This window comes from Gopherus flavomarginatus, chromosome 11 (genome assembly GCF_025201925.1).
Source record: "Gopherus flavomarginatus isolate rGopFla2 chromosome 11, rGopFla2.mat.asm, whole genome shotgun sequence".
NCBI classification, from domain to species: domain Eukaryota; kingdom Metazoa; phylum Chordata; order Testudines; family Testudinidae; genus Gopherus; species Gopherus flavomarginatus.
The window spans coordinates 1280061-1352149 of record NC_066627.1 but is presented as its reverse complement, the minus strand read 5'-3'; the positions used below and the strand labels follow the sequence as shown (position 1 = coordinate 1352149).

General features: G+C 43.7%; 2 gene segments (V, D, J or C); both read right to left on the bottom strand.

The window, feature by feature from the left end:
* Positions 1-17406: 17406 nt before the first annotated feature.
* LOC127031405 (T cell receptor delta constant-like) lies at positions 17407-23893 on the bottom strand. The segment is given in 5 exon segments: positions 17407-17667; positions 19085-19201; positions 19650-19718; positions 20991-21269; positions 23481-23893. Coding segments are annotated over 4 exon segments (594 nt in total).
* A 7234-nt stretch (positions 23894-31127) lies between these two features.
* On the bottom strand, positions 31128-71824 carry LOC127031411 (T cell receptor delta constant-like). The segment is given in 6 exon segments: positions 31128-32140; positions 33234-33349; positions 34327-34380; positions 35086-35361; positions 36155-36207; positions 71006-71824. Coding segments are annotated over 4 exon segments (441 nt in total).
* Positions 71825-72089: the final 265 nt, after the last annotated feature.

Genomic DNA, 72089 nt, shown 5'->3' with positions numbered 1-72089 from the left:
GTACAGCGCCTAGCACACAGTGGGGTTCTGGGCCAGGCCTGGGCCTCCTAGGAGCTACAGTAATACACCAATAAATACTAACAATTGTGTAGCTCAGAGGGAAGCTTTTCAGTGACACAAGTATTAATAAGGATCTGACTTCCTTGAATTGCAATGAGTGATAGGTACAGAACAGCTCTCTGCTCCTTCAAAATCCCCCCCAAAGACGCCATCCAGAGCTATGTTAATAAGGATATTGGAAGGGATATGACCTCTTCTGCTTCAGACCAGGAGCCAGATCTAACTCATGGAGCCTAGGAAGAAACATCCCCTAGGGAAAGATTATCCCATCACTGTCCATTGCAGGGTTTTTAGGAGCTTCCTCTGAAGCAGCTGGTACTGGTCATTTTCCAAGGCTGGATCCTGGATGAGATGGACCCCATAACTGATCCAGTCTGGCGTTTCCTAGTTTCCCATGCATATTTGGGTAGGTGATGTGATTCGCTCTCAGCCTTACCTGGATATACTCTCAGGTGTGTCCCCCCTCCAAACGTGAGCCTGTTATTGCCAGCACCAGTGTTACACCACAACACAGGGCTTTACAATAACCAGAGATGGTTATTTGCTCCCCCACATGCTGTTTAAGGGCCAGATGCTCAGCCGGAATAAATCAGTGAGGCTCCTTTGACTTCAGTGGACTCATGTTAATTTACACCAGCTGAGGAACTGGTCGCTACTATTAAGGACTGGTCGCAGCACAGTCCTTAATAGACAGTGGCCTTAATATGATGGCTGCAATTTCTGAAAGCATCTAAGGGAGTTAGGTCTCCAGCTTGCCAATAAAGCTATGGACGATTCACATGAGCTGGCGATGTGGCCCACTGTTACATCAACAGAGAAGTCTGTTCACTAAGACTTACTGGGATAGACGGAGAGCTCAGTCCCCTTTCTAAATGTGACCTTCTCCTAAGCAATACCTTCATTGCACCATCATAAGCGGCTTTACAAAAACTTCCTGGTAACTTTCACTCAATATACTCGGTGAGGCTCAGCAAAGACTTTCTGTCCTTCTCTTTCCAATGAGTTCAACCACAGAGACTGTAATTCACAACTTCATTCCTAGAGCATATGCTTGGGGCGCCCTGCTTTTGTAACACGTCTTTCAGGAAGGAGTTCAGCTACTGTGGTGATAAGTGTTAGAATAAAACCCTACTTTAGACACAAAAGAGAATATGAAGAAACTGAACACTTTACCTACTTCCATTCATCAGCTGTTGCCTGTGATGAAAGTGTTGGGGAATCTTATTTAGGGACCACAAACTCAATTCTCAGGTGATGTAAATTTTCCCGGCTCCACTGATTTCAATGGAGATGTACTTCAGTTAAGGATCTGGTCTCCTACTGATACACTGTCCTTATTCCCTTAGTCAGTCCAGAGCTGGTTGCATTCCAATGAAGTATCACCAACAATAAGCATAAATGCTAGGTTAGATCATTTTCAGACTTTAAACTAATCATTGTCAAGTGTCCTGATCTTTCCACTTACTTGGATTTACTGTTAAACGCGTTCCCTGTCCGAAGATAATGTCATAGCGGCCACCAGTAGTATCACAGTCATGAAAAGCTTTACAAGAACTCCAGCCTCTATTGTTTTACAAACACTTCAGCATCTATGTTTTTTGTGATCTTTGAATCTTCTTCCTAGTACAAGAACTTATTCCAATCTTTAGATAGATAGATAGATTTGACTTGATCTACAGGGATTTACCCTCAAATGTGATCCTCTCCCTAATGTGAATTTAGATCCTCTACTTCTGAGATCATTGTATGTAAAAGATTTACAAAATCTTCTAGAGCAGCTCTCAGTCACTGAGGACATGTAATTTACACATATCCTTCCATTGTTTTTCTCATACCATTCCCTATTGTCAAGTATCAGAGGGATAGCCATGTTAGTCTGGATCTGTAAAATCAGCAAAGAGTCCCATGGCACCTTATAGACTAACAGACGTTTTGGAGCATGAGCTTTCCTGGGTGAAAACCTACTTTGTCGGATGCATGTCATTCCCTATTGTGTTAATTGTGAAAACAGTGGGCCCAATCCAGCCTTCAGCTGTATCCATATGCCATCCTATTGAAGTCAGGGCTTCGATGCCAATGGGGTTTTAGCAAAGCACATAAGAACATGATTAACTTCTAGCAACTTCAGTTGCCCCAGTGACTTCAGTGGTATAATTCATATGACTCAGAGCAGGTGCTGACCGCTTTACTGCCTTGGGGTGATAATAGCAGGATGAAGTTAAGTAAGCACTGAAGTTAATAGGGTCAAACAGGTGCAACTGAAGGTAGAGTTCCTAAGGGGATATTTTCTTATTGATTTATCTCTTCCCTCAAGACCTCAACACCAACTGTTTAGTTATCAAAACTTGCTCGTTCCTTGAGTCAACCCGCAATAGTATCCAGTGGCTGTTTGCCACCAACCCACAATAATTTCAATATGAAACAATTTCCTCTTTCTTACCAGGCTGCACTTTCAATCTAGTCCCAGTTCCAAATACCATCTTCCTGTCAGCATCATTGGCACAGCAGCCAACAGCTTTACAAAAACCCACTCATGGAATCTCAGGATTTCAGCTTTCTCTCAATACCATGTATGAACTCCAACCTTTGCCATTTACTTTAAGAGTTGCAGTGATCGTCTTTCCACTCAGGACATTTCATACCACTTAGTGGACTTGGATGTCCACTTCCTAATCATTCTGCAAAGAGCTGGGACCCAAGATCTCATAATCAACCTCAAAAGTTCTCTAGCGGAAAGCGAGCCACTTGCTTCCCACTACTTTCAGTTGCGTTCCATTGCCAAATATGAGTTTTTCATTGTTGTTTCCCACCGAATCTCAACCCTTTACAAAAATCCACCTTCCCTTCATATCTGACACTGTATAAGTGCATTCATTATAGATTGTGAATCTCTCTCTCTTTCTCACTCTCAGATCTCAAACTTATTACATCCCCATAGCAGGGCCGCCTGGGGGAGTAGGACACAAGTGGAGCAATTTGCCCCAGGCCCTGCAGGGGCCCCCATGAGAATATAGTATTCTATAGTATTGCAACTTTTTTTATGGAAGGGGCCCCTAAAATTGCTTTGCCCCAGGCCCCCTGAATCCTCTGGGTGGCCCTGCTCCATAGTATCTAGATAGATAGATAGTTGCTGAAATTTTCATAGCTACCTAAGATATTTGGATAACCAATTAAAACTAATGGGAACTAGGTCTCTAAATCCCTACAGTAGGTGGGGTATTCAAAATCACCTAAGCTATCTGCTGTGCTTATTCTCAAGTCCTTGAATCACGCTCTTTGCTGAAGCAGGAGTGACTTTAAGCACACAAGCTAGAGTGAAATACGGTCAGCAGATAAAAAAGCCATTAGAAAGTGTCTCTGAGTTTTCCACTTACCAGGAATTACTTTTAAGCGTGTCCCTTGCCCGAAGATGAGCTTATTGTTGACACCTGAATTATCACTGTCATCAGATGCTTTACAAAAACTCAAGCACGTGGTCTTTGAAAGTCACAACCTGTACAAGCAGGCTGGGACTTGCGAAGGAACCTAACTGAATTGGGCACCTCTGTCCTACTGACTTTCCATGAGATTTGGGGCCCGGCCTCCCACAGTCTCTTTTAAAAATCCACACACTGGGGTTCACCTCTCCCCAATGAAAATGAGACAAAATAAACTGAACGTCTCCTGGAGTAAGCTGTGATTATAAGAAGGCAGAATCTAGCCCTATGGTAAAATCTTCACCAGCACTTACATGACTTTCATCGCATTCATTCATGGTGATGTGGATTGCATAAAAAAACATGCAGAGAGAAGAATGTTAAGAAAACTATTGTGTTTAAGTCTCTTTAGCCAGATGTAAATGTCTGTCCTTTAAAATATCTGTTTCTGCCTCGTCTTTCTTTTTTCTCCTGGCATACTTCACTCACAATATATTCCCTCACATATTTCACTCACAATATCTGGAAAGTCAGAGCTTTAAAGCTGAGATTTTCAAAGAAGACTGAAATATTTAGCATCTTTTGGAAGCCCAATTCCCATAAGAGTCTTTGAAAATTCCAGTATAAAAGCACAAATTGAATATTTAGGGATGTCTTTAGCAAAATGCCAGCATTTTTGGAGCTGAGTGACTAAAGTTACACTCTTCAGTCCAGATTCAGATACGTACACAAAGGTTTGTCCTGATTTTCAGAAGTGCTGAGCACCTGCTAAGATTTTTGAAGTCAGTGGGAGTTACAGGTGCTTGGCACCTTTGAAAATTAATCAGAATTGTATTTAGGTGGCCAAATATGGGATTTAGGAGCCTCCCTTTAGACTGCCAGGTTTGACATTTTTGGTGTAAATTATTGTAAGTTGCTGTTAAAATTCAGACTTACTTGGATCAACTGTCAGTTTTGTCCCACTTCCAAAGATTAGTGCATACGCACCTGCACCAGCATTACACCATAACACAGGACTTTACAAAAAGTGACTAATGGTAACTTTCCCCAAAGAGACCCTTTCCTTCTCTACCTATAGCAGCCAAGATTCTTCTTCCATGTCTAACAGTGCCAAGTAGCAAAGGCCTTAATATAAAGTGGCTTAATTGTTATGAAGACATTTATTGTCAGCTGAAAGTATAAGAATTAAACACGGGAACTGAAAGTATAAGAAATAAAAATGGAACTATTAATAATTCCTATTTAAGACACAAGACTTATTTAATACTAATTTATTTCATTGTTATTTAATAGATAGTACTTAGGCGATGTCAGAGACAGGGTATTGGATTGGGGGACCAGTGGCTGGAAGCTAAAGCCAGACAAACTCAAATTAGAAACATGATATACATTTTTAGCAGTGAGGGTGAACTATTGGAGCAAACTACTAATGGAAGAGACGGGATCTCGTTCCCCTGATGTCTTCAAGATGGGTGCATTCCTGGAAGATACGATTTAGTCACACACAAGTTATTGGGCTCAACATAGGGGCAATTGAGTGAAATCTCAGGCCTGTGTCACACAGGAGGTCAGATCAGATGATCTAATGGCCCCATCTGGACCCATAATCTATGACAAGGTTTCTCAAACAGAGGTCACCATTTGTGTAGGGAAAGCCCCTGATGGGCCAGCCCGGTGTGTTTACCTGCCCCGTCCACAGGTCGGGCTGATCGCGACTCCCACTGGCCGCAGATCGATGCTCCAGGCCAATGGGAGCTGCTGGAAGCGGTGCGGGCTGAGTGACTTACTGGCCGCCACTTCCAACAGCTCCCATTGGCCAGGAGCAGCGAACTGCGGCCAGTGGGAGCCGCGATCGGCCAGACCTGCGGATGGGGCAGGTAAACACACCGGGCTGGCCCACCAGGGGCTTTCCCTGCACAAGCGGTGACCCCTGTTTGAGAAACTCTGATCTATGAGATAAGAATTCCTGTAAATATTTGTATACTTTCTAGCATTCACTTTAAGCTTTGTCCCTCTTCCAAATGTGAGCTTAAACCTGTCACCTCTAGTCTTACACCAAAACAAGGGCTTTACAAATAGTGTTGTAAGTAACTTTCATCCAAGATGCAGTTTCTTTCTCTATCTATCCAATTAAAGGTTCTCACTCCATTTCTAACTAAGGACTTGACTGTCCAACCCTTGGTCATGTTGGGTGAGTACTTACCCAACACTATCTTACTGAGCCAAGTCGGATTAACCGTAAAATGCACTCTCAACAGCAAAATAAGCTACTGAGTTAGCATCAAAGACAATGTATTGTGATGGCCTTAAGAACTGTTACCGTACTCATGGTCAACTGAATGTATGGGAGACCACTGTCAAAACCTAAATGATCAGCTGTGATTCTCCCTTCATTGACACCCCATCCCCAATCCATCTTTCTTACCAAGTTGCACTTGCAATCTAGTTCCAGCTCCGAAAGTCAGCTTATTGCTGGCATCATTAGCACACCAGCCAACTGCTTTACAAAAACTCAGAGCAACCAACAAGTGAATTCAGCTTTCTCTTATTATGTGGAATGAGGTGGTGGAATCCCCATCACTGGTGGTTTAAAAAAAAAGGGTTAAACACACATCTATCAGGGATCATCTATGTATTCTTAATCCTGGCACAGAGCTAGGGATGGACTGGATGACCTCTTGACGTCCCTTTCAGCCCTGCATTTCTATGAATCTCTTACTCATTGTCTACAGCATTAATTACTTGAAGCTCAGCCTTTGTCCTCCATTTAGATGATTCACACCAACAATTAGTGGGCTCTAATATTTAAGCTCGGGATTTTCAAAGCAGTGTAACAGAGTTAGGTGCTTAGTTTGCATTGGAACCAATGGGACTCAGGTCCCTTACACTTCTTTGGAAAGCCCATCTGAAAATTGCTTTAGTTAAAACTGAGTGACTTACTTGGCACTACTTTTAATTGTGTTCCACTCCCAAATATGAGCTTCCCATTGGTGTTTCTCACAGCATCTAAGCCCTTAACAAAAATTCCCCTTCATTTCCCCTCTGAAATATAAGGTATATTTGTTACATAATGTGATCTATCGATCTATCTATCTATCTTTAACTCCCTAGAGGATTTAGGCACCCAGAGTAAAATTTTGAAAAGTACCTAAGCCCTCTTGGATTTCAATGGAGTTACTCCAGATTTACACTGCTCTGAGTGTACAGAGAATTGGCCCCAATGTCCCCTAATGGACTTACTCACGATTTACACTTGGGTGATTGAGATTACATTCTCATCTCCTACCTGTAGGCACCCACAAATGTCCCATTCTCTAGCCGGCGAGGACATAAACATTTTCTACAAAAACACCAACAATATTAGGGGCCAGATTTTCAACTGGTGTAATTTATCATAGTTTTATTCATTGCCAAATTGTGCTAGCTGCGGCTATAGCCCTAGGTTGAAAATGGTACATTTCAGGACAACAAATTATCTCCTTGTGTAATTCCTCTGAAGACAATATGGAGTCATCACATCCAAGGATTTCACCCTATATGTTTACAGAGAGTTTATATCATTGAAACTTACCTGGATATACAGACAACCTTGTCCCCTTTCCAAATGTGAGCTTCTCAACACTAGAACCAGTTTTACACTCTCACAGAGAGCTTTACAAAAACTGGTTGCTTACCAAAGAACCTACATGACTTTCAACAATACACACAGCCAGAGGGACAGATGCTCAGCTGCTGTAGATCAGATCTAATGGAGCTACACACGTTTACACCAGATGAAGGCAACAGTGTCTATCTGAGACTTCCAAAGCCACGTATGGGATTTGGATGCACAGTTAATTCCTAGTAAATTTTAATGGGAATTGGACATCCAAATAACCAGGGCATTTTTGAAAATACCTTTCTTCTCATTCCCATCTAATTAACTCACAGCAGTTCAGTAAAACAAGACAAAATCTGGCAAATTTTCAAAAACAGAAATTTCCATAGAAGCATTTTTATTTTCCTGAAATGTTCCATTTTTTATCAGGAAAAGTTTTAATGTCTCAGACTTTTTACATTGCCTCTTTTGATTGATCTGCTTCACCACTTGATGACATTTTTAAAAAAGTGAACCATTTCTAAAAATAAAATATATCTGGGGAAAAATGTAAATGTTTTGGGTAAGATTTAAAAGTTGCTTGGGGATTCATGAATCCAGATCCCTTCTGCAGCTCAATATTTGCTTTTAAAGTTTAGTTTTCTCAAATATCAAGAACATTTTTTATTAAAAATATTCTGCCTAAAATTCCAAAATTTTGTTTACACCCCTCTCAAGAAAGTCCCATTGTACCCAGCCACCAACCCAGTACGACTTGGTGCTCATAATATTTGGCCAATCTACCAACAGGAGTGATTCCAATGCCCACTTATGGTCCATGCAAAATCAAATTCCCTCTATCTGAATGTTTAGTGCTTACCAAGTTGTACTTTATCATTTTCCTGTCACCCTGATTCCCACATATGTCAGTCACTTTACAAAAACCCCACCTCAAACACAGAGTGTTCTCCACTTTGTCTCCAGGTCTGTTTTTCATTGTGTATCACCCTACACACCCTGATGATTCTCCCTGGCAATATGCTCTCTCGAATATAAACAATTACCGTGTTTGGCCAGTTGGAATGGAAACACTTACTTGGTACAACTTTTAATCTTGTCCCACTCCCAAACATGATCTTGAAAGTCTTGGCATCTCCACAGTCTCTCTGTCCTTTACAATAACCCTCCCCCTGCTCAGCTACAAAACTATCATTTTGTGTGAGCTGCCTTCATTGCATATTGTGAACATTCTGCCTAGCTAGCAATCTAGCTGTCTGTCTGTCTGTCCAAACCGTCTTTATCACCATATATATTAATTCATTAATTCTTCATGGATGCAAGTTTCAAAAGCAAGTCAGGGGCTTGAAATTGGATTTCCAGCACCCACTGGGTGAGTGGCTATTCTGGGGTCTCTCTCGCTCTTTCTAGATTTCCAGAGGTCTCCATTTCATTCTGATGCGGAATGGAAACAAACTGTAAAACTCAAATTGTTTCATGGACCAGAATTGTTATTTGCTGGCCAGTCCTAGTAAATTCTCACAGCTCTGCTTCATTGAGTGGAGAGATGCCAGTTTACACCAGCGAAGGGTATCACACATGACTTCAGTGGAGCTCTGCTGATTTACGCCAGCTAGGGATTTGATCCATATGTTGCCAGAATTGTTTCTAACAGCTCTTGGGGAAAGGAGTTCTGACATCTGGTTATAAAAACACCAGGATGGGATTTGCAAAGTGGCCTATGTGAGTTAGGCACCCAGATCATATCTACATTCAAAGGGATTTGTGTGTCTAACTCCCTTAGGATTCTTGGAAATCCCAGCCTGAAAGGGTGTGGTTTACATATTTTTTAATCCATCTAAGGGATTCACCTACATATCCTCCTTAGCCTTAGTGGAAGATAGGGGTGGTATTTTACAAGAGTTTATGGGATTTGTATGCCCAAATCCTACTTGAATTAATGAGACCTGGGCATACAGATATCACAGGTGGCTTTGTAAATCTCAGCCTTTGTTTCAGATTACACATGGCTTGATGAAGCATGGTCTAGTGGCTACAGAACTGAACAGGGAGTCTGGAAACCTTGGTTTTATTCCTGGCTCTGCTACTGTTTTATAATGTGACTTGGTCAAGTCACTTCACCATTCTGTAACTCTATTTCCCCTGCCTCCCTTGGACTGTTTAATCTTTCAGGGCAGGGAGTGTCCCTCACTGTGCTTTTGGTACAGGGGTCCCAAGCCCAGCTGAGGCTTCTTGATGATACTGAAATAATAGCATTAAAATTGCATTTTCTGCAGACAGTCATTACCATTTCATTCAGCTTAGCCACAAGTTTGCTAATTTAACCCTCTGGCAAAAATCACAGCCATGTTCCCAAGACAGGTGCAGGTACTGAGAGCCGCCCATTTAACTGGTCAGCTAAACCCTCTTCTCTGTTACTTTGCACCACCAGCGTAACACAGAGTAGCCAGAGTAGACAAATGGATCTGACCCTTGGGTAGTGATTTTCAAAGCCACATGGTTCTATGGAATGGAACTGGACATCTAACTCCTTTAGGCCTTGTCTACATGGGAAAACTGATCTGCACAGTTACTGTGGAATAAACTGTATCAGAGTAGCTCCCCATATGGACACGCTATTCAGAATAACTACTCTGTTCCCAAAGTGGAGTAATTATGATGGAATAAAATCACTTTTATTCTGTAATAGCATGTCCACATGGGGAAATTATTCTGGAGCATACAAAAATAGCTAAATCGTACTAGAAGAGCTATTCTAGAATAATTAGGCCAGTCAATTCCCCCACGTAGACAGTGTGACCAGATAGCAAGTGTGAAGAATCAGGACAGGCAGGTTTTAAATGAAGTTCATACTTACTTGGCTGAATCTTAAGTTTAGTTCCTGATCCAAAGACAAGTTCGTTATACCTATCAGCATTCCCACAGCATGACTCCACTTTACAGAAACCTCCCCTAAGCCACTTACTATCAAAACCTTCTTCTTCCTCATTTGTAAATTACTTACAGCCCAGTTTTGATTAAGAGATTTCCCAATTTCCAGACATGTTTCACAATACACAATGGTTTTTTAAATTGCTTTAGGACTTTGGAAATCTGGGAGTATGAAGCTTACTGGAGTTCTGTCCTTACAGACGTTCAAAATGTGTTCATTCATAAAAGGGCGAGATTTGTGATTTCCTATGTGATTTGGACACCCAATTCCCATTAAAGTCTAGGATTTTCCAATAGTTGTCAGGTGCCTAATTCCCTGAGGATCCTTTGAAAACCTCAGCCAAAATTAAAGGGTCAAAGAACTTAAACAACTTTGAAAACCTCCCTGCAAGGGCCTAATACAAAAGCCACGGAAGTGAATAGAAACTCTCCTATTGACATCAATGAGGAATCAGTATCTGGGACATTTTTAAGTGGAATGTGGGTGTGGGAAGTACAACCAATGCATATATTTCTGTTCTGTCTCTCTGCTCAGGTACTTATATAACTCCTCATCAGTGCTGTATCTGGATGACTTACAAACTTTAATGAATTTAATCTTCCAGTGTGACATAGGGAAGGATCATTACACCCATTTCACAGATGGGGAAACTGAGGCACAGACAGATTAAGTGACATGCCCAAGGTCACACAGGAAGTTTGTGGCAGAGCTGGGAATTAAACCCAGATCTCCTGAGTCCTAGTTCAACACACTAAAAGAACATTTTTATAATTATATACATGTTTATTGTATAAAAAGTTCCCGCGCTGATGTGGTTCTTACCTGGCATTTGAAGCAGTCTGATCCATCCTCAAATGTCAGTGGAGAGGAAGCAACACTTTGTTCCCACATTGATAAGTCCCTCAGCAAAAACTCTAGAGGTTTATAGGCACAAAGCAATCGACCATGTTCTATCTAGTCCAATGCCCCTTTCCAGCCATGCTCAGTACCAGATGCTTCAAAAGAAGTTGATAGACACCTGGACATTATGTACTTATCTGTCCAGAGGAGAAGTTTCTTCTTGACCACATCTTTTAAAGGTTGGTTTGTGCACTGAAGCTGGAGGGAAGCAGAATTTCTGTTTCATGAAAGATTTCAAGACTTCTGAAATTAGTTTTCATTCCAAATTGTAACCAAAAAAAATTGAAATTTTCCACAGATATGGAATTTTCAAAACAAGTCTATCTTTAGTCTACCAGCGCATTGAAATTCAAACAACTGAAATGTTTCATTCTGATTTTGGCCTCTTTTTTAACAAAAAAAAACTAATTTAAACATTTGGAAGCAAAAAATCATTTTGAAATGAAACATTGAAATTTTCCATTCCAATAATATCGGAAAAGGATGTTTTGACCTCATCAGAATGAAATGTTCCATATTTTTCTGAGATGATATTTGATCCACACCTTCCAGCAGGAAGTTTTAATTCTGATGAAACAGCATTTTCTGACAGAAAAAGCTTCCACTGGAATTGATTGACCAGCTCTAGTTTATACCCTTAAAACATGTCAGACCTCTAACATAATTCTGGGTGTTGCCATTATTCATATTGACGTCCAAATCTTTTTTGAACATTATTAATATCTTGACCAGAATGGTACCTTGTGGCAATGAATTCCACAGGATCATTACCTAACCCTACTAATATGATATTCCTGCTCTCAGACTGTACATGACTGAAATTATTTGAATGTCTGATTTCCACTAAGCTTAACTGAATTGAGTATCCAAATCCTTGAGGCGAACTTGAAAAAGGGTTCCCAAATTCCATCGTAGCTTTTATAAGTCACGTACTTTGTCATACAGTTAATGTAGTGCTTGTCCAAAGGAAAGTTTCTTCAGGTCTCCTTTTAGAACACAATTATCTCATTCCCTCTTCTTTTTAAATTGGAGCAACCTGTTCACTGCACCCAGCAAACTGCATTGTCATTGCTCAGCATGCAGAAGCACCAGCCAGCTGACAAGATGAAAAACTGAAAGAAAAATGAAGAAATGTGCCTTGTGGTATAAGCAGAGGATAATTGTTTTTCCTTTGACCTATTTACTGGAATTGTTCAATTTAAAATTTTGCTAGCAGAAAAATTAAGGATTTCACCAGCAGGGGGCAAAAGAGACCACAGAAAGAAATTCATTCAACTCCACGTGGGTGGTGATAAGAAATTTTACACATTATTTGAGATATTGATTCCTCTCTACATTGAAGTGCATAATTGAATGATTGGCCAGATCTCTGCTGGCAGGTAGAATCCAATGAGCTAACCCATCTATGGATTTTTCAAGTAGCAGGGAGGGATAGCTCAGCGGTTTGAGCATCAGCTAGCTAAACCCAGCCTTATGAGTTCAATCCTTGAGGGGGCCAGCTGGGGAAAAATCAGTCCTTGGTCCTGCTATTGAAGGCAGGGGGTTGGACTCAAGGTTCTTTCCAGTTCTAGGAGATAAATACATCTCCTATTATTATTTACAACAATAGGGTTGTGCTGTGTAATGTATTTTGCTAATTGGTTTAGTTTTATACAAAGCTATTGATTGATTTCTATTTCACGCTCTCTTCATCTTCTTGTTCTCAGTTCCACCCCTCTCCACAAACACACACAGTCACACAGTCAAAAACAAACCAAGTCATAGATTCAGATATGCACAGTCACCCCTACTGACTCAGATACCAACACATATTGTTGCACTGACAGATACCCAGGCTTACACACATTCACAGCCACAAAGTTTCTTATTTACACACACACACTTTTGCACAGTCTTAGTAACATACATAGACAAGCACACAACTGACAATCTACATACGCACCCACAACTTCACACAAACACAAACTCACAGCCACATACAGTGCTACACATAAAGAGTTGCACAAATTTACAATGGGGAGGCACACACATATACATACACACATACCCTAACATCCACATGTATGCACTCCCACCAACTTGCATGCATATGCTGTCATAACAACCCACAGCCACATATTCATGTATACAGTATATACATACAGTCATCACACATATAGATACAAGTCCTTCACAAAGATATACACGGTCACAATCTCATACAGGCATGAGTAGGTATAACTGTTTATTTACACACAAATGTAAACTCACATATCTACGGAAATACTCACAGAGAGAGACATCCATACGCAAATGGACATGGCAACTTTCGACGACCTTAGCCTAAGAGTGATCCCTCGCCTGTAAAGCTGTCACCATAAATTGGCTTCCACAAACTCATGGGGTAAATTTTTCAAAATCGCCTAAACTGCTTCTCATCCTAAATCCCATTTTCAAAAGTGACCGAAGTTCTAAAGAGCCCTAGATTCACTGAAAGCTAATGAGTATTAGGCTCCTAAATTTCCTAAGTGCTTTTGAAAACGTTACCCATAATCCTCTCCCTACACACCCTCTACATAACCTCACATAATCACTCACACACAAAACTATGCTCCTTCTTCCTGCCATAATCTCTGAGAAGCAGAGGTCACAGAAGGTTTCAAACTCTTATCTACCACCATGAGCAAGAGCAGAAAATTGACTCAGACACTTTTGCTAAATAATTTACTACTAATGCTATTTTGTAAGTTGTCTCAGTTGTAAACTTCTTTCTTTCTTTCTTTCGTCATGGGCCCTTATCAGTAAACTCGCTTGCACTCCTGTAAGTCCACATTAAAGTGAGTGGTGGCAGGACATTGACTCTGGGCTTACAGCAGTGTAACTTTCACCTTACTTCAGGAGGTTCACACTTCCAGCTGCATTAATCACTGTAGCCAAGAAACCACTTATCTCCATGCTCGCTAGTTATTTATTCTGATTTCCTGTAAAATTTGTTTCACAGGCAAAGGCTTTCAGTGCCACAAAACATCACAGACCCCCTCAGTCCTCAGGGTGAAGATGGGAAACAAATCAAAGCTAAGCTGCAATTCTGATACTCCGCAAATGAACCCAGGTTTTTACTGGTACCGCCTGGTTTCCAACAAAGCCCTTCAGCTCACCCTCTGCAGGGGTAATTCAAGCTCGTTTGATGCTCACTTTGTCAAGGACGCTTTTCTGGGAGGGGGATCATGCCTTCCACTTGCTGATCTCTCCCATCCTAGCTGACGACAGTGCTACCTAGTACTGCTACTGTGCGTCTGCAGGGCTCTGCAGTAACTGCACGCTTGTGTACACATGTAAATATGTGTCTGGAAAGGTAGGCCTTGTATCTGTGAACTGAGACTCTGGTCTCTTGGTTCAATTCTTGGCTCTGCCAAAGATTCCCTGTGTGATCATGGACAAGTCCCTTCCTCCAGGGTTTTCAGAATTTAGAACTTTGCTTAATTGCAGTCTAAATCCCTTGGGTGGTTTTCAAAATCTCAGCCTCCAAAGGCCACATGCACAACGAGGACAATTATATTTCCTGTTTTCCACCCTTTGTCTATTTACAGTGTAAGTCCTTTGGGGCCTGGGCATGCTCTTACGATGTGTCTGTACAGCACCCAGCACAATGTGGCCTAGATATGGGTGAGGACCACTAGATGCTATCGAAACACACACAGTAATAACATCGATATTAGAGATTTCTTGTCTGTGTCAGAAAACAAAGTGACAAAACAAAATATCCCAACTATAATGCTATTCCCAATGCAAATTATACTCTCCTCTTAATGATTAACTTTACCTCAATACCTGACCCTATTCCTCATCCCACTCGTGACTCCCCTTCAAAAATGTATGTGCTTTAGTTAGAAAACTTTTAACACACCTGACACTAGTGGGAGCTCTTCACCTATCATCTAGCTTTCAACCTAGCCATCAGAACAGAGACTTCTCATGTTCTCCAGAAACAGAGGGATGGATATTCATCTGTGTAACTCTACTGATTCTAGTGGAACTATGGCCAATTTATACCAGCTGCTGATCTGACCTTTTGACTTCGATGGGGCAAGTCTGATTTACACCAGTTGGGGGGCCTGGCCCATTGGTTCCAGTGGAGCTATGCTGTTTCACACCACTTGAGGATCTGGCTCCCAGTTGCACTATGCCCATTTCCATCAAGTGGGGATCTGTCCCAAGCTGTCTGAATGCTTTTTTTAAAAATGTGTTTGGTGGCTTGTAGCATATGACTTATTTACAGTGTGAAACCATAGCCACCTAGCTTATCACTGGTTCTCCACTTGTAAGGTAACTCCCTTCTCTTGATGTGTCAGTATATTTATGCCATCCGATGAAGTGGGTATTCACCCACGAAAGCTCATGCTCCAAAACGTCTGTTAGTCTATAAGGTGCCACAGGATTCTTTGCTGCTTTTACAGATCCAGACTAACACAGCGACCCCTTTGATATATTTATGCCAGAATCTGTAATTTTCACTCCATGCATCTGATGAAGGGGACTTTTTGCCCACAAAAGCTTATGCTCAAATAAATCTGTTAGTCTTTAAGGTGCCACAGGACTCCTCATTGTTTCTATTTGTTCTAGTGGAACCATGGCCACTTTATACCAGCTGCTGATCTGACCTTTTGACTTCAGTGGGGCAACCCAGGTTTACACCAGTTGGGGGCCTGGCATATTGACTCTGGTGGAGCTATGCTGGTTCACACCACTTGTGGATCTGGCGCCCTGACTTCAGATGCGCTATAGCCATTTCCACCAGGCCGGGATCTGTCCCAAGTTGTCTAAATGCTTTTTAAAATAATGTGTGTGTGTGTTCTTATTTGCAGTGTGCAAACACAGCCCTCCAGCTTCCTTCTGCTACTCACTAGAAGCTGGCAGGGCTTCGGGGTGAGAAGTTGGTGTGAAGCGTAGCATGTGGACAGATGTGTTTCTAAGATCCAGGTTACCACAGCAACCTTCTTCTTTGTCAGACTGCCAAAAACCCCTTGCCTCCTTGCAGCACCCGCCTGTTATCAGACGGCAGCAAAGAGAACAATATTTGTGTGTGTGTGAACTTTGAATGTCATTCGTTTCTCTGTGACTCTTATGAAAATGGCCAGGGGGGAGAAAAACAAAGCTGGTTTAAATTGTTAGAATTTTCAAAAAAAATATTGCTGCTAGTTTGGCGGGAAATCAATTCATAATTGCCATCTTTGCTTTAGATTGTATATACTTTGCAAACTTTGGACCTCTGAACATTCACAGCAAAGCATAATTTGTAGATAGAGAAAAAAGACCATAAGCAACAATTTTTAAACTGAGAAAAGGAAATACTTTTGCACACAATGAGAAATTAGCTTGTGGAACTCATTGCCACGAGAAGTCATTGAGGCCAAAAGCCAGGCAGCTTTCAGAAGAGGACTGGACATTTACACAGAAATTAGAATGTGCCTTTATAGCAGTAAAGATTTGAAAAACAACAGTGTTCGAAAAGAGGTAAATCCTCATAGTTCAGGATGTGAACTAAATTTTAATAAGTGAGGTTTAGGGTTAGGGTTGCTACATACATTTGTCATATGTAATCAAAATAAGAATACAAGTAAAATTTAAATAGATCAGTCATTTTAACTGGGTTTGAATTTATTAAGCCATAAAATAGATTACAATAGAATATTAATGTAATATCTGATAAAAAAATTCCATTAAAACATTTTCATGGAAAACTGGGTATTTAATTAAACAAAATCTTACATTGGAAGTGTCTGCTTTCCTTGAGAATTTTTGTGGTTTATTTTTTGTTGGAAAGCCAAAAACTGAAAATTTTCATCTGAAAAACAAAAGCATTTTGATTTTAGCAGTTTTTTGGCCAAAGAATATTTTAGTGTTTCAATTCGGTTGAATTTTGCCACTGAAAGTTTTAATGAAAATGTTTCATTTTTGTTAAAACTCTTCATGAAGAAAACAAAAACATGGATAAATCTAGGTCCTAAGAGGCACTCTTCACTTTATATAATTCTGAATAAAAATCCAATTATATTGAAATTAGCTTTTCCATATGTCTGTCATATGTACGTAAAATAAAATGAATCTCTTTAATTGGGTTTGACTTCATTAAAACATAAAATAGATTTGAATAAAAATCAGTGTAATACAGTTAGCACAAACAAACAGTAAATGTTGCCATTAATACAATTTAAAAAATATGACATTTAACTGCATCTGTTGAAACTAGCATTTCATATATCTAGAAAGAGCTGATTTATTCAAAATTAAAGTATACTGGAAAAAATAAAAGAAAAACTAAAAGTGCTGGAGGGAAGTAAAATAAAATGAAGAGCTAGTCAAAATTTTGGACAAAATAGTTTTAATCAAAAAGCGCTTTTATTCAAAAAATATTTTTCTCTCAAAAAAGTCATTGTTCAAATATTTTAAATTTTTGTGAAAATTTTCACAAAATGTATTGAAAATGTTATTGAAAAATATAAAATATTTATTTGTTCATTTTCTAAACACCAGGTTTTCAGTAGACTAAAATTTTTGATAATTATTTCAACAATATTTTCAATTAAAATTCAGTTTTTTGTTATATAAAAATTCAGTGGAGATTTTTGGAAAACACAAAAATTGGCTCAATTTTGAACCCTCCAAAAATTCCAGCTTTGAAATTTTCATTTGATTTTCATTTTTTGACCAGCTCTAATAAAGGGTAAAAGCCAATGAATTATTTGCTATCTTCTTCAAATCATTGCTTGTTCCCTTCATCCAACCTGTAAGAAAGAGAGCAGTTCATGATTGTTGTGATGTCTCATGGGTCAGATTCTTCCAAGTATATTCACATCAGTGCTGGACCAGAACCCACTCAAGTTAGTGGAAAGTGTCCCATTGAAGTCAATGGGTTTTGCATCACCTCCTTCAGGTGGAATTTTCAAAGAACATAGGGGAATTAGGTGTCCAAGTGTTGTATATTTCCAATGGGAGTTGGGCATCTAAGTCCTTAAACATCCAAAATAGATGAGACAGAGAAGATTATTCTCCCTGTTTTACGGGTGGAGAACCTAGGCCCAGAGGAACAAAAAATGGGAAGAGCCTTCCTGGGTGATCAAATCCAACCTCCTGCTATCCCAGGCAATGCCATCATATAATCCCATTAATAAACATGCCAAACTCCATCTTTAAACTACTTGTTTGCCCGAACTGCTCCTTTTGGAAGGCTGCTCCAGAACATCCCTCCTCTGATGGTTAGAAACCTTCTTGTACTTTCCAGTAGAAATATATTCATGGCCATTTGTTCTTGTGCCTGCCCTGCCCCTTAGCTTCGATCAGGGACGGCTCTAGCTTTTTTTGCCACCCCAAGCACGGCAGGCAGGCTGCCTTTGGTGGCTTGCCTGTGGGAGGTCCCCGGTCCCGCGGCTTTGGTGTACCCCCAGCCGAATTGCTGCCGAATCTGCGGGACCAGCGGACCTCCCACAGGCATGCCATCAAAGGCTGCCTGACTGCCACCCTTGCAGGTACTGGCTGCCACCCCCGCAGCTTGCTGCCCCAGGCACGCGCTTGCATTGCTGTTGCCTGGAGTCACCGCTGGCTTCAATAGCCCTTTGGTGTTTACCCTCCTGATCAATCCAATCCCTTGTCAGCCTTCATTCTGCTAGGCTAAACAAGACACACTCTTTTAACCTCCTCTCCTCCCATAAGATATGCCCTCCATTCCCCTGTTCAACCTAGGAGTTTCTCCACAATCTGTTGCCATTTGAATGCAGAGAGATTAATTCTGAGATTTTCCAGGGAATCTAAAACCCCTTTCAAAATTCCATCCTAAGGGACCGGTTTTTAAAGGTATTTTGCCACATGAGGATGAAAATAGGGATTTTCAAGTGCACCATGGGGGTTAGGTGCCTGCTTCTTTTGAAAAACCTGTTAAGTGCATATGTGCTTAAAAGCCTTTAAAATATGGCTTTGTCTGTCTTGCCTAAATGAATGTAGGGGATACCTGGACTTGAACCCAGCTCTAAAACCTAAAATCAGTGATTGAACCTCAAGGCCTAGTTTCTTCATTAGTAAAAGAGGATGGGAGGGCAGTCAATGGAGACTGAACAAGGTTTTTCCCCTATGCGTAGTGCATACCTCTTTGGAGGACATAAAAAGGGTCTATGCACTGCATAAACCCCACTGACCCTCAGTTCTTACCTCAGAAATAAAGGTATCTAGTGACCAGGAGCATATTCAAGGCAATGCTTTTTGTTAGCAACACCCTCAAGCCCAGCACAGTGATAGACAGCGCATTCATTTTCTCCATATCTTCACCTGCAAAAGTGCAAGAGAGATTGTGGCTTTGAAGTGGTAATTTGCTATCAGCACAAAAACAATGTGGTAAACAAACAGATACAGTTTTGCAGGTGTAGAAACAGTGCAGAATGTGCACTGGAAATCTGACTCTAGGATAACAGCTGTTCAGTGCAGCTGACAAAGGACAATTTTGCCCTAAATGTGATGATTTTACATTGTTCAGAGCACTAATAGTTTTCAGTGAGTCAAGCCACATTTTGGGCCAGATTCTTAACTGGAATAGAAGCCAATGGAAGTTACATGGATTTATATCAGTTGAAGATCTGATCTCTAAGCTTGATTCACCACTGAAATACAAGTTGACACTGGTGTAACTCTATTGAAATCAATGGGGTTACAATGATATAAAACTGGAATAACTCAGTAGTGAATCAAGCCCTAAAATTCCATGCATTTTCAAACCAACCTTGAAGGCTAGGAGTTGAAGTCCTGCAGACCTCCATCAGGCTTGTGGTAGGTCCAGGAGTTGTTAAAACTGAAGAGAAAGAAAATGAAACACAAGTGATTCACAAAAGCCTTTCATGATGAACAAATGAAATGTCTGAGATTTTTGCTTCAGTTAAGTTTCTGGACCGAGATCCAGTTTCTTAGCCCATATAAACAGCACTTTTGACTTTAGTGGATCCACTCCAGTTAACATCAGCTGGGACTGAGGACGAGGCCCTGAAAGATTATCTCCCAATTTGTATCTATTTCACTTATTTAAAAGAATATTAAGAGGTGATGTGCTCGCACTCTAAAAGTACCTACACAGGGAGAGGATTTCTGGCATAGGAAACAAAAACAGAAGAAGATCTAGGGTAAATTTTTCAACGTTTTTTAAAGGTATTTAGCTACCTTGCAGCTAGGCTCATAAAGGGATTCTCAGAAGTGGATATCAGTAGAAATTAAGAATCTAGGTCCATTTGAAAAGTCTGTTAGGTGCATCTATAAGTGGCTAAATAGCTTTTAAAAATTGTCCCTACTTCTCTTAGGATCCTAAGTTACATTTTCAAAAGGGATATAGGCATTTGGAAGCCAAAGTTTCATTGAATGTCAGTAGAGTTTAGGCTCAAAAAGGCCAGATTTGAAAGGTAAGCAACTGAAGATGGAGGTAGGGATCCAGTCGTATTTTTAAAAGGGAATAAACAGGTTAAGAGCCTAAGTCCCATTGGCTTTCAATGGGATTCAGGCATCTAACCTATTAGATGCTGTTGCAAAATCCCACTAGAGGCCAATATTTATCTTTAGACACATTAATACCTTTGTGAATCGGGCCCTTAGGTACTTTTGAAAAGCCCTTTCCAAGTCAGTAATGTCAAACTGGGAATATTACCAAACTTCTCTACAGTGCAGGTAATTAACCTGTGGGTGTTACCAAGGGAGGCGATAAACTTATCATCACATGGAGTCTCAGATTTTCAAAGATGATTAGAGGATGAGAGCAGCTAATTTGCAAATCCCTTATGCAGATTAAAAAATCTAAACTGTAAACTGGACACACAAAATTGAGAATGGATGTCTGGCCACAAGTGCTAACAAACAGAGTAGGGAAGACTCATTCTCTTCACTGCAAGAGCTGCTGCATGGAGTTATCTGGCCTGGGTTCTGCAGGAACTCAAATAAGATGATCATAATGCTCCCTTCTGGCCTTAAAAACATATCCTTAGCTTTCAATGAAACAGCAATGGTTTACAGGAGGTGAGGAGCCCGTCCAGTATTAAAGAATTTACTAGGGGTCATTCTTCTCTGACCCATAACACCATACCTGCTGCTCTCTCCGATGCTAGAATTGTATTAAATTTTTGGTTGTGGTGTTGTACTGAGCAATGCACATCTTGGTTCGATGTAATGTTGACAACCTTTACAGCATGGTATTTTCTGGATGAGAGGACAGGCTCAGTGGTTTCATACAGAATAGGGGCATCAGCATTCATGGACATCTTCAGTTCAGGAGGGTAGAAATCCTTTGCTAAGCAAGCAGTTGAACCACTGGAGTCTGCAGACTTCAAAATCACGAGAGAAGGCTGAGAAGGTGTTGGGTTATCTGAAAGGAGGAATTGATCATGTTGTCATGCATGGCAGTGCAAAAACTCAACTCTGAATGTCAAGTTTGTCATGAAAAGAAATCTCACAGGACATTTTAGTGATAGGTGCTGAGGTTAAGGTTAGGAGTTAAGGGCATAATGGCCAAGATCTTTTAAATTGATTTGTAATTTGGTGGGCTTCAGTTTTTGGCTCCCCAATTTAGGACACCTTAAGGAGGCCTCATTGAAAATATATGCGCCATCCACGCTCTGAAAATCAGTCCCACTTATGGGATCCCAAGTTGGGCACCCAAAATTACTAATCTCTTTCAAGAATGAAGGGCTAAAAGTCCAAATTTAATGTCTGCAGCATCTTCATATATACGTGCAGAGTTGGTAACTGAATTTCTACCTCGGCATTTTCAGGTTCAGTTCTCTGATTTCATGAAAAAATTCAACATTGAAGAAAGAAAATGTGTTTCCTTCTATCTGAATCTAAGAACTGGCTTCACCAGTAAAACTCTACCTTCTTTGCATCACTCCAGCAACCCAAAGCAGCCACAAGCCCACTTTAATCAGACAGTTAAGATGGCTTTATGTCGCTGCGGAGCATAAAACAGCTTGGGCTGTTGGTGGGGGGGGGTATATCAATTTGACAGGAAACCTCTTTTGAACAAAAACACATTTTTGTTCTATGATCATCTGCATGCCAGATATATTTTCTATGCTGCAGATCTCCGATGCATGAAGTGGTCCAAGTTCTGCTTTTGTTTATGCAGATGTCTGTCTATTGAATTTAACGTGGTAATGTGCATGCAACTGTGAGTGGAATTTGACCCTTTGATAGCAAAACACCCCGTGAAGTTGCTAGGCATTCCACCTTTATTACAGAGATCAGGCGATGTATCTTCTTATATGAAAGTGACCTCTAAGGACCTTACAGCTATTCATAAATTGGGCTCTGGCCCAACTCAAGTTAAAGTCAAAGAAACCCATTTTTTGAAAATAGGCCTGTGAATTAATGAACTTTTAGCACCATTTTACACACTGGAAACTGAGGCATGGAGAGATGAAGTCACTTCACCAAACCACTCAGGGAGTCGATCCAAGAGGAAGTTTTTGAGCCAAGATTGCCTTAGTCCCAGTCCAACCTCTCTTGTGTTTTCTTTTCCTATCTGTAAAATGGGGATAATGGTCATTCCTTTTCCCTGCAACTTTGTCTAGTCCATTTACATTAAGATTTTCAAAAAGCTTCCAAGTGATTTAGGAGCACAAGTCCCATTGGTTGGGCCAGGATCTTGATTGTTGATACTGGGTGGAAGAAGAAGAAGTAGACATGTATTGAATGGCTAAGCAAAAACTAAAGGAGGAAGTGACAACTCTTTGAAAACAGACAAAGGGGCTTCCCAACATGGGTGAATAAGAAAAATGTGCAAGATTTTACCAGGAATCTAGTGAGAGGAAACTTGGATAAATTAAGAAAGTATTTTTTTTGTCTGCGTAATAAACCAAAATGCTCACACAGAGAACAAAGAGACTATGGAATATGCTCCCTAGGAGAGTGGTAACTATATCAATTTATATTAGAAATCAGAAGTACCTGCTATAAGATGTCAAACCATCAGTCAAACTGGAAGAGAGTTTTGTGTTTTGTCATGGGATATAAATATGACACAGCAACCTGACAGCAATAATTCCAGAGAATGTGCAAGCAAAGAATGAGCCCAGCAAAGAATGAACTGACCCAAAACTAAACTTCTCTTCTTAACTCCAATCATGTCTTCACGTTCTAATTGTAATGGACCAAATCCTCAGGTACTGTAAAGCCACAGTGTTCCATTGACCTCTATGGAACTGTGCCAGTTTACATTAGCTGGGGATCTGGCCCACCCACACAAATGGTGTTACAGAGGATTCATGCCCTCTAGGGATCTGGCCCACTGACTCCAATGGATCTACAGCCAATTTACACCAGTGAGGTGTCTGGCTGCAGTGACTTAGTGAAAGAATGCTGGGTCAAAGCAGCTGAGGATCTGGATCCATTTTTACTAAAACATAGTTCCCTAGACACATAGTTATTTGTAATCATGTAAAGAAGCCTTCATAAAACAAGAATGTATAATATTTAGATTTTAAAAAATTAATACATTGTGATTTTTCAGATTATAAGAACATATAGACTATAAGAATTCTCTTTCCATAATGTTAAAATGGTTTACTCAAGAACTTACTTGGATCTACCGTAACTTTTGTCCCAGGAGAGTCAGAGTCCACAGTGATACACTTCTTTACAAAGTTGTCGTCTCTCTCTATGGCTGTGGCAGGGTATGAAGGGAGGTGACTTCTCAAAACTCTGTTCATTCCAATTTAATTCAGTTTGCTGCAGCAGGAAGGATCAATTTTACTGAGCAAAATAAAGTATGCTCCTAAAAAGCTATCCAAATATCTTTACATCTCCTTGTTGAGTGTAGTAAGCCATTGAATTGTCAGACTGAGCAAAGGAATGTGCAAGATAAACATTAATCTTTTTAAGTAGCTAGTCCAGTTCTTTCACATACACATTCACGACACTCCTAGGAAAAGTGACTGTTCTTCCCTTCTGTGCCTTGTATTAATGCCTTTACCCATTCCAAAATAAAATATCTGAGGGAAGATTTTCTTAAAAAGTTAGTTGTCATTTCTTCCATTTGAATTTTTCAAATTAACAATAAAAAGCCAGGCTTTCTGCCTCGTACCAAGACCACAGTATATTCATTTAGAAAATATCAGATCAAGGGTAAAAAATTCAAAACTATCTTAGACTAAGTATCATTTTTAAAAATGACATATGGCTACATCTGGAATTTCAAAGCGCTGCCGCGGCAGCGCTTTGAAGTGTGGGTGTAGTCAGAGCAGCAGCGCTGGGAGAGAGCTCTCCCAGCGCTGCATGTAAACCACATCCCTTATGGGTGTAGCGTGCAGCGCTGGGAGCCGCGCTCCCAGCGCTGCTGCCCTGATTACACTGACGCTTTACAGCGCTGTATCTTGCAGCGCCCAGGGGGGTGTTTTTTCACACCCCAGTTGCAGCGCTGTAAAGTGTGAGTGTAGCCAAGGCTTTACACCTAAGTGAATTAGGCAGTTAACTCTCATTCATTTAAATGGCTGTTAGCTGCTTAAATTGCTTAAGTGCTTTTGAAAACCCCACTAGATGCCTATCTGCATCTTTAGGAGCCTGAATACCTTTGAAAATCCCACCAGGAACTTATCTGCATCTTAAAGTGTCTAAATACCTTTTTGAAAATGGGCCTTAGATTTCTATGTCATTTGTGTCTCCCAGAACTTCCATTGCTATAAATCAGCACAGCTGTGGTGAGGTCAGTGGAGCTCTGCTGATTTATACCAGTTGAGGAGCTGGCCCATCCCTCAAAAATTATTTAGTTTAGAAGTATCAGATAGAATTACAACTGAGCAATTTGTCTTACCTTGGGAGGGTCTTCCAAAATGCTTCTAATACTGAGATTTTAAAAATGAAAATGTTTTTGAGACTCTCAAAGCCTTTTCCTGTGGATTTTAAGATTGGAGGTAGTTCCTCATCTGCTGTACATTGCCATAGCACAGTTTACACCAGATAAGGAATCTGTCCTTTTAGTTCCCAGTGTGAGAAAGAGGAAATCGAATCAGCTACTCATGGGTAGAGAATCCTGACAGTCTGTGGTTGGTGTAACATTCTCTAGACCAGTTCTATGATCCGTCATGTGAAGTTCTGGAAGCAATGTTCCCACGCTGTGCTGCCTCTTTTGATACATATATTCTGGAACCAGATTAAACAAACTGTAAATTCAAAGGCTTTTCTAAAACATTTTCATACTAATATACCCAGAGACTCTTTTCTCTGACTCTGAACAAATATTTGCTCTTAGCTGGGACACCCAAATACATTGATGAGAAGAGACATGCAAAGAACAAATGCCAACAAACTCTTATTGAAAGGAAAGAATTCAGGAGAACTAGAGAGGTGGAGATTCTGACTGAGCTAAGCGTAAGGCTTGATTTTCAAAGATACTTAGGCCTCCCTAAGTGCCTAAGTCACTTTTGAAAATGGGACTTAGAGGCTCCTAGATCACTTAATACTTATGAGAAACATACCCTCATGCTCCTTATACCTCATTTTCCCAGGTATACAAGCTTTTGAGCTTCACCAGGTGACTGACAGGAGCACTGTGAGGATAAATATGTTAAAACAGAGACTATGGTAATGTGACCCATGTAAATACCTTGGATAAATTTTCCAGGGACCATACGTGAGTTCGGCACCCAGCTCCTATTGGATTTCAATGGGATTAAGGTGCCTAAATGACTTTTAAAATACCCATCTTGTTGTTTGTGGTAAAATATTTGATTTTCCGAACCTCACATTAGAGATCTGTAGCAAGAAAAGAATGCATAGATACCTCCTGTCTTCACAATCTGAAATGTTTAAGCTTCCAGTTCTGTTCTTCCACCTCCTCCCCAGCTCTTTGCTTATATTGTGCCGTACTTCTCAACTAATCTCATTTTGGATGGCATTTTCAAAGATGTGAGTTGGGCACCAAACTTCTTAGCTCCTTTGAAAATCCTAACCATGTGGCCAGATTTTTCAATGTACTTAGATGCCTAAAGATGCAGATAGACATCTAATGGGATTTTCAAAGGTGTCTAAATAGGCTAGATGCTAAATGGTTTTGATTTAAATAGCAGTTAACTGCCTAACCTACTTACACTCTAAAAATCTCACTAGGGCCTGCATCCTCAAAGATACTTATCACCTGACTCCCACTTGCATCTTTACAGATCTGCATATATTGGGAAATCTGGCCCATGAAGAGTATGGTATCGTGGTTAAAATTAGCCCCTAAATTATCAGCCCCAATTTGCATCCTAATGTATAAAGCAAGATAAAATGCAAGTCATCATTTTAGAGTCTAAAAAGACCCATTTTTCTAGTTCTTAACTTGCATTTTTCAGTAAAATGCAGTGTATAAGGCATTCACATTCACATGTGCCTATTCATTGCACCTCAAACTCTGAATAGATGTGAATATAAATGAACTTTCTCTTACACAGATGGACCCAGGGTTTCTTTAATTTTTTCCTTTCTTTTCCTTCAAGAAAACTGGAATTTCTCTGCTTTTTTCTACCATGATTTTCTGGCTTCTACAGCAGAATCTCCCCCCCTAACAACCACAAGTCCGAAAACAGTGAGGAGTCCTTGTGGCACCTTAGAGACTAACAAATTTATTTGGGCATAAGCTTGTGTGGGCTAGAACCCACTTCACTGGATGAATGAAGCAAAAAATACAGGAGCAGGTATAAATACATGACAGGATGAGGTTTGCTTTACCACGTGTGAGGTCAGTCTAATGAGAAAAATCAATTAACAGCAGGATACTAAGGGAGAAAAAATAACTTTTGAAGAGGTAAGAGAGTGGTCCATTACAGACAGTTGACAAGAAAGTGTGAGTAACAGTAGGGGAAAATTAGTATTGGGGAAATTAGGTTTAGGTTTTGTAATGACCCAACCACTCCCAGTCTTTATTTAGGCCCAATCTGATGGTGTCCCATTTAAAAATTAATTCCAGTTCTGCAGCTTTATGTTGAAGTCTCTTTTTGAAGTTTGTTTGTTGAGGAATTGCCACTTTTAGGTCTGTTATTGAGTGTCCAGGGAGACTGAAGTGCTCTGGTCCTGGTCCTCTATGTTGTTTGTTTGTTTTAACTGAACAAAGCACAGATAAGACTCTGTATTGTTTATATTAGAAAACTGGGTAGATAGAGGCCTGCACAGGTCATATCCAATATGGCAAAGCCCCCAATCCTTTCCCTCTTGTTTAAGAAACCCACTAACACACTGTGTGTTCTCTCTGTCCCCTCTCCCATGTGGACACATCCCCACACATCTTCCAAGACCTCCTTTAGCCCCCATTTTGAAGCACAATTAAGTTCCTTTGATAGGAGTCCCTACAAGGCCAGGTGGTGAGAGGCCTTGGTTTCTGTTGCCCCCTGGAGACTTAGATTGGATGGAGCAGGGGAATGAAGGCTGCACACGGGGGCTGGGGAAAGGTGGTACTAGGGGAAGGAATCCCAAGACCCAAAGTCAGAGAAGAAAGTGGATGGAAACAGGTAAACTGTTTCTATTGTTAAAGCTGAGCAGATTGTCTGAGCTGGTTTCCTTTGGGATTTGCTACTGTTTAGGTCTTCAGCTTCCTTGGCAGAAATCTTCTGCAGTAAAACCCATTCTTATCGGAGTTCCGAGTGCCCTGTGCACATTGTGTCCAACATGCAGTAATACTCAGCAGCATCCTCAGGTCTAACGTTAGTCAAGTGCAAATGCAGCAGGATGTTGGGATTGTCCCTGGAGACAGTGAATTGACTGTTAATAATAATAATGATAGGAGATATACCAACTGCCTAGAACTGGAAGGGACCTTGAAAAGTCATCGAGTCCAGGCCCCTGCCTTCACTAGCAGGACTAATTACTGATTTTTGCCCCAGATCCCTAAGTGGCCCCTTCAAGGGTTGAATTCACAACCCTGGGTTAGGAGGCCAATGCTCAAACCACTGAACTATCCCTCCCCCCCTTTCACTGAAGCAGCATAATTTTTTGTATCTCTGGCCCAATAGCTAATGGTTGATGCTCATTCCAGGCGTGATTCTGTACCGGTTCATCCCATAATCACCAAAACTGAATCCAGAGGTTTTGCAGGAAATCCGGAGAGAGTCCCTGAGCATTTTAACTTCTCCACCAGATGCCACACATTCTAATTTTGACTGACTCCCTAGATAGAAAAAAAAGAGACATTAAGACTTCTCTAATAATACTTGGGCATCTCCTATGTCCATAGGAATTAAATCACCTTTGAGAACCAATAGAAAGGATGCAGTCCGGAGCCATAATAGCATATTTCTGATTCTGAGGAGAGTTCTCTGGGGAATTTGCTGTTAACTGCACAGACATAGGGGGATGCAGATTGTCTAGATTTTCTTTCCAAGAGCTGCAGAGTCAGGAAAATTGCTGGCTTTAAACAGGAAGTTCACTTAGGTATTTTGTACGTTCCATTTTATAAAAATCAGATGAACTCCAGCCCAGAATAACCACCATTTTATACACCACAATTTGGTGTTGCTTGACTGAGGGGAAAAAATAATAATATTCATGGAAATAACAACAGCTGGGCTCATTTTCACATGGACTGACTACTTTGCCTTATGTTGCATCCTGGTCCCATCTTCTTTTTCTTTTCTTTATTTCATTTTTTATTATTTTATTTGGTCTGTTCAAGACGTATACTGCTTGGGACAAGGTCTGTCCATTACTGTGGGTCACATTGTGATCCTTTTACATTTGGTAGTACTTTTTCCAAAAAGTAGCCACCTTCCTTCAATGGAACTATTCAATCTGATTAAGGGTATTGCTGTCTGGTCCTGTATAGTTTTTATTAACAGCCCAAAGCACAGGTACTAGTATTTATTATTTATATTACAGTAACCACTAGGTAGACAAACAGAAAAGGTGGGGGAGGTAATATTTTTATTGGACCAATTTCTGTTGTTGAGAGAGAGAAGTGTTTGAGCTACACAGAGCTCTTCCTCAGATCATGTAGCTCAAAAACTTGTCCCATTTTCCAACTGAAGTTGGTCCAATAAAAGATGTGCATTTATCCACCTTGTCCCTCTAATATCCTGGGACCAACATCCTACGACAACACTGCATACAACCCAGATAGATAGACGGGCACATCCAGTGTGTCAGAAACACCCAATCCTTGTGCCTTGTTCAAGAAAAACATAAAACCTCCTATATTCTCTTTAACTCCAGTCCATGTTAGAGACATCCCTCCACACCTTGCAAGATTTCCTTCTGCCCCATCATACAGCACTCCCTTTGGTGGGAGTTGTTGAACAGGAGTGTGGGGGAACTCTGGCGCTCAAGGGGACAAGAAAGAGCTGGTGCCAGGGGAAAAGAAAAAGTTTCTTGGTGTTCAGTTCCAGAGAAAGAAAGTAGATGGAACAGGTAACCCTGTGCTGTGGTTAACACAGAGTGGATTGACTCTGCCAGTTTCTGTCAGGATTTTCTAGCATTGAGGGCTTCAGCTTCCCCAGCAGAAATTTGCTTCCTCAACAACCACACGTCAAGGTTCTTGTCTGAGCTCCCACTGCCTTCTGCACACTGTGTCCCACGTGCAGTAATACTCAGCAGCGTCTTCAGGTCTCAGCTTAGTCATATGCAAATACAACAGGCTCCTGGAATTATCTCTGGAGATGGTGAATCGCCCTTTCACAGACTCAGAATAATATATTGTATCCCCGGCATTGCTAATCGTGGCAACCCGCTCCAGTCCCATCCCAGGAGCGTGTCTGACCCAGTTCATGCCGTAGTCACCAAAGCTGAATCCGGAGGTTTTGCAGGAGATCTGAAGAGAGTCCCCAAGCTTTTTAATTTCTCCACCGGATGCCACAAATTCACTGCTTGTCTGGACTCCTGAATGGAAAAAAGCAGACCATAAGACTCATATGTAAAAGAACCTCCAATGTCTTTAGCAATTAAATTACCTTTGAAAGTGAATAGAATGGATATGAAGCTGAGCCAGTATTTCATCTTTCTGATTGTAGGGAGAGGCCCCAGGGGGTTGGCTGGTAACTGCATGGACCCGCGGGGCTGTTGGATATGTCTCTGAGAGCTGCAGGATTGGGGACTAGCCAGCGCTAAGCAGGAAATGTGGCTATGCAATTTGCACATTCCCCTGGTTTATAAGACAAACGAACTCCACCCCAGAGTGAGCTGAGTTTCAGAGACTGGTTTTCATGCTGTTTAGCTCTTTGGTGGAATGTACTAAGCACAGACCTAACAACAGGTGTGTACCTAAACTCTGCCCACTTTGGTTCGTGCTGTAGCCAGTTCCACCTCCCTTTTCCTGCCTTGTCTCCGTAGACTATAAGCTCTTCAGGACAGGGGCTGTCTCTGACTCTGTCTGTGCAGCTCTCAGCATAATGGGACCCAGATCTCAGTTACTTTGGGTATATTCAGTGTCCACCATCAGGCAATGTTCTCTAGGTAGGACCATAACAGACCTGATAAATAATGGCGCTTGTATTCTGGGTTTCTTACTCAGTCTTCCTGGACTGAAAACTCCTTGGGGGATAGAGGGCCTCATTTTTCTGGGCTGAAAAGACCTGATTAGAACCAGGAAGAGGCTGGGATTGTAAAAATGCTTCTTGGATTTAGAAGCACAATTTCTATTCCGAGTCAATGGGATTTGCATCGCTAAATCCCCCGTGTGCTTCTGCAACCCTTTCCTTCTTGGCAAACTTCTCCAGCTCCTTTGTGCTAAGGCACCTCAGCCCTGCCCAGAGTGGACTGAGGGTTGGGCTTTTGGTTCTGTGAGTAGTTTATTCTTCAAAATACACAGATTCAAGTCAACGAAATTTGTTTATGGATGGGGGTCAAATTCAGCAAATAGTTGCAGTCAGAAAGGGGGGCGGGGGGGTAACTTTCCCAAAAAAGTCAAAATGTTTCATTTTGGCATTTTTGACGCAAAAAGTCAAAGTGTTTTTGTATCAGAATTGTGTTAGGTAGATTTAACTATTTTAAATAAAGATAAATAACACCTCAAACTGAAATGTTTCATTTCAGGTCAAATAAATCATTGTATTCAACCCAAAACATAATGTTTTCATTTTGGTGAGAAAAACTGAAAAACTTTTCTGTTATTATTTTTCAAACAAACACTAAACCAAAAGATCATTTTCCCAGCTTTAGTCCTAACTTTGCTGCACTCAGATATTTTTTTTAATATTCACAATTAATGGGATTCATGAATCTCTTTATTTTATGAATTTCCTTCAGTTAGTTACGCAATTTGCACATCCACATTTACGAGGGCCAATAAGCTCATACCCAGAACAATCTGCGTTTCATGAACTCTGGTTAAGAGGGAAGAAACGTCATTTTATTCATGTAGCAAAAGAAAAAAAAACTAATTTCTTTGTTTTCATTTTTTAAAATTGTCTCCAAATCCCATTCCCTCACTTCTGCCTTTGCCCCACATCTAGTCCCTCCAGTGAGCAGCCAGACTGGAGAAAGGCCTTGTATCCTACTCACTCACCCCAGCCAGTCTCTCGGGCTTGGGGCAAAATCAAACCAACACCCCCCAGCCGGGAAAGGTCTTGTATTTCATTCCCCACCCGCGGAGCCAGCCAGTCTTCCTGCCTTGGCACAGATCGGAGCTGACACCCCCTAGAGAGGAAAGGCCCATATTCCATTCCCTGTTCCCTCAAATCAGAAAGTCTCCCCCGCAGCATGAAGCTGGATTGGACCTAACACCTCTGGAGGGAAAGTCTCTCTGCCATTTATAGGTTAAAATCATTTAATATTGTTAAAAGAAACAACTCTTGTTGTGCAACAATTTATTATGCAGGCAAATGCACCAAAACACAAAACATTGCTTTCGTATAAAAATAGGAAAGGAAAGTACATGAATGAAAAACATCGGAAGACATGTTTAAAAAGACCATCATCTTTCACAGTCAGCTCTTCCAAAAATTCTTGCACAATCAGTATAAGTTAGCAGTCAAACATTCTATTACTTTTCTAGCCTAAGAAACATGGCAGATTTGAATAAAAGATGGGCTGTTCCCCCCCGCCCCCACAAGGTAAGAAAAGATTTGAGGGAATACAAAATCTCCTTCAGTCTTAACTCCGAAGTTGTTGTTGTAACTCTACAATTGTTATTCAGTTACCAAAATTAGCTTGTTAAAAATTTAGTCCTAGCAACAAGAAATGCTGACTAATTGTCAGTATCAAAAGCAGTATATATAATTAAAGTTGACAGAAATTTAGCTTTATTTCTCAGGTCCGTCCTCGCTCCTTCTTGCAAACCTAGAACAACAATGACGTTGTTAATAATTATTATGTTCATTTATTTTATTACAGCAAAATTATTTGGTCTTTTCGACATGGCAAATCCCAATTACATATTCATCATACAGGTGCTGAAGTTATATTGACATCTGTGGGACTTTCGCAAGTGAACGAATTACAGAATGAGAGTTTCATAGGCCAGAAGGGACCATTATGATCAGCTAGTCTGTCCTCCTGTATAATACAGACAATAGAACTTCCCCAAAAATAATTCCTAGAGTAGATCTTTTAGAAAAGCACCCAATTTTTTATATTTCAATTGTCAGCAATTTGAGGCAGGGACTGTGTCTCTCATGTGTCTGAGCAGTGCCCAGAACATTGGAGCCCTCATCTGAGCTGTCCCTATACTAGGCATTAGTACATTACGAATAAATATGAACAGCCACACTAGAGACAGGAGATCTCTGATTAAATCAGGAGCCTTGAGAGATGTCCTGCCACTTCACAGAGACAAGGTGGGTAAGGCAATATCTTCTACTGAGCCAACCTCGGTTGGAGAAAGACCAGAAGAAGAGCTCTGTGGAGCTCGAAAACTTGTCTCTTTCACCAACAGAAGTTGATCCAGTACAAGATTTTACCTCACCTGCCTTGTCTCTCTAATATCCTGAAACCAACACGGCTACTACAACACTGCAAACCACTATTTCATGACTAATGGTAGCAACTGTGTGAGTACTATCACTCTAAGTTACTTTATGGCATCCTTTAGTGTAAAGCTTTCGGATACCTTCTGTGAGGTCGGGGAATGCTGTTATTCCCATTCTACAGATGGAGACCCAAGACAGAGAGACACTAAAGGCAGAACATTCAAAAAAACAGAAGTGACTTGCTCAAGCTGACACAGAACATGGTAGAGCCAGGAAGGAAACCAAGCCCCTCCCCATGAAACAATTCTTCTTCTCTGTCTTCTCTTCCTGCTAGTACAGGCAGGACTTAGGCATGATGATCTGCCTTTTCACTAGCATGTTAAAAAGACCTGCCCTAGGCGCTGTCAGCAGACAGTAGTGCGAAAAATGCCAGAGCCCGGTCTGCACCGCAAAGTAGCACATACCTCAAAGACTAATCTTGCAGTCATGAGCACATTGAAGATGATGCTCTTTGCAAGCACAATTTCCAAAGCCAGCAGAGCCGTGGATAGTGTCTTCACACTTTTCTCCTCATTCTTGTCTACAAAATATGAAACAATGTTGTGGGTTCACCATGAAAATTCATATTAGCACAAAGCCAAATAGAATGATGAAAGATATTTGTGTGTGTGCGCGCACGTGTATAGGTTTGTCAGAATAAAATTTTTATTTTTCAATATTTTAGACAGATAAAATCGTTGATTTTAAGTATTTTTTCCATTTCTATTGATTTAATTTTTTCACAATTGTATGAAATTAGGGGTCAGACAATTACTTAATAATGATAGATTTTGAGATTCAATAAGCTTAAACATTAAAATGCAGTTTGTCAATATCATATGTCAAAATATACAAAGTAAATACCCTTAAGTCAAACTCTAAGTTCTCAAGCAGCATTTTTCCTATTTTGCTTTGTTTAATTTTGGAAATTTCCATTATTATCAGTAGAAATATTTTTGTTGTTGGTTTCTGTATGTGAGGTGAAGCTGATATTTATGGACCTTTACAGGTAAAAAATTGAATTCTTTCAATCCTTCATATGCTAGAGAGAAGGAAGATTAAGGATGGTAGAGCTAGTCTTGCAGCTCTCTTCTGTGATGCAAATGATTACAGGAGAAGGAGAATTTGATGAATTGTCATTGATGTTAATGGGAAATGGGCACAAGCAGAATGAGTTAAGAACATGTAGTAACAATAGACCATAGTGGAGATCTTCCCCCCGGCCCCAGTCCTGTGCCATTGACCTCAATGGATGGAGGACTGGACTCTCAGAGCTAGACTGCAGGATGCCTGCTCAACATTGCTGAACACTTCCTCCCATTCACACCAGTGAGACCATTTGAGTGAGTAGCTGCTCATCAACACAAGTAAAGGTTGGACAACCTGGTCCTATGTTTGTTACATTTAAATTACCAGACACAGCAAGGGCCAGATTCTCAGCTGATATTGAAGTCAATAGTTTCCCCCCCATCTTATAAATTGCCTGTAAGCAACAGAATCATTCATTTGGGTACTAACCTTCGAGAGTAGAGTTTGAAATGTTGCACGGTTCAGGAGCAGGAGATGTGAAATCTAAAAGAAAGACAGTAAACTGCACCCAAAAGAAATGACGTATGTAGATATATAATAATCTCACGGAACTATTTGCAATTCAAGAGGGTGGGAATTCACATTATGCACAGTTCTAGCCTGGTTCGTAGTGCTGTGAAGTTAAGGGGGGTCTTTCCCTCTGAGGAAGCATATTAGCCCTTGAGTTTTTGGTACAAAACATTTTCTTACATAAGAATTTTATGTAGGATTTCTTTCAATTTCCTTTGAAGCAGAATACTGTCAGGAGTCGGCAACCTTTCGGAAGTGCTGTGCTGAGTCTTCATTTATTTACTCTAATTTAAGGTTTTGCATGCCAGTAATATATTTTAACATTTTTAGAAGGTCTCTTTTTATAAGTCTGTAATATACAACTAAACTATTGTTGTATGTAAAGTAAAGAAGGTTTTTAAAATGTTTAAGAAGCTTCAATTAAAATTAAATTAAAATGCAGAGGTCGCCCAGACCAGTGACCAGATCCCGGGCAGTGTGAGTGCCACTGAAAATCAGCTCTCGTGCCACCTTCGGCACACATGCCAAAGGTTGCCTACCCCTGGTATAGAGCATACAGAGCATTGGAGTAGATGAATGCTCTGATCCGTTCTGGCTTTCCCTATGATCCTATGTGATAAATAAAATTTTAATTCATATCAAAGATATCTTATTCAACCTTAAACCCAGAAAACATACCTGGCAGCTTCTCAGCTGTTTGGGTTTTCTTAATAAGTTTGCTGTTATGTTGAACAGAGCAAGATACTGGTTCATTTGAGAACAACTTGGCAACTTTGACGGCACTGTATTTCCCACTAGATGTGAGGATAGATGTTGCTTCATATATAGTTTGACTGTCAGAATTCATGAATATCTTCAATTTCTTAGGGTAGAAATCTTTCACCAGGCAAGCAGCAATGCTCTCATTTTCTGACTTCATAATGGAGACAGAGGGCTCAGAAGGGGTTTGATCTCCTGGAAAGTTAATGCTGTGTTTGAAATTTAATTAGAAGATGATAATAATGATCCCTTCTGGACTTAAAAGCAATGAATATCTTTGCCCTATGCTCGTATAGAGAGAGTACCTATTTGATAAGTACATGCTATAGACTTCTTTTAATCCAAACTTTGATAAACTAGACAGATTGAGCTTTTTAAGTCTCATTTGAAGACAGGATTTCAAGAGAGAAGAAGAAGAAGAACTTAACAATGGGGGTTGTGGGGAAAAACAGTATATGATCATTTCATTAGAAGTTGTAACATAAAGGAGAAAGAGTTAATATGGCCCATACAAGCTTAATTCTCTCATTTCCTAACTTTTGAGTGCTTGATTCTGCAATCATAAAAATGCTTTATTAACATGATCATATGAACTTAATTTGGATGTTGAAAATTTCAATAAAACATTTTGAAACTATCACAGTGGAAAAATGAATTCATAGTGCAGAGCAACACTTACCATTTTTAATATATTTTCCATGTAATTTCTCTCTGCTAGAAAGAAGGAATGTCCATTATCACTGAAAGTCAGTCAGAAGATGTTATACTATACTCACAAATTTCCAGAAACACTTATTGTCTCTGGATCCAAAGCGTGTATTGCTTAAAACCAACACTATAAGCACAGACAATAAGAATCCAAGCATACTCCCAGCCTTATTTTTAATCTCACCTTCAATATGCCTGCAAAAAACTTTAAGAAATTTCTTTTTCTTAAATTTAAAGTTTTAAAATACCCTTTCCTGAGAATTAAGGTTCAGTCACTTACTTGGTATTAGAGAAACTTTGGTCCCTTTAAAGACAGCCTCCGAGATCACAGTGCTATACAGCTGTGCAAGAACCTCTATAGAGAAAATTGAAGGAACTGCTAGGGTTACTTTATGTTATTCTGAGTCTGGGTTGGATTATTCATCTCCAGTTTCTGGTGTAATCCTGTGCTCAATAAGAAAACGTTTCTGTGCAAAAGGTGATTTATGTTTTAGCTGCAGAAGAAGAAAATAAGCTCAAAAAGGCATGATTATTGTTGTTAATTTCAGCCTTTAAAATTAACATATGGAAACCTTTGAATTGCAAAGATTTAAAAAATATTCAACTTTCTACACCCTGAGGCAGAATCTCAGTTGGTGTAAAGGGTCCGGGCATCTTTGAAACCAATATGCAAATTTACACCAGCTGAGGCTCTGTCCCTCAGAGTGGTCCTATTAACATTCAGTGGGTCTATTACAATGCATAAACTGAAACACATGTTCAATTTCTGTACAATCAGGACCTTACAGAAGAATTTTGATGCTTGACTCCCAAAATTTTCTGCTTTCAGAAACAAATTTCGTGCCTCAAAGACAAGATCTGCCAGTGGGTTGAGAAGGATTAATAAAGGGTCCCAAAGAACAGCAACATGCCATGTGTGGGATCATGTAGTAAAGCAACACTCTGTTCTGAGAATAATACAAAGGATATGGATGTTTTACTTCTTTAATTTCACTAGTGAGAATAAAGCCCAGTTTAGAGTAATTAGCCATGTGCACTCTACTGCGTATAAAGAAATGTGCAACGTTAAAAGAAGTATTTAAAATATTGTTATTAAACCAGCACAATAAACTATGTATAAAAGCTCCCTTTCCCTTCACAACAAACGAAAAACAAGGGATTTCAATGAATCAATCGTAATTAAGATTTTTTTTAAAGAAAAACTTTGCCAAACATTTTCCCAGCCCTTTCTTCTGTCTTTTCATGTAACTTCCTCTGAAAATGGCAAAAAACCCAAGGGCTAGACATTTGCCTGAGGAAAAAAGTCTTTGTTATGTTTAAGGTTTTTGTACGGGGATCTATGGTGTCTGTATCACTGTGTGTGTATAGTCCAGTCACCGTGCTAAACCTCTTTACATAAACTGTCTTTGCGGCTCAGAGGAAATTCAACACTTCTGAGAATTGTATTCCAAAGAAATGAGTTGTATCCTGGAGCTGCCCTTGTGGGTGAATGCTTCACTGGAACTGCAGCAAGCCCAGTTCTGAAATGTTTTGCAGTTCATCTTTTCATCTTCTTCTTCTATCAGAAGAGAACCCTTGGTTTCTGGCAGCATAGGATGGTTTGCACTGCGAATGCACTTGTAGTCTGGTAGGCAGATCTCCATTATATAAAGAGACTCAACTTTACACATAGGATTCCACAAAGAAAACAGTTGTTTAAATCCAGTTAAGGATAGTCAAAGCTGATATCTCTCACATATAAACACACACACAGAGAATAGAAAAGCAATGGAGGGTAAAGTTATGGGACTTAGTTTAACCGTAAAGGAATTTCCATACAGCAGGTTTTCACTGACAGTCACAGTCTCTGCTGCCTCACAGAGATCTTCTTTCTTCCTCCAACAATATTACACAAATCCTTAATTGCAGTCCCAGCAACATTACCCTGAACCTACCAGGTTAATGTTTTTAGAGGAAGTATGAAGTGGTAAAATCGAACCCAACCTCACTATAATGCTGTTCCCATATTTCTATAACATTTGTTAATACAACTCCATGTTGGTTGCAAATCTTTCCTCTGCCCACCCTCTGTTTGTTAACTTGTCTATTTCTACATTGTGTGTTCCTCCTCCTTCTCTCTTTGGAAAGTGCCTAGAATCTCAGTCCTCTTACTTTCAGATCTAACGTATAGCCTATCTAAGGGGGTGGGAGTTACTTGGCGTAAGAAGACTTTGTGGTTATAAACAGTGCAATTGAATCCCTAGCACAGGGGGAAAGCTGGTTTGTGCAAAGAAAGCATGCAGTCAGGCTGGGACTGAAAAACTTATTAACCAATGTTGTGGTAAAGGAGGCCTAAAGGTAGGCAGCAGTGTTTGAGAAAAAACTGTCCAATGCCTCGCCCCATCTGATCAAATGAACAAGTCTAGATCAACACTCTGCAAAGGTGATTCTCTTCCACAGAATATCTGCAAAAGACCAGAGGAAAGCAGCAGCCTGTCCTCAGCTGGTGTGAACTAACATGACTTCAGCTCTGACCATTCCCACCATCTGAGGAGCTGCCCTCAAAGGTGTTTCTCAGCTACACCAGCACGTGTGACATGGGTCCAGGACTATCTCCACCACCCGAGGCCCTGCTCATGAGAGAGAAATCAGCACAGACCCTTGTCTATCCCTGCGTGACACTGTAAGATTGGGTTCCTGAGCACACCTGGCTGGTCGGGGGAGTCCCAACAGGTGTAAACAGCAGCCTGCCCCAGGCCAAGACTGAGTTTTTCTCTCCTTTGACCTCCAATCAGCTCTTCCACACGGTGACATCCCCGCTGGGTGAGCTGCGGTTGCTTCTCACACCGCTTCCATAGCGGTGAACAAAGCAACTGTTTGCAGGACCAAGTGATCCACTCTTAAACCCACATAGACCACATCTAACCACACAACCTGCCTTCCCTAGTTTGACGAAGTGGGGGGTTTTCTTGGTTTTTCTGTCTTTCCCAGTGGGTTGCATGCAGAGGAAGTGGGACTCAGTTTCCCTGGATGTTATGGATTTGATGAGGTGAGCGGAGAGGGAGTTTGTTGTTACAGAGGACCAGAGAGAGAACTTGGGATCCCGGTCGAGATCCTGGAGGGTGGAGACCCCAGTGACTGGTGACCTGGTGACCCAGAAACCAGCTCAGGAATCACAACCAGTTCTGGCCAGTGGAAGGACAATGGGCTGTGAAGAGAGAACCCCGGTGACCTGACCAGCCGGTTCCGGCCAGAGGGGCCAGAGGGAGGCTGAGAGGAGAGGAGACCCAGGCCTTCCTGTTTAGTACTCTGCTTACCTGGAGAGAAGACAATGGACAGAGGAGGGGCTTGGGGCCAGGGATATCAGAGGCCCAACTGGGAAGCAGGGGGGCTCGGGGTTGGCGAGGAGAAGCAGGCAGAGCCCACCTGGATACAGGGGGACTGGGATGTGCTGGGCTGAGGGAGGCCAGGCTTGAGGCCCTGAGAGTTTCCTGTGCAGTGTTCAACTCTCAATGAACCCTCTTGTTTTATGCTGGTTGAGAGTCACTCCAGTCTAGAGAGCAGGGTTGCGTCAGCCCCTTCAGGGGGAGGAGGCCTGCGGGGTCCTGAGCTCGTGGACTCCGCAAGGGGGCCCACGGCAGAGACAGATGTGCTAAGCCTCAGAGAGGTGCGGCTCAAGGAGGTGGAGGAGCCTGACCCCGAGAATGAGTGGACCCCCGAGAAGCCAATTGCCAGGCAACCCAGTACCTTGTGTCTTTCCTGGGACAAGGGCAGCACCTGCCCGTCTCTCCGGCCGCTGTTTGGCAGAGGTGCTGCATTCAGGGAGAGCACATGTGTGTCCCTGGGTGCAAGCCAGCACCATGGGCAGCAGCTCGAGAAAGCACTTGGTTCTCAGACAAGCAAAGAACACACGAGAGAGTTAGCCTGGCCCTGACTCGCCTCGTTGTGTCCAGAGTAGCGTGGAATGAGCCCAGGGTGGCGTCTGGTGTTGCCTGTGTTCGGAGTGTGTTTGAGTCTGACAGTTACATTCATTGGCGTCGTTGCTTCTCCCAAAGCTGCCTGAGTGGAAGCAGCAGGGTGCTGAAGAAATACAGAGGCACAGAAAGAGAGGAGATCACCTCTCCTGGAAACGTGCCCTTACGCCCTGTCCCCTTGGCCAGTCCTTGTTCCCTTAGAGTCAGGTCTTCTTTTGACACTGCCCTATCAGACCAGGCGCCTTTGGCTGGGGCAGCCTGCTGCAGCCGTACAGAGCGACTGTGGGAATTAGGCTCCAACGGTGATGGTGGGGCAGAAATGGGGCTGGCTGTATCAGCCCGACCCCCTGTGTACACTGCCTATTTGTACAGACAGGTCCCCCTAGGTTTCCCTAGGAGCGCCCGGTCTGGAATCTCTCTCTCCACCTAGACACACGAGTGTGAAATAGCCTGACCTCTGTGTTAGCCTTGCCAAGGTCCATCCACGTTCGCTTAGAGGACAGGGTCGATGCACGCGGCATCTAGCTGTCAGGCTGAACTTCACTCTGGAGATCCATAAACCAGCTGTTTGATCTCTCCCCTCAGGTGCCTCACCGCATTCTTATAAACCAATGCAGTTACAAGGTATCCCAGTGAAGGGACCCTGCATTGGCTGACACGTCTGTGCTAGCCCCTATGTGCTCTCCACTTCCCAGATGTGCTGGCCCCTTGCACACCCCTGAAATTCAGCGCTGAGGGCTTCTGAGCTTGATGCAAACTGGTTAGCTTGGAAATGGTACTGATTTCCATTTAGCCCCACATGGATTGGAGCCCAAAGAGGCAAACCTGATTGGAAACAGTGAGGTCTGTGCTCAGAGAGGTTCTTGATTTCAGCTCCATAGGGATTTTGAGAGTGGCCTTGCAAACCCTTCCTAGCCTGAGTAATCCTTACCCCACAAATTGTTCCGCCGGAGCCAGTGGGGTCAGTCCCGTTAGTAGGGATGGCAAGATCTTAAAGAAAGCTAGACCCTGCAGATGTTTGTCTGATCCATACCCAGGCTCTGTTCCCAGCACCTGAGCTCCTTCTACCTTTCCATATGCCCATCTTCTCTTTTCTAGCGGGCAATTGCACAGTAAACCCAGTGAATCTCCAGTAAGCACACGGGCCAGAGCTCTTTTCCTTCCAACCCCAAAAAGCCTCAACTCCTGGAAGAGTATGGCTGCAATGCCGCCCCTGGAAATGTGCTGCCCCAAGCACGTGCTTGCTTTGCTGGTGCCTAGAGCTGGTCCTGTACCTCCCCTTAGCCATCTCTTTTCCAAGCTGAACAGTCCCAGTCTTCTTAATCTCTGCTCACGTGGAAGTTCCGTCCAGCTAATCATTTTTGTTGCCCTTTTCTGAAACTTTTCCAATTCCAATATTTCTTTTTTGAGATGGGGCAACCACATCTGCACACAGTATTCAAGATGTGGGCGAACCATGGATTTAGATAGAGACAATATGACATTTTCTGTCCTATTCTCTATCCCTTTCTTAATTATTCCCAACATTCTGTTCACTTTTTTAAGTGGATGTTTTCAGAGAACCATCCACAATGACTCCAAGATCTCTTCCTTGGTAGTAACAGCTAATTTAGGTCCCATCATTTTATATGTATAGTTGGGATTACGCTTTCCAATGTGCATTACTTTGCATTTATCAACATTAAATTTCATCTGCCATTTTCTTGTCCAGTCACCTATTGAGAGGCTAGGTGGTGTGGGGCCAGAATTGGAATATGCATCCCATCTATCACCCCTACACATTTAGGGAAACCTATCAGTGCAAAGCCATCCACAATGTCACAGACGTTGCCTAGAGTCATGGTTTTTCTGATCAGGATGCAATTAATGGCCCTGCACTCTTCCGTCAACATGAGTCCAACAGTCGACTTGCTCACTCCAAACTGGTTAGCGACTGATCAGTAGCTCTCTGGAGTATCCAGCTTCCAGATTGCAATAGCCGCCCACTGGCTTCTCTGCCGACAGGGCAGCTCTCGATCTCGTGTCCTTGCACAGTAGGGTGGAGGCGAGCTCAGCACACAGTCCCATGAAAGTGCCTTTCCTCATCTGAAAGTTCTGCAGCCACCACTCGTGTCATAGCATTCCTTCCCAGATCTTAACCTTAGAGTTCAGAAAATAAGATACTAGCACCTGAATCCACTAAGCTAAATTATCAGCTTAGATCTGATAGCACTGCCACCACCCAAAATTATAGTGTTTTGGGGCACTCTGACCTCCCCAGCCTTCCCTGGGGACCTCAAGAATCCAGATCCCTTGGGTTCTTAAAACAAGGAGAAATAAACCATTCCCTCACCTTTCCCTCTCCCAGAATTTCCCTCCCTGGGCTATTCTGAGAGATACTGATTCAGCCTCTTAAATCACTATACAGAGAATTATCTCCCTTCCCTTCCACAAAGAGGCAAACAGATTCAAGGAAAACAGAGAGAGATTCTGTTTCTTCCCCCTCCCGTCTCCCCCACCAGTCCTGGTGAGTTATCCCAATCCCCTGGGATAAAACAAGGGAAACAAGAAAAAAAATCAATCAGGTTCTCTAAAAAGAAATCTTTTAATAAAAGAAAGGAAAAAGTAAAGACTTATCTCTGTAACTTCCAGATGTAAATATTACAGGGTCCTATAGCTTACAGACACCAGAAAGAGACTTTTCTCCCAGTACAATACAAATAAAAATATTCCCTGCAACTACACATATAAAAGTTAAACAGCCAGATCCACAATTGCAAATAGAGTAAAAGCAATCAAAAAAACCCTAAACCGCCTTATTACTTGCTACTATTCTGAATAGATAGGAGACTGTAGCAGGGAGATTGGAAGAAACCTGGTTGCACCTCTTGCCCCATCCAGGACCCAGAGAGAACAAAGCACAAACCCAAACCCACAAACAAAGGCTTCCCTCCAAGCAGATTTGAAAGTATCTTGTCTTTTGCTTGGTCCTCTGGTCAGATGTTCAGTTCCCTGCTTGTAACCCTCTACAGGTAGGAGAGACATTAACCCTTAACAATCTGTTTATGACACGCCCCCCAAATTGCAGACAGTGGGGAACCTCACTGGCAGCGATTTCTTCCAAGAACTTTAAAATAAACAGATTAAGACAACACATGCACCTTTACATATACTGCTAAGTATATAACTAACAGACTTCTACATTTTAAGAACTCTTTTTAACTAATGGATTCTGGGAAACTTTCACGAGAGAGTGCATCAGCTACTTTGTTAGAAGCTCCTGAAATGTGTTGAATTTCAAAATCAAAATCTTGGAGAGCTAAACTCCATCGAAGCAGTTTTTTGTTGTTTCCCTTGGCAGTATGAAGCCACTTTAGTGCAGCATGGTTGGTTTGTAGCTGGAACCGCTGTCCCCAAACGTATGGGCGTAGCTTTTCCAGGGCATACACAATGACGTAGCATTCCTTTTCACTGACTGACCAGTGACTTTCCCTCTCAGACAGTTTCTTGCTGAGAAACACGACAGGATGGAAGTTATGATCCGGTCCTTCCTGCATGAGAACTGCTCCTATACCACGCTCAGATGCATCGGTGGTTACTAGGAATGACTTGTTAAAGTCCGGGGCTCTGAGCACAGGGTCAGACATGAGTGTCGCCTTAAGCTGGGTAAAGGCCTTTTGACACTCATCAGTCCACTTAACAGCATTTGGTTGGGTCTTTTTGGTCAGGTCGGTCAGTGGGGCAGCGATTTGGCTGTAGTGTGGTACAAATCGCCTGTAGTACCCGGCCAAGCCTAAGAAGGATTGGACCTGTTTCTTTGACTTTGGGATAGGCCACTTTTGGATAGCATCCACCTTGGCCTGTAGGGGGTTTATGGTTCCTCCTGCCTGATGCGCTCAAAGACCTTTTCTAGGTGTTCCAGGTGTTCGAGCCAGGAGACAGAAAAAATGGCCACATTATCGAGGTAGGCCGCTGCATATTTTCCCAGTCCTGCTAGTAGACCATCTACCAGCCTTTGGAAGGTGGCGGGTGCATTTCGCAGCCCGAAAGGAAGTACATTAAATTCATACACCCCCGCATGGGTGATGAATGCTGACTTCTCTTTGGCAAGTTCATCTAGCGGTACTTGCCAGTACCCCTTGGTTAAGTCTATTGTAGAGATGAACTGGGCACGTCCCAACTTCTCCAATAGCTCCTCGGTGCATGGCATTGGATAGTTGTCCGGACGAATTACCGCATTTAGCTTACGGTAGTCCATGCAAAAGCGTATTTCCCCATCTGGTTTGGGTACCAGAACCACTGGAGATGCCCATGCACTGGTAGATGAGCGAATTATACCCATCTGTAGCATGTTCTGGATCTCCCATTCTATAGCAGCTTGGGCATGAGGAGACACCCAGTAGGGTGAGGTTCTAATTGGGTGAGCATTACCTGTGTCAATGGAGTGGTATGCCCGTTCAGTCCGTCCTGGGGTGGCTGAGAACAATGGGGCGAAGCTAGTGCACAGCTCCTTGATTTGTTGCCACTGCAGACATTCCAGGATGGTTGAGAAGTTCACCTCTTCCACGCCACGTTCTTTTTTCCCTTCGTAGTAGACACCGTCAGGCCACTCAGCGTCATCTTCTCCCTGGACAGTAAACTGACAAACCTGTAAGTGTCTGGAATAAAAGGGCTTGAGAGAATTAACATGGTACACTCTGGGCCTTAGGGAGGAATTGGGAAATGCTATGAGGTAGTTAACAGCTCCCAGGCGCTCTTGGACCGTGAATGGCCCTTCCCATGATGCTTTCATCTTATGGGCCTGTTGTGCCTTCAAGACCATAACTTGGTCTCCTACCTTGAAGGAACGCTCTCTGGTATGTCTGTCATACCAGGCCTTTTGCTCTTCCTGAGCATCCTTTAGGTTTTCTTTAGCAAGGGCTAAAGAGTGTCGGAGGGTATTTTGTAGGTTGCTTACAAAGTCCAGAATATTAGTCCCTGGAGAAGGTGTAAACCCCTCCCATTGCTGCTTCACCAACTGTAATGGCCCCTTAACCTCGTGACCATACACAAGTTCAAACAGTGAAAACCTTAAACTGGGATGTGGTACAGCCCTGTAGGCAAAAAGTAACTGCTGCGACACTAGGTCCCAGTCATTGGAGTGTTCATTGATGAATTTACGTATCATGGTCCCCAAAGTTCCATTAAACCTTTCCACCAGGCCATTGGTTTGATGGTGGTATGGGGTGGCAACCAAGTGGTTCACCCCATGAGTTTCCCACAGTTCTTTCATGGTCCCTGCCAGGAAATTAGATCCTGAATCTGTAAGGATGTCGGAGGGCCAACCTACCCTGGCAAAAATGTCTGTTAGGGCCAGGCACACAGCTTTAGCCCTGGTGTTGCCTAGAGCTACAGCTTCTGGCCATCTGGTAGCAAAGTCTACGAAAGTCAGTATGTACTGCTTTCCTCTGGGTGTCTTTTTTGGGAAAGGACCCAGAATATCCACAGCTACTCACTGAAATGGGACCTCAATTATGGGGAGTGGCTGGAGAGGGGCCTTGACCTAGTTTTGGGGTTTTACCACTTTTTGGCATACCTCACAAGACCGGACATACTTGGCAATGTCCTTGCCCATCCCCTCCCAGTGGAAGGACTTCCCCAACCTTTCTTTGGTTCTGTTCACCCCAGCATGGCCACTGGGATGATCATGAGCTAAGCTTAAGAGCTTCCCCCAGTACTTAGTTGGAACCACCAACTGTTTTTGTGGCTGCCATTCTTCCTGGTGTCCACCAGAAAGAATTTCCTTGTATAAAAGTCCTTGGTCTATAACAACCGGGATCGGTTAGAAGAGCTGAGAGGCAGTGGGGTGCTCCGTGCCACCGCCCAAGCTTTCTGAAGGCTGCCATCTGCTTCCTGCTCAGTCTGGAACTGTTTCCTGGAGGCTGGAGACACCAGTTCTTCCTTAGACTGTGGACTTGGGCTTGGTCCTTCGGGAAGCGATGTAGGTGAAGAGGTTGTTTTCATGGCTGGTGAACCGCTCTTCACTGGTGCACCAGGGGGTATTTCAGGCTCTAGCTGAGTCCCTTGGGTGTGGTTGTTTGCTGCTTCTGCCAGTTCAGGCTCGCTGGCGCCCTTTGGCGTTGGGGTTGAAGATGGATTGGCAAGCACTGTCATCAGTCCTGGCAACAGTTCTGGTGCTGGTTGCTTTTCCAGTTTCGGGTCTGGGACTGGAGGCACTGTGGCTGTTTCAATCATTGGCAGGGGATCCAGGTCCACTACCTCTGTCTGCATCTCTGGTAACACAGGCGGGGCCTCTGGATGGCTCAGGAACAGGAATGGGTCTGGAAGCTTGCCTGGTTTGGCTACATGTAACCATTCCCACTTTCTTGGCCTGCTTCACCTGGTTGGCCAAATCTTCCCCCAGTAGCATGGGGATGGAATAATTGTCATAGACTGCAAAAGTCCACATTCCTGACCAGCCTTTGTACTGGACAGGCAGTTCAGCTGTAGGCAAGTGTACAGCTTGTGACATGAAGGGATAAATTGTCACTTGGGCCTCTGGGTTGATGAATTTGGGGTCGATGAAGGATTGGTGGATAGCTGACTCTTGTGCCCCCGTGTCTCTCCACGCAGTAACCTTCTTTCCGCCCACTCTCAAATCTTCCTTTCGCTCCAAGGGTATTTGAGAGGCATCTGGGCCTGGGGACCTTTGGTGTGATGGTGGTGTGACGACTTGTACTCGGTTTGCTTTCTTTGGGCAGTTGGCCTTTATATGTCCCAGTTCATTACACTTAAAGCATCTTCCAGCTGACTGGTCACTGGGTCGAGGTGGGTTACTGGAGACTGGTGAGGTGGGAGAATAGAGTTTCTGTGGCTTTCCTTGGGTTGTAGGTGGGGTCTTTGGCTGCCCTCGGTTGTAGGGTTTATTGTTGGTGTGCCCTCTGGGGTATTCGTTTCCCTTGACAGTAGCTTTTTTCTTTTCTGCCACTTCCATCCATTTGGCTCCAATTTTACCCCGCCTCGATTACCGTTTTGGGTTTCCCATCTAGGATGTACCTCTCTATTTCCTCAGGAACACCATCTAAGAACTGCTCCATTTGGATCAGGAGATGCAGCTCATTCATATTGTTAACCTTTGTTCCTGATATCCAGGCTTCATAATTCTTTGCAATGTGGTAGGCATGTCGGGGGAATGACACATCTGGTTTCCATTTTTGGTTTCTGAACCGCCGACGGGCATGTTCAGGTGTGATCCCCATTCTGTATCTGGCCTTGGTTTGAAAAAGTTTATAATCGTTCATTTTCTCCTTAGGCATTTCAGCCGCCACCTCTGCTAAGGGTCGACTGAGCAGTGGCCTCAATTCTACCATGTACTGGTCTTCAGAGATGCTGTACCCAAGGCAGGCTCTTTCAAAATTTTCTAAGAAGGCTTCAGTGTCATCACCTGCCTCGTAGGTGGGAAATTTCTTGTGCTATGGAACAATTAGTGGCAAAGAGTTGTTAGGATTAGCTGTGTTCTGTTGCTTAGCCTGTTCTAATTCCAGGGTCTGGCGGTGGGCCTCCCTCTGGAGTTCTATCTGTCTTCTGTGGGCTGCATCTTCTTCTTCTTGTTTCCTTCTGTGGGCCACCTCTTCTTCTTGTTGTTTTCTTTTGTGGGCTGCCTCTTCCTTGGCTAGTTCTGCATTAATTAGTTCCATCCGTCTCCTATGTTCATTTTCTTTGTCTATGGCTTGTTGCCGTGCTCGTTCCTGTCTCAGGCTTTCCTTGGAACTCATGGTTCCTGCTTTCTTGTGCTGAGGCGCCCTCTGGTGTTTACTGCCTGAATGGCTGGTTCTCTGTTGGCTTCCTGGGTTTGCTTAGCAACAGAGTCCTTTTTAACTTACTAGCCTCTTCCCGAAAGAGTTAAAAAGCAAAAGCAAAACTCTCTTTCATTTACAACTGTGTCCTGGCTGGAGTGCGTTGCTGACCACTTCAAGCTGCTTTGTTTAACAAACGACCGTCTTTAAAGCTTAATAGCCCTCCCTATGCCCAGCTAGCCGGAGCAAGAAAAAAAAATTTCTCTGGCTGCAGTTTTAAACAAATGAAAAAACCCTTTCTCTCTGCTTATAACCAGCTAACAGAGAAGCAATTTAATAATCTTTCTGGCTTTTGGATTCTACTTTATCCCACTCAGCTGCTGCCATGTCATAGCATTCCTTCCCAGATCTGAACCTTAGAGTTCAGAAAATGAGATACTAGCACCTGAATCCACTAAGCTTAATTATCAGCTCAGATCTGATAGCACTGCCACCACCCAAAATTATAGTGTTTTTAGGCACTCTGACCTCCCCAACCTTCCCTGGGGACCCCAAGAACCCAGATCCCTTGGGTTCTTAAAACAAGGAGAAATAAACCATTCCCTCATCTTTCCCTCTCCCAGAATATCCCTCCCTGGGCTATTCTGAGAGATACTGATTCAGCCTCTTAAATCACCATACAGAGAAGCATCTCCCTTCCCTTCCACAAAGAGGCAAACAGATTCAAGGAAAACAGAGAGAGATTCTATTTCTTCCCCCTCCCGTCTCCCCCACCAGTCCTGGTGAGTTATCCCAATCCCCTGGGATAAAACAAGGGAAACAAGAAAAAAAATCAATCAGGTTCTCTAAAAAGAAATTTTTTAATAAAAGAAAGGAAAAAGTAAAGACTTATCTCTGTAACTTCCAGATGTAAATATTACAAGGTCCTATAGCTTACAGACACCAGAAAGAGACTTTTCTCCCAGTACTAATACATAGACTCATAGACTCCAGAACTGGAAGGGACCTCGAGAGGCCATCGAGTCCAGTCCCCTGCCCTCATGGCAGGACCAAATATTGTCTAGACCATCCCTAATAGACATTTATCTAACCTACTCTTAAATATCGCCAGAGATGGAGATTCCACAACTTCCCTAGGCAATCTATTCCAGTGTTTAACTACCCTGACAGTTAGGAACTTTTTCCTAATGTCCAACCTAAATCTCCCTTGCTGTAGTTTAAGCCCGTTGCTTCTTGTTCTATCATTAGAGGCTAAGATGAACAAGTTTTCTCCTTCCTCCTGATGACACCCTTTTAGATACCTGAAAACTGCTATCATGTCCCCTCTCAGTCTTCTCTTTTCCAAACTAAACAAACCCAATTCCTTCAGCCTTCCTTCATAGGTCATGTTCTCAAGACCTTTAGTCATTCTTGTTGCTCTTCTCTGGGCCCTCTCCAATTTCTCCACATCTTTCTTGAAATGCGGTGCCCAGAACTGGACACAATACTCCAGCTGAGGCCTGACCAGCACAGAGTAAAGCGGAAGAATGACTTCTCGTGTCTTGTTTACAACACACCTGTTAATGCATCCCAAAATCACGTTTGCTTTTTTTGCAACAGTATCACACTGTTGACTCATATTAAGCTTGTGGTCTACTATGACCCCTAGATCTCTTTCTGCCATATTCCTTCCTAGACAGTCTCTTCCCATTCTGTATGTGTGAAACTGATTGTTCCTTCCTAAGTGGAGCACTTTGCATTTATCTTTATTGAACTTCATCCTGTTTACCTCAGACCATTTCTCCAATTTGTCCAGATCATTTTGAATTTTGACCCTGTCTTCCAAAGCAGTTGCAATCCCTCCCAGTTTGGTATCGTCCACAAACTTAATAAGCGTACTTTCTATGCCAACATCTAAATCGTTGATGAAGATATTGAACAGAACCGGTCCCAAAACAGACCCCTGTGGAACCCCACTTGTTATACCTTTCCAGCAGGATTGGGAGCCATTAACAACTACTCTCTGAGTACGGTTATCCAGCCAGTTATGCACCCAACTTATAGTAGCCCCATCTAAATTGTACTTTCCTAGTTTATCTATAAGAATATCATGCGAGACAAATCAAAATATTCCCAGCAACTACACATATAAAAGTTACCCAGCCAGATCCACAATTGCAAATAGAGTAAAAGCAATCAAAAAAAAACCTAAACCACCTTATTACTTGCTACTATTCTGAATAGATAGGAGACTGTAGCAGGGAGATTGACAGAAACCTGGTTGCACCTCTTGCCCCGTCCAGGACCCAGAGAGAACAAAGCACAAACCCAAACCCAAAAACAAAGGCTTCCCTCCAACCAGATTTGAAAGTATCTTGTCTTTTGATTGGTCCTCTGGTCAGATGTTCAGTTCCCTGCTTGTAACTTTTTACAGGTAGGAGAGACATTAACCCTTAACAATCTGTTTATGACAGCTCGTCATCCCAGACTTTCATGACGATGTGATTCCACCACTCAGTGCTGGTTTCCCGAGCCAAAAGCTCCACTGTGGTCAGCGCCTCTGTAAATGCCACAAGCAATCTCGTGTTGTATGCATTTCAAATTCATTGTCAGACTCCTCATCCTCCTTTTGTAGTTTAAGGAGTAACTCAACCGCTATTCATAACATGCTGGCGAGACCCATCAGCACATTGCTCACCAGTTCGGGATCCATTCCCACAGACGGAAAAGGGAGGCAGAGAGCAGAGTAGAAAAATCATTGAAAGAGGGTGCCAAGTGTGGACAGAAGTGAAGGTACAGCTGGGATGCAAAACGATGCGCGACGTGGCATTGGGACAGGAGTCATGATGCCCTGCAACCCTCCTCTCCCTTCCCACAAGCCTCAGCAGCAGAATAGGAAGAGGTGCTGTGTGGGATAGCTGCCCAGAGTGACCTGCTCTGAATGCCGCTGCAAATGCTGTAAGTGTGGCCACACTAATGCGGTGGCAGCTGACAGTGAGAACACACAGCAGCGCTTTCCCTGCAGCTGTCGCTGAAGGCTGGTTTAACTCTACATCTGCAAGTGTAGACGTAGCCTTAGTTATAGTGACCTAAGCCCCTGCATGGAAAGAAATGGGTCAATGGAAGATTTCTTCTGTCACCCTAGCTATCACCTCTGAGGGAGATGCATTACTGACGCTCCCCTCGGCATAGCTAGTAACTGCTGTGGTGTTTCAAGTGTAGACAACCCTGACTCTCTTTGAATATTAAAATGAATCTAGGTGCCTACATTTTCATTGTATTGGTCAATCAAAATACAAACTAAAAAGGTGTATTTGTTTTTAAAAGAGAGTGCCTTTTCATGGGAGCATAGGGCTGGCAGGGACCTTGAGAGGTCATCTAGTCTAGCCCTCCTCTCTGCGGCAGGATCACCCTGACAGGGGTTTGTCTAACCTTTTCTTAAAACCCTCCAAAGATGGGATTCCACAACCTTCACTGGTAATCTGTTCCAGCACTTAACTGTTCTTACTGTTTTCAAGCCTCAGTCCTGCAAAGACCTTCTACACCCTGAGGCAGAATCTCAGTTGGTGTAAAGGGTCCAGGTTCCTTTGAAACCAATATGAAAATTTACACCAGCTGAGGCTCTGTCCCTCAGAGTGGCCCTATTAACATTTCAGTGGGTCTATCACAATGCACAAACTGAAACACATGTTCAATTTCTGTACAATCAGGGCCTTACAGAAGAATTTTGATGCTTGAGTCCCAAAATTTTCTGCTTTCACAAATAAATTTCATGCCTCAAAGACAAGATCTACCAGTGGGTTGAGAAAGATTAATTAGGTGTCCCAAAGAACAGCAGCATGCCATGTGTGGGCCATGTAATAAGGCAACACTCTGTTCTGAGAATAATAAAAATGGATATGGATGTTTTACTTCTTTAATTTCGCTAGTGAGAATAAAGTCCAGCTTAGAGTAATTAGCCATATGCACTCTACTGTGTATAAAGAAATGTGCAAAGGTAAAAAAAGTATTTAAAATATTGTTATTAAACCAACACAATAAATTATGTATAATAGCTCCCTTTCCCTTCACAACAAACAAAAAACAAGGAATTTCAATGAATCAATTGTAATTAAGATTTTTTTTAAAAGAAAAACTTTGTCAAACGTTTTCCCAGCCCTTTCTTCTGTCTTTTCATGTAACTTCCTCTGAAAATGGCAAAAAACCCAAGGACTAGACATTTGCCTGAGGAAAAAAGTCTTTGTTATGTTTAAGGTTTTTGTACGGGGATTTATAGTGTCTGTGTCACTGTGAATATCCCCCCAGTCACCGTGCTAAATCTCTTTACATAAACTGTCTTTGCAGCTCAGAGGAGGTTCAACTCTTCTCAGAATTGTATTCCAGAGAAATGAGTTGTTTCCTGGAGCTGCCCTTGTGGGTGAATGCTTCACTGGAACTGCAGCAAGCCCAGTTCTGAAATGTTTTGCAGTTCATCTTTTCATCTTCTTCTTCTATCAGAAGAGAACCCTTGGTTTCTGGCAGCATAGCATGGTTTGCACTGCGAATGCACTTGTAGTCTGGTAGACAGATCTCCATTATATAAAGAGACTCCACCTTACGCATAGGATTCCACAGAGAAAACAGTTGTTTAAATCCAGTTAAGGATAGTCAAAGCTGATATCTCTCACATATAAACACACACACAGAGAACAGAAAAGCAATGGAGAGTAAAGTTATGGGACACAGTTTAACCGTAAAGGAATTTCCATACAGCAGGTTTTCACTGACAGTCACAGTCTCTGCTGCCTCACAGAGATCTTCTTTCTTCCTCCAACAATATTACACAAATGCTTAATTGCAGTCCCAGCAACATTACCCTGAACCTACCAGGTTAATGTTTCTAGAGGAAATATGAAGTGGTAAAATTGAACCCAACCTCACTATAATGCTGTTCCCATATTTCTATAACATTTGTTAATACAACTCCATGCTGGTTGCAAATCTTTCCTCTGCCCACCCTCTGTTTGTTAACTTGTCTATTTCTACACTGTGTGTTCCCTGGGGCACAGATCCTCCTCCTTCTCTCTTTGGAAAGTACCTAGAATCTCAGTCCTCATACTTTCTGATCTAGCATAAAGCATATTTAAGGGAGAGGGAGTTTCATGGTGTAAAAAAAAATGTGGATTTAAACAGTGCAATTGAATTACTGGCACAGGGGAAAAGCTGGTTTGTGCAAAGAAAGCATGCAGTCAGGATGGGACTGAAAAACTTATTAACCAATGTTGTGGTAAAGGCGGCCTAAAGGTAGGTAGCAGTGTGTGAGAAAAAGCTGTCCAGTGCCTCGCCCCATCTGACCAAATGAACAAATCTAGATCAACACTCTGCAAAGGTGATTCTCTTCCACAGAATATTTAATTTCTCTTACTTTGTTTTTTTTAATGTCAGTGGGAATTAGGCCACTAACTAAGAACATAAGAACCTAAGAATGGCCCTACTCAGTCAGACCAAAGGTCCATGTCGCCCAGGATGCTGTCTTCTGACAGTGGCCAGTGCCAGGTGCCCCAGAGGGAATGAACAGAATAGTTACTCATCAATTGATCCATCCCCTGTCGCTCACTCCCAGCTTTTGGCAAATAGAGTCTAGGGATACCAGCCCTGCCCAGCCTGGCTAATAGGCGTTGATGGACCTATCTTCCATGAATTTATCTTTTTGAACCCTGTTAATTCTTGGCCTTGTCAACATCCTCTGGCAAGGAGTTCCACAAGCTGACTGTGCGTTGTATGAAGAAATACTTCCTTTTGTTTGTTTTAAACCTGCTGCCTATTCATTTCATTTGATGACGTCTAGTTCTTGTGTGATGAGATGTAGTAAACGACACTTCCTTATCTACTTTCTCTATACCAGTCATGATTTTGTAGACCTGAATCATATCCCACCAGGGCTGGCTCTAGGTTTTTTGCCACCTCAAGCAAAAAAAATTTAGGCCACCTCCCGCCCCTCTCTTTTTTTTTTTTTTTTGGCTTTTACACATTTGCACAGTTTATTGGGGGCAATTTGTCTTATTAAAGGAGAATCTCTTTTGCATTTGCTCTTCTTTCAGTGCAGAACTTCACTTCCCACCCAGACTTGAAGTGAGATTTGAGACTTTCACTCCTTAAAGTTTAAAATACAGGAGTGTTTTTTTCCCCGTTTCTCCCTCCTTTCGCTAAATGGCTTCCTGGTGTCCTTTCACTTTAATCGGAAGGAATGTCTCCTGTCCCCTCCCCCGGGTCCTGCTTTCCCATCACCACCCTCCTTCCAGTAACCTGCTCCTGTAGCAAATGCCTCACATGTCTAGGGGCGGGAAATATCCTACAGATCAAAAGGGAAGGGGGGGAGGGATTAGGACAACGGGGTCTGGGGGCGCCACTCAGACTGTCCCAGAGCCATGAAAAAACCTCACCTGGACAGTTCAGCTCCCAAATCTCTCCCTCCTCTTCCCCAGCACTAGCGGGATTTGCATCCAAGCAGCTGTGAATTACACTTATTGCTGGGGATGGTTTCCTGTTTGTTGTATTACCACAGCCAGACAATCATCCGCAGGAGATACTGGAGGCTCCTTTGCTAGCAGGGCTGCACTTAAAGGTGCTTGGGTTTGAGAACCTCCCTCTCCTTCCCCGTTTGTGGCTCTGATTGCTCTGCAAAAGACAAGAGGAAAGCAGCAGCCGGTCCTCAGCTGGTGTGAACTGACATGACTTCAGCTCCGACCATTCCCACCATCTGAGGAGCTGCCCTCAAAGGTGTTTCTCAGCTACACCAGCATGTGTGACACAGGTCCAGGACTATCTCCACCACCCGAGGCCCCAATCCTGTTTTCATGAGAGAGAAATCAGCACAGACACTTGTTTATCCCTGCGTGACACTGTGAGATTGGGTTCCTGAGCACGCCTGGCTGGTCGGGGGAGTCCCAACAGATGTAAACAGCAGCCTGCCCCAGGCCGAGACTGAGTTTTCTCTCCTTTGACTTCCAATCAGCTCTTCCACATGGTGACATCCCCGCTGGGTGAGCTGTGGTTGCTTCTCACACTGCTTCCACAGCGGTGAACAAAGCAACTGTTTGCAGGACCAAGTGATCCACTCTTAAACCCACATAGACCGCATCTAACCACACAACCTGCCTTCCCTAGTGTGACGAAGCGGGGGGTTTTCTTGGTTTTTCTGTCTTTCCCAGTGGGTTGCATGCAGAGGGAGTGGGACTCAGTTTCCCTGGATGTTATGGGTTTAACGAGGTGAGGGGAGAGGGAGCTTGTTGTTACAGAGGACCGGACAGGGAATTTGGGACCCCGGCCGATAACCTGGAGGATGGAGACCCCAGTGACAGGTGATCTGGTGACCCAGAAACCAGCTCAGAAATCACAACCAGTTCTGGCCAGTGGAAGGACAATGGGCTGTGAAGAGAGAAGCCCGGTGACCTGACCAACTGGTTCCAGCCAGAGGGGCCAGAGGAAGGCTGACAGGAGAGGAGACCCAGGCCTTCCTGTTTATAACCCTGTTTACCTGGAGAGAAGACAATGGACAGAGGCAGGGCTTGGGGCCAGAGATATCAGAGGCCCAGCTGGGAAGCAGGGGGGCTCGGGGTTGGCAAGGGGAAGCAGGCAAAGCCCACCTGGATGCAGGGGGACTGGGATGTTCTGGGCTGAGGGAGACCAGGCTTGAGGCCCTGAGAATTTCCAGTGCAGTGTACAACTCTCAATGAACCCTCTTGTTTTATGCTGGCTGAGAGTCACTCCAGCCTAGGGAACAGGGTTACATCAACCCCTTCAGGGGTGGAGAGGCCCAGGGGGTCCTGAGCTCGTGGACTCTGCGAGGGGGCCCACGGCAGAGACAGATGTGCTAAGCCTCAGAGAGGTGCGGCTCAAGGAAGTGGAGGAGCCTGACCCCGAGAGAGAGTGGACTCCCGAGAAGGGCTGTCTCACTGAAAGGCGCACCCCCCACAGACCGCACAGGGCCAAGAGTGGGCACGATCTCTGAGTTCGTGACACCTAGACTCTGTCCTGCTGGATGGACAGGGGAGCACAAAACTCTGCTTTAGTGGAGTCAGTTGCCTCGCTCTCCCCTGATCTAGCACTGCAATGAAGACGTGGCTGCGAAGTGCAACAGCCCAGTGGCCGCTGATGCGCTGAGCGGAACCACAGGCCCATTCCTGAGCTTGGATCCCCTCCATGAGCAGGAAGGTGCCAGCTCTGTGGGAACATTGTCAGCAAGGACCCTGCCCTGGCACTGAACTGATCTGGATCCAGATCCCTGCCAATCCGCTGTCAATTCCTACCCCAGGAGTTTATAAGAATGTCTGGACAGGATCTATACATCTCTTGTGTCCCCCCTCCCCACTGTCAGCTACACCCCGACACAAGAGGGGTCTCCCAGGACTCATGTTGTGCAGGGTCTCACCGCCCGTCATGAGCTTGGGGAAGAAGCAAGGCTGGAAATGGGATGGTGGAGTCCTCACCCTCCAACCCTTCCTGGGGTGAAACTCCCATTGACTGCTGGGGAGCTGGGGAGAGGCTCCAGCCCTGTGCCTTTCCATGCAGCCCTGCAAAGCATGTGCCCCTGGCAGATCTTGTATTCGAGTGGATGTGCTCACACAGGAGAGGGAGAGAAGCCAATTGTCAGGCAGCCCAGTACCTTGTGTCTTTCCTGGGACAAGGGCAGCACCTGCCCGTCTCTCCGGCCGCTGTTTGGCAGAGGTGCTGCATTCAGGGAGAGCACATGTGTGTCCCTGGGTGCAAGCCAGCACCATGGGCAGCAGCTCGAGAAAGCACTTGGTTCTCAGACAAGCAAAGAACACGCGAGAGAGTTAGCCTGGCCCTGACTCGCCTCGTTGTGTCCAGAGTAGCGTGGAATGAGCCTAGGATGGCGTCTGGTGTTGCCTGTGTTTGGAGCATGTTTGAGTCTGACAGTTACATTCATTGGCGTCGTTGCTTCTCCCAAAGCTCCCTGAGTGGAAGCAGCAGGGTGCTGCAGAAATACAGAGGCACAGAGAGAGAGGAGATCGCCTCTCCTGGAAACGTGCACTTACACCCTGTCCCCTTGGCCAGTCCTTGTTCCCTTAGAGTCAGGTCTTCTTTTGACACTGCCCTATCAGACCAGGCGCCTTTGGCTGGGGCAGCCTGCTGCAGCCATACAGAGCGACTGGGGGAATTAGGCTCCAGCAGTGATGGTGGGGCAGAAATGGGGCTGGCTGTATCAGCCTGACCCCCTGTGTACGCTGCCTATTTGTACAGACAGGTCCCCCTAGGTTTCCCTAGGAGCGCCCGGTCTGGAATCTCTCTCTCCACCTAGACACACGAGTGTGAAATAGCCTGACCTCTGTGTTAGCCTTGCCAAGGTCCATCCACGTTCGCTTAGAGGACAGGGTCGATGCACGCGGCATCTAGCTGTCAGGCTGAACTTCACTCTGGAGATCCATAAACCAGCTGTTTGATCTCTCCCCTCAGGTGCCTCACCGCATTCTTATAAACCAATGCAGTTACAAGACAGCCCAGAGAAGGGACCCTGCATTAGTTGACACGTCTGTGTTAGTCCCTATGTGCTCTCCATTTCCCAGATGTGCAGGTCCCTTGCACACCCCTGAAATTCAGCGCTGAGGGCTTCTGAGCTTGATGCAAACTGGTTAGCTTGGAAATGGTACTGATTTCCATTTAGCCCCACATGGATTGGAGCCCAAAGAGGCAAACCTGATTGGAAACAGAGAGGTCTGCGCTCAGACAGGTTCTTGATTTCAGCTCCATAGGGATTTTGAGAGTGGCCTTGCAAACCCTTCCTAGCCTGAGTAATCCTTACCCCACAAATTGTTCCATCGGAGCCAGTGGGGTCAGTCCCGTTAGTAGGGATGGCAAGATCTTAAAGAAAGCTAGACCCTGCAGACGTTTGTCTGATCCATACCCAGGTTCTGTTCCCAGCACCTGAGCTCCTTCTACATTTCCATATGCCCAGCTTCTCTTTTCTAGCGGGCAATTGCACAGTAAACCCAGTGAATCTCCAGTAAGCACATGGGCCAGAGCTCTTTTCCTTCCAACACCAAAAAGCCTCAACTCCTGGAAGAGAATGGCTGGAATGCCGCCCCTGGAAATGTGCCGCCCCAAGCATGTGCTTGCTTTGCTGGTGCCTAGAGCTGGTCCTGTATCTCCCCTTAGCCATCTCTTTTCCAAGCTGAACTGTCTCAGTCTTCTTAATCTCTGCTCACGTGGAAGTTCCGTCCAGCTAATCATTTTTGTTGCCCTTTTCTGAAACTTTTCCAATTCCAATATTTCTTTTTTGAGATTGGGCAACCACATCTGCACACAGTATTCAAGATGTGGGTGAACCATGAATTTAGATAGAGACAATATGATATTTTCTGTCCTATTCTCTATCCCTTTCTTAATTATTCCCAACATTCTGTTCACTTTTTTAAGTGGATGTTTTCAGAGAACCGTCCACAATGACTCCAAGATCTCTTCCTTGGTAGTAACAGCTAATTTAGGTCCCATCATTTTATATGTATAGTTGGGATTACGCTTTCCAATGTGCATTACTTTGCATTTATCAACATTAAATTTCATCTGCCATTTTCTTGTCCAGTCACCTATTAAGAGGCTAGGTGGTGTGGGGCCATCTATCACCCCTACACATTTAGGGAAACCTATCAGTGCAAAGCCATCCACAATGTCACAGACGTTGCCTAGAGTCATGGTTTTTCTGATCAGGATGCAATTAATGGCCCTGCACACTTCCGTCAACATGAGTCCAACAGTCGACTTGCTCACTCCAAACTGGTTAGCGACTGATCAGTAGCTCTCTGGAGTAGCCAGCTTCCAGATTGCAATAGCCGCCCACTGGCTTCTTCACCGGCAGGGCAGCTCTCGATCTCGTGTCCTTGCAATGCAGGGTGGGGGCGAGCTCAGCCCACAGTCCCATGAAAGTGCCTTTCCTCAACTGACAGTTCTGCAGCCACCGCTTGTCATCCCAGACTTGCATGTCAATGTGATTCCACCACTCAGTGCTTGTTTCCCAAGCCAAAAGCTCCACTGTGGTCAGCGCCTCTGTGAATGCCACAAGCAATCTCGTGTCGTATGCATTTCAACATCAGCATTGGACTCCTCATCCTCCTTTTGTAGTTTAAGGAGTAACTCAACCGCTATTCATAACATGCTGGCGAGACCCATCAGCACATTGCTCACCAGTTCGGGATCCATTCCAGCAGACGGAAGAGGGAGGCAGAGAGCAGAGTAGAAAAATCGTTGAAAGAGGGTGCCAAGTGTGGACAGAAGTGAAGGTACAGCTGGGATGCAAAACGATGCATGACATGGCATTGGGACAGGACTCATGATGCCCTGCAACCCTCCACTCCCTTCCCACAAGCCTCAGCAGCAGAAAAGGAAGAGTTGCTGTGTGGAATAGCTGCCCAGAGTGACCTGCTCTGAATGCCGCTGCAAATGCTGTAAGTGTGGCCACACGAATGCGGTGGCAGCTGACAGTGAGAACACACAGCAGCGCTTTCCCTGCAGCTGTCGCTGAAGGCTGGTTTAACTCTACATCTGCAAGTGTAGACGTAGCCTTAGTTATAGTGACCTAAGCCCCTGCATGGAAAGAAATGGGTCAATGGAAGATTTCTTCTGTCACCCTAGCTATCATCTCTGAGGGAGATGCATTACTGACGCTCCCCTCGGCATAGCTAGTAACTGCTGTGGTGTTTCAAGTGTAGACAACCCTGACTCTCTTTGAATATTAAGATGAATCTAGGTGCCTACATTTTCATTGTATTGGTCAATCAAAATACAAACTAAAAAGGTGTATTTGTTTTTAAAAGAGAGTGCCTTTTCATGGGAGCATAGGGCTGGCAGGGACCTTGAGAGGTCATCTAGTCTAGCCCTCCTCTCTGCGGCAGGATCACCCTGACAGGGGTTTGTCTAACCTGTTCTTAAAACCCTCCAAAGATGGGATTCCACAACCTTCACTGGTAATCTGTTCCAGCACTTAACTGCTCTTACTGTTTTCAAGCCTCAGTCCTGCAAAGACCTTGTACACCCTGAGGCAGAATCTCAGCTGATGTAAAGGGTCCAGGCTCCTTTGAAACCAACATGAAAATTTACACAGCTGAGGCTCTGACCCTCAGAGTAGCCCTATTAACATTTCAGTGGGTCTATTACAATGCACAAACTGAAACACATGTACAATTTCTGTACAATCAGGGCCTTACAGAAGAATTTTGATGCTTGAGTCCCAAAATTTTCTGCTTTCAGAAACAAATTTCGTGCCTCAAAGACAAGATCTGCCAGTGGATTGAGAAGGATTAATTAGGGGTCCCAAAGAACAGCAACATGCCATGTGTGGGACCATGTAGTAAGGCAACACTCTGTTCTGAGAATAATAAAAATGGATATGGATGTTTTAATTCTTTAATTTCACTAATTAGAATAAAGACCAGTTTAGAGTAATTAGCCATGTGCACTCTACAGCATATAAAGAAGTGTGCAACGGTAAAAGAAGTATTTAAAACATTGTTATTAAACCAACACAATAAACTATGTATAATCGCTCCCATTCCCTTCACAACAAACGAAAAACAAGGGATTTCAATGAATCAATCGTAATTAAGATTTTTTTTAAAGAAAAACTTTGCCAAATCTTTCCCAGCCCTTTCTTCTGTCTTTTCATGTAACTTCCTCTGAAAATGGGAAAAAAAAACAGGGGCTAGACATTTGCCTGAGGAAAAAAGTGTTTGTTATGTTTAAGGTTTTTGTACGGGGATCTATGGTGTCTGTGTCACTGTGTGTATATCCCCCCAGTCACCGTGCTAAACCTCTTTACATAAACTCTCTTTGTGGCAATTGGAATTGTATTCCAGAGAAATGAGTTGTTTCTTGGAGCTGCCCTTGTGGGTGAATGCTTCACTGGAACTGCAGCAAGCCCAGTTCTGAAATGTTTTGCAGTTAAACTTTTCATCTTCTTCTTCTGTCAGAAGAAAGCCCTTGGTTTCTGGCTGCATAGCATGGTTTGCACTGCGAATGCACTTGTAGTCTGGTAGACAGATCTCTGTTATATAAAGAGACTCCATCTACACAAAGGTTTCCACAAAGGGTAGTCAAGGCTGATATCATACACACACACCCTGAAAAGCAATGGCAGTCAATATATGGGGTATAATTTAACCATAAAGGAATTTCCATACAGCAGGTTTCCACTGACAGTCACAGTCTCTGCTGCCTCACAGAGATCTTCTTTCTTCCTCCAACAATATTACACAAATCCTTAATTATAGTCCCAGCAACATTACCCTGAACCTAGCAGGTTAATGTTTCTAGAGGAAATATGAAGTGGTAAAATCGAACCCAACCTCACTATAATGCTGTTCCCATATTTCTATAACATTTGTTAATACAACTCCATGCTGGTTGCAAATCTTTCCTCTGCCCACCCTCTGTTTGTTAACTTGTCTATTTCTACACTGTGTGTTCCCTGGGGCATGGATCTTCCTTCTTCTCTCTTTGGAAAGTACCTAGAATCTCAGACCTCATACTTTCAGATCTAGCATATAGCATATTTAAGGGAGAGGGAGTTACCTGATGTAAAAAAAATTTGTGGTTTTAAACAGTGCAGTTGAATTGCTGGCACAGGGGGAAAGCTGGTTTGTACAAAGAAAGCATGCAGTCAGGATGGGACTGAAAAACTTATTAACCAAAGTTGTGGTAAAGGTGGCCTAAAGGTAGGTAGCAGTGTGTGAGAAAAAGCTGTCCAATGCCTCGCCCCATCTGACCAAATGAACAAATCTAGATCAACACTCTGCAAAGGTGATTCTCTTCCACAGAATATTTAATTTCTCTTACTTTGTTTTTTTTAATGTCAGTGGGAATTAGGCCACTAACTAAGAACATAAGAACGTAAGAATGGCCCTACTCAGTCAGACCAAAGGTCCATGTAGCCCAGGATCCTGTCTTCTGACAGTGGCCAGTGCCAGGTGCCCCAGAGGGAATGAACAGAATAGTTACTCATCAACTGATCCATCCCCTGTCGCTCATTCCCAGCTTTCGGCAAACAGAGTCTAGGGATTCCAGCCCTGCCCAGCCTGGCTAATAGGCATTGATGGACCTATCCTCCAAGAATTTATCTTTTTTGAACCCTGTTAATTCTTGGCCTTGTCAACATCCTCTGGCAAGGAGTTCCACAAGTTGACTGTGCGTTGTATGAAGAAATACTTCCTTTTGTTTGTTTTAAACCTGCTGCCTATTCATTTCATTTGGTGACTCCTAGTTCTTGTGTGATGAGATGTAGTAAACGACACTTCCTTATCTACTTTCTCTACACCAGTCATGATTTTGTAGACCGGAATCATATCCCACCAGGGCTGGATCTAGGTTTTTTGCCACCTCAAGCAAAAAAATTTATGCCACCTCCCCCCGCCACCTTTTTTATTTTGGCTTTTACACATTTGCACAGTTTATTGGGGGCAATTTGTCTTATTAAAGGAGAATCTCTTTTGCATTTGCTCTTCTTTCAGTGCAGAACTTCACTTCCCACCCAGACTTGAAGTGAGATTTGAGACTTTCACTCCTTAAAGTTTAAAATACAGGAGTGTTTCTTTCCCCGTTTCTCCCTCCTTTCGCTAAATGGCTCCTGGTGTCTTTCCCTTTCACCTTAATCGGAAGGAATGTCTCCTGTCCCCTCCCCCGGGTCCTGCTTTCCCATCACCACCCTCCTTCCAGTAACCTGCTCCTGTAGCAAATGCCTCACATGTCTAGGGGCGGGAAATATCCTACAGATCAAAAGGGAAGGGGGGGAGGGATTAGGACAACGGGGTCTGGGGGCGCCACTCAGACTGTCCCAGAGCCATGAAAAAACCTCACCCGGACAGTTCAGCTCCCAAACCTCTCCCTCCTCTTCCCCAGCACTAGCGGGGTTTGCATCCAAGCAGCTGTGAGTTACACTTACTGCTGGGGATGGTTTTCTGTTTATTGTTTTACCACAGCCAGACAATCATCCGCAGGAGATACTGGATGCTCGTTTGCTAGCAGGGCTGCACTTAAAGGTGCTTGGATTTAGGAACCCCCCTCTCCTTCCCCTTTTGCAGCTCTGATTGCTCTGCAAAAGACCAAAGGAAAGCAGCAGCCGGTCCTCAGCTGATGTGAATTGACATTGACTTCAGCTCTGACCATTCCCACCAGCTGAGAGGCTGCCCCCAAATGTCTTTTTTCAGCTACATCAGCACGTGTGACACGGGTCCGGGACTATCTCTGCCACCCGAGGCCCCAATCCTGCCCTTATGAGAGAGAAGTCAGCACAGACACTTGTTGATCCCTGCGTGACACTGTGAGATTGGGTTCCTGAGCACGCCTGGCTGGTCGGGGGAGTCCCAACAGGTATAAACAGCAGCCTGCCCCAGGCCGAGACTGAGTTTTCTCTCCTTTGACCTCCAATCAGCTCTTCCACACGGTGACATCCCCGCTGGGTGAGCTGCGGTTGCTTCGCTCACTGCTTCCATATTGGTGAACAGAGCGACTGTTTGCAGGACCAAGTGACCCCCATAGACCACATCCAGCTACACAACCTGCCTTCCCTAGACTCTGCCCTGCTGGATGGACAGGGAACACAAAACCCTGCATTAGTGGGATCGGTTTCCTCGCTCTCCCCTGATCTAGCACTGCAATGAAGACGTGGCTGCGAAGTGCAACAGCCCAGTGGCCGCTGATGCGCTGAGCGGAACCACAGGCCCATTCCTGAGCTTGGATCCCCTCCATGATCAGGAAGGTGCCAGCTCTGCGGGAACATTGTCAGCAAGGACCCTGCCCTGGTACTGAACTGATCCGGATACTGATTCCCACCAATCTGCTGTCGATTCCTTCCCCCGGAGTTTATAAGAATGTCTGGACAGGATGTATACATCTGGTTTGTCCCCCCACTGTCAGCTACACCCTGACACGGGGGAGGTCTCCCAGGGCTCGTGCTGTGCAGGGTCTCACCGCCCGTCATGAGCTTGGGGAAGGAGCAAGGCTGGAAATGGGATGGTGGTGTCCGCACCCTCCAACCCTTCCTGGGGCGAAATTCCCACTGAGTGCCGGAGGGGGAAGAGGAGGGGTAGGCTCCAGCCCTCCGCCTTTCCATGCAGCCCTGCAAAGCATGTGCCCCTGACAGATTTTGTATACGTGTGGATGTGCCCACACAGGAGAGGGAGAGAAGCCAATTGTCAGGCAATCCAGTGCCTTGCGTCTTTCCTGTAACCAGGACTGCATCTGCCCTCTCTCCGGCTGCTTGGCAGAGGGGCTGTGTTCAGAGGGGAGCACGTGTGGGTCTGTGGGTGCAAGCCAGCACCGTGGGCAGCAGCTCGGGAAAGCACTTGTGTCAGGGTTCCTTCCCCACTCTGAACTATAGGGTACAAATGTGGGGACCTGCATGGACACTTCTTAGCTTAATTACCAGCTTAGATCTGGTTCGCTGCCTCCATCTATATCCTCCGTTTGGAACACCCCTTTTCCTCCCAAAACCTTCCCCTCCCAGGGTAGCCTTGAGAAACTTCCCCAATTCCCTGGTGAACACAGATTCAAACCCCTTGGATCTTAAAACAAGGAGAAATTAACCACTCCCCCTCCTTTCTCCCACCAACTCCTGGATCCAACCCCCTTGGATCTAAAAACAAGGAAAAATCAATCAGGTATTAAGAAAAAAGGCTTTTAATTAAAGAAAAGAAAGGTAAAAAAAACTCTCTGGGCGAGATTAGCGTACCAGCTACTCTCACAGACAACATATTCCAAACACAGAGGATGTTCCCCTGGGAAAAAACTTAGTTACACAAAAAAAAAAATACCCAAATACCCAATTTTGATAATTCCCTTAATGGCACCAAGACAAGTTACAAAGAAAATAAACATAAAACTATTTATCCCTCTCTAAAATTTACTACTCTGATAAGAGGCTGGCTCCTTGATCTTTTTCACTCCGGCTGAAACTGAAACTGACTAAACAAAGGAAAACTTCCCTCCTTCCTTTTGAAACATCTTGTTCCCCCATTGGTTCCTCTGGTCAGGTGCTAGCTAGGCTAGGTGAACTTCTTAACCCTCTACAGGTATTAGAGGCATTAACCTTTAACCATCTGTTTATGACAGTTTGGTTCTCAGACAAGCCAAGAACACGTGGGAGAGTTAGCCTGGCCCTGACTCACCTCATTGTTCCCAGAGTAGCGCGGAATGAGCCCGGGATGGCGTCTGGTGTCGCCTTTGTTAGGAATGTGTTTGAGTCTGACAGTTACGTTCATGGGAGTCATTACTTCTCCCAAAGCCAACTGGGTGGAAGCAGTGGGGTCCTGCAGAAATACAGAGACACGGAGAGAGGAGATCACCTCTCCTGGAAAAGTGCCCTTACATCCTATTCCTTTGGCCAGTCCTTGTTTCTTTAGAGTCAGGTCTTCTTTTGACACTGCTCTGTTAGACCAGGTGTCTTAGGCTGGGGCAGCCTGCTGCAGCCGTACAGACCGACTGGGGGAATTGGGCTCCAGTGGTGATGGTGGGGCAGAAATGGGGCTGGCTGCATCAGCCTGACCCCCTGTGTACGCTGCCTATTTGTACAGACAGGTCCCCCTAGGTTTCCCTAGGAGCACCTGGTCTGGAATCTCTCTCTCCATCCAGACACAAGAGTGTGAAGTATCCTGACCTCTGTGTTAGCCTTGCCAAGGTCCAGTCTATGTTCACTTAGAGGACAGGGTCGATGCATGTGGCATCTAGCTGTCAGGCTGAACTTCACTCTGGAGATCCATAAACCAGCTGTTTGATCTCTCCCCTCAGGTGCCTCACTGCGTTCTGACATTATAAAACATTGTGGTTACAAGACAGCCCAGAGAAGGGACCCTGCATTGGCTGACATGTCTGTGCTAGTCCCTATGTGCTCTCCTCTTCCCAGATGTGCTGGTCCCTTGCACACCCCCGAAATTCAGGATTGAGGGCTTCTGAGCTTGATGCAAACTGGTTAGCTGGAAACGGTACCGATTTCCATTTAAACCCTACATGGATTTGAGCCCAGAGAGGCAAGCCTGATTGGAAACAGTGACGTCTGCGCTCAGAGAGGTTCTTGATTTCAGCTCCATTGGGATTTTGAGAGTGGCCTTGCAAACCCTTCCTAGCCTGAGTAATCCTTACCCCACAAATTGTTCCATCGGAGCCAGTGGGGTCAGTCCCGTTAGTAGGGATGGCAAGATCTTAAAGAGAACTAGATCCTGCAGACGTTTGTCTGGTCCATACCCAGGCTCTGTTCCCAGCACCTGAGCTCCTTCTACCTTTCCATACGCCCAGCTTCTCTTTTCTAGTGGGCAATTGCACAGTAAACCCAGTGAATCTCCAGTAAGCACATGGGCCAGAGCTCTTTTCCTTCCAACCCCAAAAAGCCTCAACTCCTGGAAGAGGATGGCTGCAATGCCGCCCCTGGAAATGTGCCGCCCCAAGCATATGCTTGCTTTGCTGGTGCCTAGAGCTGGTCCTGTATCTCCCCTTAGCCATCTCTTTTCCAAGCTGAACTGTCCCAGTCTTCTTTATCTCTGCTCACGTGGAAGTTCCGTACCCCTAATGATTTTTGTTGCCCTTTTCTGAAACTTTTCTAATTCCAATATTTCTTTTTTGAGATTGGGCAACCACATCTGCACACAGTATTCAAGATGTGGGCGAACCATGGATTTAGATAGAGACAATATGATATTTTCTGTCCTATTCTTTATCCCTTTCTTAATTATTCCCAGCATTCTGTTCACTTTTTTGAGTGGATGTTTTCAGAGAACCATCCACAATGACTCCAAGATGTCTTCCTTGGTAGTAACAGCTAATTTAGGTCCCATCATTTTATATGTATTGTTGGGATTATGCTTTCCAATGTGCATTACTTTGCATTTATCAACATTAAATTTCATCTACCATTTTCTTGTCCAGTCACCTATTGAGAGGCTAGGTGGTGTGGGGCCAGAATTGGAATATGCGTCCCATCTACCACCCCTACACATTTAGGGAAACCTGTCAGTGCAAAGCCATCCACAATGTCACAGACGTTGCCTAGAGTCATGGTTTTTCTGATCAGGATGCAATTAATGGCCCTGCACACTTCCGTCAACATGAGTCCAACAGTTGACTTGCTCATTCCAAACTGGTTAGCGACTGATCAGTAGCTGCCTGGAGTAGCCAGCTTCCAGATTGCAATAGCCACCCACTGGCTTCTTCACCGGCAGGGCAGCACTCGATCTCGTGTCCTTGCACCGCAGGGTGGGGGCGAGCTCAGCCCACAGTCCCATGAAAGTGCCTTTCCTCAACTGACAGTTCTGCAGCCACCGCTTGTCATCCCAGACTTGCATGTCAATGTGATTCCACCACTCAGTGCTTGTTTCCCGAGCCAAAAGCTCCACTGTGGTCTGCGTCTCTGTGAATGCCACAAGCAATCTCGTGTTGTATGCATTTCAACATCAGCATTGGACTCCTCATCCTCCTTTTGTAGTTTAAGGAGTAACTCAACCGCTATTCATAACATGCTGGCGAGACCCATCAGCACATTGCTCACCAGTTTGGGATCCATTCCCGCAGACGGAAAAGGGAGGCAGAGAGCAGATTAGAAAAATCGTTGAAAGAGGGTGCCATGTGTGGACAGAAGTAAAGGTACAGCTGGGATGCAAAACGATGCACGACGTGGCATTGGGACAGGACTCATGATGCCCTGCAACCCTCCTCTCCCTTCCCACAAGCCTCAGCAGCAGAATAGGAAGAGTTGCTGTGTGGGATAGCTGCCCAGAGTGACCTGCTCTGAATGAAGCTGCAAATGCTGTAAGTGTGGCCACACCAATGCGGTGGCAGCTGACAGTGAGAACACACAGCAGCGCTTTCCCTGCAGCTGTCGCTGAAGGCTGGTTTAACTCTACATCTGCAAGTGTAGACGTAGCCTTAGTTATAGTGACCTAAGCCCCTGCATGGAAAGAAATGGGTCAATGGAAGATTTCTTCTGTCACCCTAGCTATCACCTCTGAGAGAGATGCATTACTGACGCTCCCCTCGGCATAGCTAGTAACTGCTGTGGTGTTTCAAGTGTAGACAACCCTGACTCTCTTTGAATATTAAAATGAATCTAGGTGCCTACATTTTCATTGTATTGGTCAATCAAAATACAAACTAAAAAGGTGTATTTGTTTTTAAAAGAGAGTGCCTTTTCATGGGAGCATAGGGCTGGCAGGGACCTTGAGAGGTCATCTAGTCTAGCCCTCCTCTCTGCGGCAGGATCACCCTGACAGGGGTTTGTCTAACCTTTTCTTAAAACCCTCCAAAGATGGGATTCCACAACCTTCACTGGTAATCTGTTCCAGCACTTAACTGCTCTTACTGTTTTCAAGCCTCAGTCCTGCAAAGACCTTGTACACCCTGAGGCAGAATCTCAGCTGGTGTAAAGGGTCCAGGCTCCTTTGAAACCAATATGAAAATTTACACAGCTGAGGCTCTGTCCCTCAGAGTAGCCCTATTAACATTTCAGTGGGTCTGTTACAATGCACAGACTGAAACACATGTTCAATTTCTGTACAATCAGGGCCTTACAGAAGAATTTTGATGCTTGACTCCCAAAATTTTCTGCTTTCAGAAACAAATTTTGTGCCTCAAAGACAAGATCTGCCAGTGGGTTGAAAAAGATTAATTAGGGGTCCCAAAGAACAGCAGCATGCCATGTGTGGGACCATGTAATAAGGCAACACTCTGTTCTGAGAATAATAAAAATGGACATGGATGTTTTACTTCTTTAATTTCGCAAATGAGAATAAAGCCCAGTTTAGAGTAATTAGCCATGTGCACTCTACTGTGTACAAAGAAATGTGCAAAGGTAAAAGAAGTATTTAAAATATTATTATTAAGCCAACACAGTAAACTATGTATAATAGCTCCCTTTCCCTTCACAGCAAACTAAAAACAAGGGATTTCAATGAATCAATAGTAATTAAGATTTTTTTTAAAGAAAAACTTTATTAAACCTTTTCCCAGCCCTTTCTTCTGTCTTTTTATGTAACTTCCTCTGAAAATGGCAAAAAAATCCAAAACATTGGCACTCTTATCTAAAGCTGCAGCTAAACCAAAGCATTGAAAGGGGCCCACTATGTCTGTGTCCATTCCTTCTGCAGAAAGAGATACCTCCCTTACATACCAACCTTGAGTTCATGCAAACGTCCAAGTATGTCAGTATGAGATATGACATCCTCCCTCCTTCCTCTCAGATGTCAGTGTCTGCCTTTAGAAGCACAATGGGTGACCTAAAAGACAATTTCTACTGCCATGTATTTTTCAATGTCTTTTTCCTTTAACCCCCAGGGATGTACCTGTTGAACAATCAGAGGGGCTATCTCATTCCTTTAGACCCGAAATCAGAATTCAACATATATATTTTATATTAATACACTTTATACATTGTTTAAAGGAAAACACCTGTATACTAACAATATGTCATATGTTAACCTGAAACCCTGAGTGAAGATATCATGTAATCTTTAGACTATTGGCTACTGTGCTTACCTTGTCTTGCTGCTAGATCTATCACCCCATCACTTCCCTCTGCGCATGAAGTTTCCATATGATCCATTATAATCAATTATTTGGCAGTGTCTCTGAGTCAAATAAGCAAAGTGACACTCCGCCAGCACTGTGCCTAATAAACCCATGTGCTTGATTCTACCTGATGTCCATTTTGTTTCTTCAGTCTGATGCTGCTCTGTGTCCATGTTACAGAAGGGTAGGTTAATTAAGTGCAGCTTGTACTTGGAGTGGATGGGAGTGAGGTTTAGGATGGTCCTTAGTTCCTGTGGAAGATCATTTCCCAGTCCCAGACCAGCCACCACAAAATCTCTGGTTTTTGCAAGGATCAGTGTTACCCTTATGACAGAACATCCCACTCCAGTCCCTTGCTTGGAAACAATTGATACCAACTCATCCAGTAGTCACTGAATTTGAATCTGGAGATTTTACAGGAGAGGTGGAGAGAGTCTACAAGTTTTCTAATGTCTCCCACAGATGCTATGAATTTAGCAGTCCAGCCACCTGAGGGGGAAAGAGATTGTAAGAATCATAATTTTGGAGTCTTGTGGCACCTTAAAAACTAGCAGTTTGGGGGGGGCATAAGCTTTTGTGGGCTGGCACTCACTTCATCAGATGCAAGCTCCAGCCTAGGAAAACTTATGCCTGTAGCAAGGTCTCTGTTGGTCCGCTGAGCCGCTAGGGGTGGGGGGCGTGCTACTGCCTCGCCGGAAGGCTTTGGTCACACCTCTCCATCAACAGGGTATTAGCGTAGGGAGATGTGCCATTGTAATTGATGTGACACAGGAGTACTGGCCAGAGTACGTGACAGGTCCTCAAGCCGGGGAGCACAGGCAAGAGTCAGCGGCGCGCCCCTCAGGCAGAGGAGTGCCGGCAAGAGTCTTCAGCACTTTATCGGGGTTCTGCCACCCAAGGCGGGTTGGCTGGAGTAGGGGAACACAGGCCCACCTGACTCCACTGCGTTCCACCCCAGGGCCCTGTCAGCGGGGATCTGTCCGCAACATGCTGACCAAATACTGACTCACCGCACTGTCCAGTTCTGCCCCTGGCCTATTTCCTACTCGATCTCTCAAGTGGGTCCCTCTGGTTCCTCCAACCCATCAGGATATTCAGCCGCCAGTAGCCCCAGGAGCTCCAACTCACCCTCGGCATTGGGCTAACTTGGGCTCAGGTCACTGCCCGGCTCCTCCAGCTCCTCCGGGTACTCGGCGGGGGGCAGTCTTGGTAGCCTGAGTCCTTCCTCCAGGTCCAGGGCCTGCCCTGCCCCAGCAGCAGGGTCTACAAGGGACAGCCTGTGTCTGTCTCCCTCCCTGGCGCTCCCTTGACTGGGCTAAGGGCCCCACCTGTTGTATTTCCTGTTCCACCCCACCCCTTCCGGGGGGTGGGGTAAGCTTGGTCTGGCCTGGCCCTCTCAGAATTTCACTCAGGTTCGGCCAATCGCGGCTTCTACTGGCGGCGGTTCACTGCTCCAGGCCAATGGGGGCTGCGGGAAGCGGTGGTCAGCACATCCCTCGTCCTGTGCCGCTTCCTGCAGACCCCATTGGCCTAGGACGATGAACCGCGGCCAGTGTGAGCTGCGATCGGCCGAACCTGCTGACCCGGCAGGTAAACAAACCGGCCCAGCCCGGCAGGGTGCTTACCCTGGCGAGACGCATGCTAAAGGTTGCCGATCCCAGATATAAGAGCTCCCTTTTCCTTCACAATAAATGAAAAATAAAGGATTTAAAAGAGTAAATCATAATTAAGACTTTTTTTTTTTTTAGAAAAACATTGACAAATATTTTTTCGGCCCTGTCTTCTGTCTTTTCATATAACTTCCTTTGAAAATGGCAAAAGATTTGGAAGGGCTAGACATTTGCCTGAGGAAAAAAGTGTTCGTTATGTTTAAGGTTTCTGTGCAGTGATCTATGGTGTCTATATCACTGTGTGTATAGTCCAGTCACCGTGCTAAACCTCTTTACATAAACTCTCTTTGTGGCAATTGGAATTGTATTCCAGAGAAATGAGTTGTTTCCTGGAGCTGCCCTTGTGGGTGAATGCTTCACTGGAACTGCAGCAAGCCCAGTTCTGAAATGTTTTGCAGTTCAACTTTTCATCTTCTTCTTCTATCAGAAGAGAACCCTTGGTTTCTGGCAGCATAGCATGGTTTGCACTGCGAATGCACTTGTAGTCTGGTAGACAGATCTCGGTTATATAAAGAGACTCCACCTTACGCATAGGATTCCACAGAGAAAACAGTTGTTTAAATCCAGTTAAGGATAGTCAAAGCTGATATCTCTCACATATAAACACACACACAGAGAACAGAAAAGCAATGGAGGGTAAAGTTATGGGACACAGTTTAACCGTAAAGGAATTTCCATACAGCAGGTTTCCACTGACAGTCACAGTCTCTGCTGCCTCACAGGGATCTTCTTTCTTCCTCCAACAATATTACACAAATCCTTAATTGCAGTCCCAGCAACATTACCCTGAACCTACCAGGTTACTGTTTCTAGAGGAAGTATGAAGTGGTAAAATTGAACCCCATCTCACTATAATGCTGTTAGCATATTTCTATAATAGTTGTTAAATCTCTCCTCTGCCCACCCTCTGTTTGTTAACTTGTCTATTTCTACACTGTGTGTTCCCTGGGTCACGGATCCTCCTCCCTTCTCTCTTTGAAAAGTGCCTAGAATCTCAGTTCTCATACTTTCAGATCTAGCATATAGCCTATCTAAGGGGGTGGGAGTTACTTGGCATAAGAAGACTTTGTGGATTTAAACAGTGCAATTCAATCGCTGGCACAGGGGGAAAGCTGAGCATGCAGTCAGGATGGGACTGAAAAACTTATTAACCAAAGTTGTGGTAAAGGCAGCCTAAAGATAGGCAGCAGTGTGTGAGAAAAAGCTGTCCAATGTCTCGCCCCATCTGACCAAATGAACAAGTCTAGATCAACATGCTGCAAAGATGATTCTCTACCTCAGAATATTTAATTTCTCTTACTTTGTTTTTAATATCAATGGTA